Source organism: Anabas testudineus, chromosome 10, assembly GCF_900324465.2.
Source record: "Anabas testudineus chromosome 10, fAnaTes1.2, whole genome shotgun sequence".
NCBI lineage: Eukaryota > Metazoa > Chordata > Actinopteri > Anabantiformes > Anabantidae > Anabas > Anabas testudineus.
The window spans coordinates 9953771-10024915 of NC_046619.1; the positions used below are offsets into that span (position 1 = coordinate 9953771).

A 71145-nucleotide genomic window follows, 5' to 3' on the forward strand; every position below is an offset into this window, starting at 1 on the left:
AAGCCCCTGTTGCTTGCACTGTATTAAAAAAAAAAAAACTATCTACAACACAGCTGTGGTTTAGCTGGTATGTGCTTGAGTTAAAGGTCATCACCCCTGCAGCAGTTTTCCATCACATCCCAACAAAAATGAACTAGTGATAATACTGTATGACGAGCTCGAACTTAAAGTAACTGTTGTTTTAAACCTGTCATAAGCCATCGTTTGGTGTTTCCTTTTACCTCCTGACCACTAGTGCCACAGAAATAGTGGCTGACATGCTTTTTTTTTTGCCAGAGTTGCCTTTTTCTCATCTCTACAAAACAGGTTGTGAGTGCAGAGTTTGCATAGTCAGTAGCCAGAATGACCACAATTATGAAATGTTATGAGAATTTCCTGCTTTATGAAATGTAATTCAATAATTTGTTAAGTAACCCTGTGTGTCACAAAATGCCTTAATGTTACTGAGGTGCATATTGAGCCGCCTCTATGGAAGTAATATTTGTTTTTGGGCCTGTTGAAAAGCGGCTGTGCTCTGTCGTGGTCCTAAATCAGCTGCTGGAAGGCCTCATCACAAGTCTAAGAAGAGAGAGAGACAATTTGTTTGCTAGATGAAGTTATCATTTCCCAAGGTAGACGGTGTATTTATAGGGTCATATGTTCTGCTTCTGAGATATATCTGAGCTCCCAGGATCCTTCACAGTGCACCCTCACTGTGGAGTCAATAACTGGCAGCAGATGATGTGGACTCGCTGATGTGAGGGATCATGAGCCAACATCGTCTGGTGATTATTTGCTTTTACAACAAACTGTGTAAAACATCACATCCCTGTTGCAGCATGAGAAAAGGGACACATGGACACAACATGAACAGCAACAAAGTTTGTTTCTTGAATTGTGCTAATCTATGGATGTTATAGAGCACTTGCCAAAAGGGGAAAAAGAACGTGAGTCAAAATAGACTGTGTGCATGGAAGTTTGTAAATAAGTCCCAAAATAAGGTCTCTCAGATAGCTCTCTTGACATTGAACATGGCCAAACCTCTGTGAGGAGGGAGATATTTTCATCCTGAGAATTGTTGTGGACCATGAGATCCTCAGGCAGCCAGGAGGACCGGGGACTTTTTCTGTATGTGATTGAAAAACAGGTCTGAAAACTTGCAAAGCCAGTAAGCAGGAGATGAATTAGCAGCATTTGTGGAATCTCAAGTTGTGAGAGGTGCAGAAAAGTTTCCAAATTCACCTCCCTCCACTGGAAACTAATTTCAGGTGCTTTTTCTCGCCAGTAATCAAAACCACTTCTGTTTAGTGTCATTCATCACTTTCATGATTTCTTTCTGATCCCACCACTGATGAGTGAAGAAAAATGCTTCAGCTAAGATTAAGTTAGTCTTTTTTCCAAATTCAGGAGTAGCTTAATACCTATAGAAGTCACAGTTTTTATCCTTCGAAGAACATTATCACCATTGACCCAGTAAAAACAAGTCTCTGAAGGTTTTTGTTTTTGTCGTGAAACTGTGTGAGAGCAGCCACTTGGAGCGCACAAATATTTAGAAAAAGCTCAGATTCCTCTATGATGGGAGCACATGGTTACAGTTAGTGCAGAGAGAAAGATCAGACATGCATGATGACAAATGTGTTTGCATATATGTTTTATTTATTTAAGCCTGAGAGCATGTACTGTACTGTATGTGCATGCTCATTGTCCAGTAGCAGTGATTGTGCCAGAAGAACATTGCCTCCCTTAACACTTTGCCTTTTGTATAGATTCAAGCAGCAAAATTTAATGTGCTAATTATTAGGCAGCTACAGTTGCTGGTAGTTGCTTTCTGATACTTTTAAACAGAGCCAGATTGTTTCCCTCTGTTTTTCATTCTTTATGCTAAGCTAACAGGCTAGTGGCTGTTATATTCAGTGTAATTTCTAGAAATGAGAGTGGTATTGATTTTATCACCTTGGCCAGTATCAAACTATTTCTGCCTCACTTGGACATAATAAATGGGTTTGTTATGCCATCCAGCATTTACTGTAATCACTTTTCTCTCTCTACATCCTCTTACAATTAAAGTTTAAGCAAAAAATGTATGTGATCTATGATTTTCTTCCACTGCTACCTTTTCACAGCAGATTGCACTTTATTGTCAAATCTCTGATGTACTCATCTTATAATCGCTGCTAATGTTGGACACACTACCCGGCAGCTTGTTACACTTACCCCCACTTACCTCAAAGTACCTTTGAGCTCCTGGTGCAGAAAAAGAACCTAATTAATATAATTGACTCCTACCAGAACTTTTAGACCGTTTCATTTTCCCTCCCTCTTTGTTCTGCTTGTCCCTCTCTGTAAGTCATACCATACCTTCTTTTGTGGGTCTGCCATTTGCCAGATGTGTGCTTGTGAAGCGATTTCCTTAATTAGAGTCAAAAGGTGCCGTTCAATTTGAACTCAGGTAATGGATCAATGCCTTGGATGATAGTGATGAGTAACTGCTAATTTCAAGGAACGCTGGGTTTTAGAGAACTGCCAGTGTGAGCTTGAATAACTATAAATTCATTTTCATTAACAGCATGTTAGAAATAAATTTTAAGTGAAAATGAGATCAATCACATTATGTTTCCCCTGAACTTTTTGGAATGGTTTTAAATTTTGAAATGACTTTCACCTTGATTTTAAAATTGATTCTGGTTAGCTATCTGCTTAGTTTATTTTGATTTTATGTTGCTTTGTGACTTATATGGTGACTTTATGTTAATTTAAGTAATATGTGCAGATCGTCTGTTGTATGTTGTAACATTTTAGGCTATACGTCTTATTTAGCATTGTGTTATGCACAGTATTTTTGTGTTTTGATGTTTTATTTTCTATTCTATATGTGACCAAGGGGCAGTTGATAATTAACCTTTTAGCATATTTACAGCAACATTGATTCATGTGCAATGCCCCTGAAATAAATACAACGAAATCAAAATGAAAAGCAGATAATCAGGGGCCAGGGAGAGGGCAGACAGAAGAATCAGGGCTGAAAGACATGTGCACAGAAGCAGAACAGTGGATTCCTACTCTTCTGTAGCTGAACCCTGACCTCCGAGCTCTTTTTAATGCAGACTAAAAAAAAAACACATAATTTCCCTTTTTCAATGAATTCTGTAACATTTCTATAGCATCAGACTGAAAGGACTCAAAGTAACAGCTAGTTCTGCATTTCCTATTTTTCCCCATTACTGATATACAACAATTTCAACTAAATATCTTATTTATTTGTGTGTTTATTTTTCATTTTGTCTTCTCACTTTAGTCACATGCTGCCCCTTTTTCACATCTTAAAAGCTGAGTTGTAAACAATGCTTTTAATAATGGTGTCATTCAATCTGGTGAGCTTCCATTCGCCTGTTATGTGAGCATTTACAATTTGCACATAAAGCAACTTGGGGTGAACACAAAATTTGCCAATCATAGCTGGAACTACGTGCAGTGGAAACAGAATTAGTAAATGTATTATGACATATGTTAATTTAAGTTCAGCCCCACTGAATAGACTTAAAACAATAACATCTTGTTGTCATCTTTGTTAGGCCCTTTTCTTCTGCAATGATATAATGAACCACATGCTGGAAATTAAAACAACGATTATGGACAAGAAAATACTGGTGACACCTCAATAAATCACAGGAGAATAGCTTCATATATCCTATGTGAACAACTCTGAGTGATTCCTGACTTAGGTGTTAGAAAACACAATCCACTGCCATAACACAGATTTTGTTCACTGTCCATTCAAATGCAACCCTTGCATGTCATTAACTTAGTGTCTCCTCTCTCCTGTAGTTTTCCTTTCTCCCCTCTGTCGCCCTCCCTCTGTACCTCTCTGCATATATCCTTGGTCTTGGAGCTGTATATTTTCAGAGTGCTGTTACTGGCCCTACCGACCTGCTCAGTGTTTTTGCTGCTTCTTGTTGTTGTCATTTTGTTTCCTGCTGTTCTTTCCTCTCTCCTGTGCCCCCTTACCCCAACTGGTCGAGGCAGATGGCCGCCCACCCTGAGCCTGATTCTGCTGGAGGTTTCTTCCGTTAAAGGGAGTTTTTCCTCTCCACTGTTACCTAAAGCTTGCTTAAGTGGGGTTGTTGGGTTTTCTATATATTCTGTATACAGTTATATTTCATAAGGTCTTAAACTTAAACACTGTAAAGGGCCTTGAGATGACTTCTAATATGATTTGGCGCTATACTAATAGAATTGAGTTGTGTTGTCCTGTAACAGTGGAAAAATCTGGTCTGGATTACGCACAGAGAGCCCCTTAATTCACATTACTCAGCACGGTATCACATTTAATTATTTCATATACACAAAATCCTGCAAACGTATTTAAGACAATAATATTTTTAAGTATTTTTGGACATACTCATTCATGTCACTTTGAGATTTTCCTGGTCAAAATTAATGGGAGTGTACAAGCTTAATTACAACCTTCAAAATCTACCAGGCACTCCTGCTCTAGACAGTGTGGTAATAGTTGTAATTTCAGTGTCAGTGTGAGCCAGCAGTAATTGTTTCCAGATCACAGTCACCATGGTTGACTTAACGCACCAGACCCATAGCAGCCGCTGCACTGCGGCTTGTTACTTGGGTTTTTCCCACCCTGCTTGTCTTGTGTGTGTACGTTTGATAACCGTTGGCCAACTTGATCACAATCACAGCCCATGTCTGTGGCCTTCATCTCTCAGAGGAGGGCTTTACCTTACCACCCTGGAGTTGAAATACAATCACAAACATTCTCCTGTCGTCCAAGAAGAGCATTTTACAGATATACTTTATTACACTGTCTAAATCTCTCTAGCTGCTTAGATGATAAAAATGCCCTCCCAAGGGATGTATCAGCTTGGTATCCCTCAGGAGCAAAAGATACTGGAATAGCATCCGGCCCCAAACTACGGAAATTCTTCAGCTTGTTAAGCATCTGGGCTCATGTTCTGAAACTGATCTTTTAAATGTGTGATGAAGCCGGGATGACCGATGTTCCAGTTAGTTCACATCCTTGTGAATAAAACTGCAGAGAACATGTTGTTTAACTTCCTCTTTTTACACTTTCAAATCACAGAGGAATAATTTGGCGAGCTGCAAAAAAAACCAAAAAAAAAACAAGTTCTTTGGCTTTGATCGATCTCTCCAGGATAAATCTGTCATGTACAAATGTTGCTTTGAGTGGGAAGAATACACTCCATCTGTGGATAACAGTGTGACCTCAGATGCTGTCTTCTTCACTAGAACGTTTCCTCAGCATGATCCTTGAAGAAATAATCCATCTATTACAGACGCTTGTTCAACCCTTAACCCTGGAGCTTTTTTTAAAACAAGAAAATGACCCAGGAGCAATTCTTCACAGCCAAATAAGCGGATTAAGCTGCAAACGCCCCAGGGTAGGATTGTACTGTTTGGTATCACCTGCAGAGAGTGTTTATGCACAAAAACACAGACGCTACATTATTTGGGAATTAGTTTACATGCAGCTGTGGTTCATGGCCCTGGGGCACCTCAACACTTGCCCTGAGGGTAAACCAAGCATGTACATGGACAGTCTGGTATGCTGAAGGCCATATAAACAGCTTCTGTTCTTATTTGTGGCTCCCCATCTTCCTCATGAGTCCCAACAAGAGGCTGCTGCGACCAGCTTCCCATGTGAAAACTGCCTGAGCTTGCCAAAAAAGACATGGGCTGGTGCAACCTTTTAATGAGGCATCCTTAATAATGGCTTTATAAGATATAATTAATTCATTATTTCTTAGTGTGTTAGAAATAAAAATCATTAATAAGCAGTTGAAGGACGGATCAATTCAGGACATAAAAACAGTTGTGTCTCAGTCTGAGTTTGGAGACTGGGCTTTTTTATCCATGTGTTTTGGGGACATTTGTTGCTTTTATTAGTTACATTAGTTTACAATTGTGAAATTACAGTGAATGAGGGGGAGCAAGAGATGACATAAACAGTCCTTGTCCAGATGTAAACGAGGGAAGTTGCAACTTAACTCCAATGCCACTAGGGCACTCCGAGACTGCAGAAAGTCTGTGTTACCAGGCAGGAGAAGTTGAACAGAACATGATATTTACCTGCATTATAAGAAATGTAGGATGCAATTTTAGTAGAGTTTGGCACAGGATAGACATTTGATGCTTAAATATGACCATTGTCATTTGTTTTCAATAACCATAAAAATAATGTAAAATGAATTATTATTTCATGTTATTAGGATACTTTCTTAGGATACTTTGCTCTATATTTTCATTGTTAAATGCATACTAAGTTCAAATCAGCCCTCACATCTGATTGGTTAAAATATGGAACAAGCTGTTTGTGCTTGAGAGTGCACTTGTCTTTAACCCTTCTTGAGATGCTTATCATGCTTAAGCATGTTAATTTATGTTCAATCATGTTTCATTTTGTCATGCGTGCACTCTGAGTAGTTTTGTAGTCACAAGTGAACCAGGACATTGAAAGGTGACTGTCACTGACTCACAACTGGAACTATGCTTTAAGCTCAGCACGAGCTGTGTAAAATCAAGTCAAAACACAGCAGGAGACTTATTTTTTTTGCCTGTGCAACAATGTAAGGTCACCGAAGGCCGTGGAAGTACATAAGGAGTGATTAATGTAAACCATAAAACGACAGAAACGTACAGTCCTGTGTAAACATCGAGCTTGTGGAGAATGCATCACTGACCTGTCAGATCCATACAGCAGCAGTTAGGAAGGAAAACTGATTTGTTTGGACCTTGACATGCAGTTTCTCATTTAAAGTGAATTTCCTCTAAGCTACATTTACAAGATTACTGGGTAACAGTTAAACTAATGAAAAAGAGAGTCAAGTGCTTTGTGGTGTATAGCACAGACAGAAATTGCCTGTAATGGTCCAATAAAAAAAGACCATAAGAAATAGTTTAGATTTAGAAACTATCTGATAAATCTGGCTGGGTGGTTTCATATTTAATGTTAGGGCTATTATAGTAATGCTTGTCTATAACAAATATTTTTCTCACAGTTTATTGCCCAGAGTAGATAATGAGAGCCTCGATAAAGCTGAACTGGAATACATACATTAGACTCCACTCTCCCAAGTGGAGAGTCTTAAATAGTAGCTCACATGTTGACTGGTTTGTGTTTAAAGCTGCTGCCACTTGAATTCGAACTCTGACTTCCTGAGAGTCTTGGAAGCAGTGTTTCACATCACTACTATATATTTCTTCCATTGACAGGTCTTCACCTCATCGGGCTTATGGCAATTTGGAGAATAAATCTGTCTCAGATACTGTGATATTACCACAGAGACACTTCTATTGGCTGTGAGTTTTAAAACACACACTTTGCATGTTGCCCTTCCATTGGGCAGAAACAGTCTCACAGACAGTTTTTTTTCTAATAGTCTTTACTGGGAACCACACAGAGTGGTTGCAGTGGATTAACCGAAGCTACAGTACATGAACACCGACTCTAGAAAGATATCTTTGTCAATTCAGCCATGTGGAGCTCTTGAATTTGCTTCAGACACTGTTGAGTCACCGGACATCACCCTTAGCCAAAGCCTTGACCTTTAATCTGGTTCTCAGGCACCAAAGAAGGGCTGACCACATCCTTATAATAGTTAAGAGTGGCTTGCAGAGGATCAATCCCTTGGTGAGAGTAAAATGTACTTGGCTAATAAAGTGATTCTATTTCAGTTTGTTCTGGCTGGAAGAGAGTTTCACTTGTTTTGGAACAAGAAGCCAGTCTGCCTGTTCTTAAGCTGTGAAAACCGGATAACAGCAAACACATGAATCTACATGGCAGACAAACACTGTAGCAAATTAAAGCTACATTATGCAAGTTTTGGGAATCAAGCGAGTGGTAGCATTAGATTCAGTCTATTATTCCCCACCCTCACTGTCTTCTGCTGTAGCCTTCAGGTAAACAAGCTTTTTCTGACTAATGAAGTTTGACTTCTTTGTTCTTCTTGTTTATTGTTTTGTTCCTTGTCCTTCTTTTTTGTGCACATGGTCTAAGATAGAGCTGGAACTGGGAGCGTGCTACACTGTGAATCAGGGCAGGATTGCATGCTGCATGTCATTGAACATGTGTGGGTTATGTTCAGAGACTTTCGCTCCTGTGCTTCTGTTACTTGTATGATAGACGTATGTGTTCATTAGGGCTGTGCGTGTATTTTCTGTAGTTTACTAAAGATTCAGAATATGTCTGGAGACAGAATTTGTTGGGACGTTTTTATGCAGATTCATACATTCAATATAATCTATACACTGTTACCATATAGGTAAAATACCCAGCAGTATACAGTATTAATTATATTGGATCTTGATAAATCTATGGTAATTTTTGCAGTGATTAATGTCGTAGCTTATTACCTATTCACACTCACTCTGTGTGAGTGTGAAATGCTGATTCTCTTAGGAGAAGAACAACAAAAAATAATAATTGTTCTAATATCTCCAGTCGGGAAATTGGTTCCTTTTATTCCATGTTCCCTCATCAATGATAGTTTCATGTCCACACTTTATGTTCCTGGAAACAAACCACTAGCCCCACAGTAGAAAACAGAAGTTTGCTCATCATGCTGTTGCCTGTTCCTGTGTTGTGGTTGTCATGCCATATTATGAAAGGAGGAGATAATGACTGTACGTGCATATGTCTCATGTGCTAACCCTCAAGAGAGGTTTATATTTGGAGTTCGTCTCAAAATAACCGAGCTAACATGTGCCTCTAAATTTTGGCAATCAATGAACAGAGTTTTTTCCACAGCTGCCTCAATCAATTTGTCTTTGCCATCTTGGATGCCATAATCCATTTTAAAATTATATACCATATATAAATATCAACATTTATAAAAATGTATAATACACTGTATATAAACACAAACCAGGTAAAAACTTTCATGCTGATAATATAATTGAGTGATATTGTTTGATTGATGAATCCACTCTTGAATACTGTGCATTTTATTGTGTATGTATCTTGTCACATGCATATTATAATGAATCTACATGAAAAAAACAAAACAATCCAATCCAACATAATACAAATCCAAAAACACAAGCTTATATCCACTTTTAACTTTGTAGGAGGAATCAAAAAAGAAGCAAAAGAAGTGACTAATACTAATGAACAAACAACACATGTATACAACAAAAATAAAACAATTTTAAATGTAAGATTATAAACTAATTATACGTAAAATATTTTTGCCTCGTCATATTGTGCTGTGTATTTTATTGATCTACGTTCTATAGTATACATACTTGTAATTATATCGTCAGAGTGAAGCTGTACAACACATTAGACTCTGGTGACAGATTGCAGATATTATGTGATATGTTATGCATTTACATGTTTGGGGGCATTGATGCAAATACCTCTTACCTAGAAATAACACTGGCAGGTAAAAGGTTCAGCAGGTCTCGTTGGTTTGCAAAGAAATGTATGTGTCATAAAGTGAATAATGCAGGAAACTGTTACTCATAAGAAATATTAGATTTTTCTTTCTACAGTAAGTGTATTAACTCACACAACACACTGTGACAGGCACACAGTCAATATTATAAGAGACGTTTGAAGCAGTAACTTAGTGGGCTGAGGGATGCTCTTAAGATAGAAAGATGCAAGATTTATGTTTTACTTGGATTGCTAAGAGCAGGGGGTCATCCAAGCCCACGAGAGGTTAAGTTTAACTTGGCTTTCAGGCAGTGAAACTTGTCAGAGATTTATACCATCTATAATATACCATGTCCACTCCCTACAGGAAACAACTATAATGTTGAAAAGCGATTAGGGGAAATTGAACCCACAAGACTTTGCCATTTCTAAACAAAATGACAAGCTGCTGTGTGACAGCTCATTCTTCTTATTTGGTGAGTCGGTGAGTTCCACGTGTGCCTATAGTCAGAGTGACTGTGGTCTAACGCTGATCTACAAGGAGTCACAGAAATATACATTAATCAATTCAAACTGAATTACCTTCAGCCAGGTGTATTAGATGTTATGACCCCATAAGATATGGGGGGTCATAAATCAGTAAGAGGAGTCTGTGCTGATTACTAGATGCATATAACTAACAGATGTCACAATTAGCTATCTTCTCAGACAGGTACTGATGTAAAAAAGCGGCACATGAGCAAAACTAAGAAGATCCTGAAGATGTATAAAGAGTAACATTTCAAGCTGGTAGTCAGTGTTGTTACTTCACATTTGAACCCAAACCACAATCTACTCCTAAACTTAACTGGGTCGTTTTGAATTTTCACACAGCTATTGCTGCATCCAAAGACTAAGCTTTGAAAAATAAGAATGCCCCACTGGGAGGTGGAGTAGGGACCTTTTAATTATACTGTACATATCACAAAGAACCTGAAATAAAGGCAGAAACATTCTTTTCAACTTCAATTATACCTATCAGAAAGTCCTCACTCCCAACTTTAGCACTCAGCACTTGATTAATGTCGATCAAGTTGTTCAGGTCTGGAAGCTCTATCCTCATACAGTACTTTCTGGGCCATCAGAAGCCACTAAAACCCCCATTAAAGACCTATTTTAAAGGAACTTAATTTGTCTGATAGGAACACAGTGAAGTGCATGTCCATATGTGGGGGTCCCTGAATTCCTAAAAGGTTTTTTGGGTGCTGTTAAGCATGCATTGAAGTAAAAAAAACAAAACAAAACTGTGGAGTCAGTGTGCAGTGTCAATGAGCATCTTGTTGTTGTCATAAAACACGAAGCTGAGAAATGAAAGATTTCCACTGGGAGCAACTGATACTTGATGAGCTGTGCTGTTTCCACTTCTCTCATAGCTGAATTGTACATTCGCCACGTGAAGAGTGAGTCACACTTGTGGCAAACCAATGGACACAATTATAGTCATTTCGTTTTATTGTTTAATCAAAGAATCAAACCTAATTAAAATAATGACAATATCACCATGTCCCCAGAACAAGACAAGCTCAAATGAACACTGTGTAAACTCTCCACAGAAGGAAACACTTTGTTGAGCAAATTGGAGCCATCAGACAAAAACACAGTGGTTAATAAAGTGCAGCATGTTATTCATTAGTTTTTTTTAAATTTATGAGCCAAAATATTGGCAGAGCTCCTGTGTGAAGGGTTTACAAAGACACTATTTTGTATCTGAGATGTTTCTGTTGCCGTGCATCTGTCAGACAATCCTCACACTGCATCTCAAAGCCATTAACGCCTCAGTGCTATTACTTCAGTCTTTGTATTAACTCCTTTCTCTCTCACACACACACACAGAGAGAGAGAGAGATATAGTGAAAGAGAGAATGGACATTAAAATGTGCCAGCATGCCATTTGGGAGCAGAGCTCCTATCTTCTCTCTGTTTTAATTATTGTCATTACAGGAAATAGTGCAGACAAGCACTTGTGTTGTTTTCTCCCACTTCTCTTTTCTCACTCAGACTCTCTCGTTGTTCAGGAGGAGCTGTTCCCAGACCCGGCTGCCTCACTAATCATCAGTCATGTTCAGCTCTGTTGTGCCATGCTGTGACAGCAAGAGGGCCGCAGCACAGATTAGCAGTTTTAACTTATCACACTCAGACTGTATCTGCTTTACAAATGACTGCTTGTCAGCAAGAAAAATATATTGAACATTTTTACATTATGACATTTCTATGAACGCAGTGTACACGACTGTACTGTACTGAAAAACATTTAGGAGAATTTAAAATTGAAATATTACTACATACACCCGCTGGTCAGTTCATGTTATTGTACATTTGTTTTTATCACAAGCATCTGTCATGTGTACAGCCAGTTTATTTATTGGGTATTTTCATCTTTTTGGTTTCATTTCATGTAGTTATAATATAATATAGTATAGTTCTCTATAGTTAGAAAGACATCACATGCACATTGTTTCTGAGTATTTACTTAAATTAATTATATTAATATCCCATATTGCCAGAAATAATGTTGAGGACTCATCCCCATGATGGATCATTTCATGCTGTGGAGCTGATGAAATGTTTATTTAAATTCCTAAAAATGAAAGTTGTTCAGCTGCAAAACATCTGTGTGACATCTGATTTATTAGCATTACTTCACACTGTTGTGCAAACAGCACGAGAGATGATTGCACACTGGGATTGTGTGATGTAGAAGTACACAAACCCAGTGCAAGTGCAAGTACTTGCACAAAAAAAGCACTCCACTACAAGTGGAAGTACCTCTTCTAAACCCAAATCTAAAGTAAGTACATGCTCTAAAATGTATTTTCATATACCCAATATAGAGTACAGCTGTTGATAAGAACATGCACAAGACTAACCCTGATTAGTTAGATTACATTTTAAAAGTGAAACATCCTGCAAAACAAATATTTCCAGTAAGAATAAAGACACGGATGTGTATTGCAAAAAACAAAACAAAACATTTATTAGCTGATTATATTTTTAAGAATTTAAAAAGTAACTAGTAACAAGTTTACGAGCAGTTTTACTTTATGAAGGACTGATTTTATTTTTATTAATGAACAAAAAAACATTATTACTATATATGCTTAAAAATGCTAAATGAAGTATGATATTTATTTATTTTTTGAAATCTCCAACAAAGTAGTTGTACAGTGCATCTAAAGAGTATTCACAGTTTCTCCCATTCGTCTTTGCAGTACCTCTCAAGCTCCATCAGGTTGGATGGTCTCATCCAGACATGACACTTGACGCTCAGGCCAAAGAGTTCAAAGTTTGTTTTATCAGAGAGAATCCTGTTTCTCTTGGTCTGAGGGTCCTTAAGGTGCATTTTAGCAAACTTTTACTGTGGAGCGGTTTCTGTCTGACCACTCTACCATACAGGCCTGAATGGTGGAGTTCTGCAGAGATGGTTTTTCTTCTGGAAGGTTCTCTTTCTCTTTCAGAGTCACCTCAGGTTCTTTGTCACCTTCTGTCACGTTGGCTCAGTTTGGCAGGCGGCCCGCTTCAGGGGGAGTCTGGTGGTTCCAAACCTCTTCCATTTAAAGATGATGGAGGCCACTGTGCCCATTGGGACCTTCAATGCTGCATACATTTCTCAGTTTCCCACATCTGTGTCTCGATACAATGCTGTCTCTGAGGTCTACAGACAATTCCTTGGACTTCATGACTTGGTTTGTGTTTGACATGCGCTGTTAACTTAACAGACAGGTGTATGTTTTTCCAACTCATGTCCAATGAAGTTAATTTCCCACAGGTGGACTCCAGTCAAGTTGTAGAAGCATCTCAAGGATGATCAGTGGAAGCAGGATGCACCAGAGCTCAATTTGAGTGTCATGGCAAAGGCTGTGTATACTAATGTACGTCTTTCGCTGTGAACACTTTCTTGATGCACTGTATGTGGTAAATAATTGGTATAGTAATTAAACATTAACATTAATTTCTAAAGTGTTTTACATTGTATGTTGATTAACAAGTATCACAAATCAATATTAAACCATTACTAATACTCTAGATTATTATCAGTGGATATACAAATTTACAACTGCAACTTTCTACTAAACCAAACTTTTACTTGACATTTATGACAAAAATATCAAAATTCAGTTTCATTAATATTTATTATTCATAATAAAATAAAATTATATGATAAAGGTAAATAAAAGAATCATCACCTCTTTAAAAATTGTATTCAGCCTTCTGATTCTAATATATATAATAATACCACATCATCTGAACATGGATGTTTGGAACAAATATTTTATTCATTAGAATGTGTTCTTCTTCTTTTTAGTCCAGTTTAGTTCAGAGTTGAAACACATTATGAAACCATAAGGTCCGTGTTTACAATCTCTATTGATGAAAGAGTTGCAGATAAAACTGCAGCCTGTCAGTACAAACGCTGCTCTTTTGAAATTCACAGACCTCAGCCAGATTCAACAACAATACAATGGAAGCTCTTACAATATCATCCCTCATTCCCGGTCGCTGCCTCTCTGCGCTTGCTGACAGTGTTTATTATGACGAAGTAGGTGAAAAAAACACATGCAAAGTGTGATTTGACAGTTGAAAGAAACCGTGGGTTCAAGATGTGTATATTGCTAAAGATTTCGTGCTTGTAAGACAAATGAAATTGTTGTTCAGGGAACAGTCAGCAATTTGTCCAAATCTCTTTTCTTTTAATGACATTTTAATATCTGAAGCCATAAACAGAATGTGTGGCATAAACTTGAAAGATACACTGGGATACATCATTTAAACGCTGAGTGATAATTCTCCGCAGTTCTGAGAATATGATGGAACAAATGCATCCATATATGTGTGTTAAAAGGAGAAGAGCTCTGTTTCCTGCCTCAGCTCAGTTTCTTTAAGTTGCCAGTTGTGTCTAAAGTTGAAGTACTTTTCTTTGCCTAATTGAAATGCCACAGACGTCTGTGAGAAACTCAGTCCATCCCTCCAGACCCCCGTCCAAGAGAGCTGCACAGTTGCAGCTACAGTGTCTCCAAGGAGACCGCAGTGCGATTCTAAAGAGGTGCCTCCATGTTTTTTACGCTGTCTACAGGGCGCAGCACAAAGCAGCGGAGATGAGAGGTCAACTGTGTGACCTGGCAGTAATCTCGCTGATTGGTCATTTATCGTCTGGGTCTGGGCGGATAAACTTTACTAGGAACTTGTGAACCAGAAAGCCAGAAGGGAAAAATGAGGGAGAGAGCCCCACCGTGCATAGATAGTTTGTTAGAGAGTCTCGTCTAAGTAGCATTTACTCTTGGCTGAAAATCAAGTTGTAAATCACTTTGTGTCATTAAATATATTTTAAAACTATTTTAAGTCTTGCACAGAGATACAGAGATATCTTTGCACAATTTTAAATAGCTGGTCCATGCTATTTTTAATGTAAACAACAAAAACATAACCATATAAAGTCATTTTCTAAATCATATAACATTCCAATATGTTATGATTATATTTATTCCCAAACTTTATTGCTAGATGTGGAACTGCTACAAGTACATAAGCAAAGTCCATCAGTCATACGGTGCACAGATGTGTAGATTTTACCCTGTGGAGTTTTTAATAGCTATTAGCATTGTGGAGCAATGAGCCCTGAGGCCCTGTTTTGTTTGTTCTGCTGCAGATGAATGTGTCTGAATGTGTGTCTCAATAATGCATTCCACTCCACTGAACTACAGGTGGTGGAAATGACCCTAAATAAGCTCCACCAAAAGGGAGAGGAAGACTTCTAGCCAGTAATGACGGATGCAAATAAGGCAGGTTGCAAATTGTCTAGTTGTCTATGGTGCAAAACACTGTAGACTTTTTGAAACAATACATTTTATCTGAGTAATCTGATCAAAAAGAGAGAAAACAATGGTCATTTAAAAGCAGCAAATAAGATGAATTCATGTCAGCACTTTTTTCCAGCTGTCATAGTGATACTGATAATATATAATAGACTTTATATACACTCTATGTTATACACAGTAGATGCAGCGTACTAATTCCCAGCACTGTAAGGACTTCGTCTATGTCAAAGTTCATGTCGTCAAATGGAAATCTGCATTTCTACGAACCAGCGGGCAAGTAAAGAATAAACTTTCAAACTTTAAAGATGAATGTTTAAATGATTTCTCATACTGCCCTTTGTAAATGCTCATTAAATCTTACCAATCTGCTCTGGATTCACCCACAGTACTTGTACTGCAGCTATGCTTAGTTTTACAATGCAGTTTATCATTTTAATGGACATTTTGGATTCATTGGCGTTTTCATTTCGGTTTTCACTTGCAAATAAGTGGTTTATGTAAGTGCATTAAACTGGGGATTTTTCTGTGTTTGGTGAGCTGTTCGCTTGTTTTCCTGCTCAAATTGACTCTGCTCTGTGAAGCTGTGTCTCCAAAATTTACCCCCGATTGAACTGGAGAATAAATTGTAGAAAATAACTCGGTTTGTGAGAAAAAGCTGAAAAAAAAAAACATTTTTGCATTTACACTAAACACGACAGAAAGTCCTTGGTCTCTGTCATGTCTGACCTCTCAGGTGACTCTGTGCCCTCTCTCCAGCTTTCCATTGTGTCACCGTTTAGACAGCATTTCCTTCCCGTCTTTGTTTAGGTACTTCACATGGGTTGAATAAACAGCGATGTTTGGCTGAAGATGGATGATGTACTCAGTAGACAAGATGGCTTGAGGAAGAAGAACCGTGTGTGTGTGAAAATTCCTCAAATGCCTTAAGTAGGTAAATCGGTCCAAGGACAAATTCCTGCTCTGACACTGACTTCAGTGCAGCAGGAACACCAGCTGTGATGTGAGAGTTGACATAACATTAAACACCGGCCGTGTTTGAGAGGCAGTTGTAATCACAGTGAGATGTCATATTTCCTAATGTTTACTTAAAAAAAAAAAACAACAAAATATCACTTTCTGTTTAAATACCTTTTTGAACAAGTCTGGATTTAACCTTTGACAACATGTGGCAGTAAATCGTGTGTTGTAGCTAAAGCCTCCCACTGTAGTGTTGGACTTTTTACCTTGATGATTGATGCTCCCCGCAGGTATTCAGAGTAGCTTTCTGTCCATGTGTCTACCTTGAAAGGAGCTGTAATAAATCAAACTTTCTCCTGTCTTTAACTGTGATTCAATCAGCGGCCACTAAATAAATCTCATTCTGGATCACGAACTGGCTGAACAACAGGAGAAATTCATTTATCACTCATGCATCTACCAGATGTCCGGCAGTGCTTGAACACTGAGACTATGCTCAAGGTCACTTTTCTGATTTGAATTGTTTTATTTAGCAGATTTAGGCTAAATGATTCTGTAGTTTAATCTCTTTTTTCTGAGCTATGCACTAATTCAAATGCACTGTACATTGGCATGTGAAGGCAGCACAGACCTGAGTTTCCTTGCGCACGTATATTCAGCATGCATTGTGTGTTTTTCAACAACACACACAAAAACAACTCATTTACTGTTTATATTTTTGTGTTGTGGTACAACCTTTAAATTATGCGAAATAGAAATAAAAAAATGTATGAATCATAAATGTGTCCGCGTGAACACAAAGACACAGATAGCACACCGGGTTTTCTCATGAACCTTGGCCCTTGCTGTGTTTAGCACTGAGGACTCGTAGCTTTGTATTGACGCACAGTGTTGTGGCTGAGTCAGGTTCTGTCTGCTCAGACGCACCGACAGGAAAAACAAGGAAGAGGAGAAGCTGTAGGTGTTCAGCCCACAAGAACTTCAACGTCTAACCGGCACTTGCTTAACCTCTCTGCACCTGATTATTGCAACTTGTACCTGTTTGTTAAGCTTTCAGTTGATTTGAGTGTTACAAAGCACGATGACATCTTTAAAACTTAAAGATGTATTAGCCCAGACATTTTATATTTTAGATGACTTCCACTAGGGGAGTTGTGCTCAGGATACTCTTTCCCATACTGGTCCCCTGCCTTGTGTCCTCTCATGGTTTTCTCAGCATCTCTCTGTCCTGTGTTAGTACGAGGGGTGGCCGGGCCATGTGAGAAATGAAAAGAGCACTTTGTTTCCCAGCGGACAGAAAGAGTTGGATCTGGATCAGCTTTGGGTCAGAGGAGCTTCTTCTCTTCTGTTCATCCCTAATCATCTTTCTTTTAAGGGCATGTTTATGTTTGCACATTTTTCCCTATTCAATTGTGCAGAAAAAGACGGAACTCATGAGAATCCCGCTGTTTGAGAGTCTTTATATCCTGCAGGGCCTCTCTTCCTCACTCTGTGTAGGCATGGAGGCACCATTTCAGCATCCTAAATTTTCATGCCCATTTCTTTGTCCGTGATCTGCTGAACAGAACACAGACGACTAGAGACATTGTCAAATGTTAAGTCACTTATCCAGAAAAGATTGTGGGTGAAGTGGCAATGAGCAACAGAATCAGGATTTATGGCAGCAGCACAACACTGGGGGTGGAAACCGGAAAATGAGAAGAAAACACATAGTGGGAATGAGTAGAATAAAAGAGACAACTGTACTGGTGAGCATAATGTGTATTTCTATCCACCATGTGCCATCTTCTTCTTACTGCTCATTCAGTTCCTCCTTCTTTTATTTCCATCCCTTCTCCTTGCTCACATTTTATAATTATCTTTTCACACTTTCAATCCGAAATTCTCTCCTCTGTCCCTGTTTCTCTCCCCCCCCCACCCTTGTCAGCCAACTCTGTGTCTTCCAGAAGTGCTTGGGAGGCGTTTCCGCTCCCAAACTCCCCATGAGCTCTAGTCTCCCCAGTGGGATATTAATAGGAGAGAGGAGGGGGACAATGAGACAAACTCCCAGGAGGGTCGAGGGTAGAAGTGGGGAAAGGGCTGGGACGCCACAGTTGCCGGGAGCAGCAGCCGTAAATCTATCATGCATGAACTGTGTGGACACACACAGAGATTACAGCATGTTCTGTAGAGGAAATAAATAAATGGGCAGTGTCTAGTAGTGGAAACCTACTCTATATATTGTTTATTTATGCACACTTGATTGCTCTGCAGAAACTCCACAAAAATTCTGCTTCTGCTTCCTCCTCTGTCATCAAGTGAAGAAAATATGTGGACTGAGTTTCCTCTTAGTTGAGAGCAGGGACAAAACCAAGATTATTCTAGTATTAGTCACAGATAAATTGAATCAATTTAAAAACAATAACCCTATGTTCCGATAATGTCATGGATTTATTAAAAGATTTTGTAGGGTTTAAAGCTGGAATTATACTTGATGCAGTAGATCAACATGCTGTCTTGGTATATACAGAGGCAAGAAAAAGTATGTGAACATTTTGAAATGTCATGGTTTACACTATGGGGTTTTTATGGTTGTTCTCAATAAAGACATGAAAGATCAGATTTTGATCAGGTATATAACATGTTGTTATTTTAGGCAAATTCTATTTGTTAATACTCTTGACTTAAAGATCAAATCACAGTCCCAAAGTAACTATGTTTACATTGCTGCCTCTAGTTGACATAATTATGATGTTTCATTCATAGTGTGTGTGTGTGTGTGTATGTGTGTGTGTGTATATGTGTGTGTGTGTGTGTTTCTACGTATGTGAAGTGACACATAAATAGAAACATGTCTGATAAAATCACCTTATCAGCGAGACAAAACCACTTGTCCTTGCCTTTCAAAATTGTTACAATCCCTGCTGAAAAATGAACTCTTTCATGAAGTGAGTTTAGCTATAAAAACAACTTGGTTAGGTTTAGGTAACGATTACAGTTTGCGTTAAAATTTCATTAAGGAAAAACAAAACAAAACATTGTTGTCTGTTGGTTGGAAACAGAGAACATAGGCAGATGACCACAATATTTAGAACCAGTAATATTCCCTTTTGGACTTTTTAAAAATCTTATTTCACTGAGAGTGTTGACATAAAGGCGATAAAGAAATCTGTCATCAGAGGTCAGCCGTGGACCCGTGAAAGCTGTCAAGCCAAAATACAAGGACTTCATCAGGGCATCAAGTGCTGAATAAATGAATACATAACTGTGATACAAAGTGTTGATATTCACAACACTTCACATCGTGCATTACCTGTTTCTTTCCATTATTTAATATCAAAACATTAAACTTAGATATCATATAGTATATACTGTAGTACATTCTTACATAAGGGCATTTACAGTGGTACAGAACCCTTAGAGGTAAACAATACAAACAAATGATTTCTGTAGCTCAGCTCAGACATACATGGCCGATTCATGCAGAAAATAAGGAAACTGCAAACTTTTTTTTTGCCACTATAATATAAAAAAATCACAGTAATGAAATTGTTTAACAATATTTACATATACAAACATATTTAAAGAGCAGATGTTATCTGATGGTTAAAAAACCTTTGACAGTTCTGCTTGTTAGCTCCAAAGGTAACAATGGATCCTTCAGTGTCAGCAATATTCACAATGACTGAGAATGATGCTGATGTGTGCATTGTTTTAATGAAGTTTATGTTGATCGGTGAAACTGCATGTACAATTTCATCAAAATAGCTTCAGCCGCTCTGTTCTTTAGCTGAAGTTTAAATACACAGAGCTCACAATTATTTCGCCTTCTAGAAATAACACAGAGAGAACTCTGCAGTCTCATTTCTTCTTTTCTGTTCGCATGGTGCTTTTATCAGACATCAGCAAAAGTTGCCCAGCCATAGATTTGTCAGTGCTGGCACTTTGGCCTTAAACCAAACCCGATTTCTTGCTCTCATTGCCATTTTTAATCCTTTATCTTTAAGACAAATTGACAATGGCTCCAATTTGAACACAAATAGAAAATGTAAACAAAACTCCTCCTCTAACAGAGAAAACATTGAATAAGTAAGTGAAGGTTTTATGGACGGAGCAGCTGTCGTGCTGTGAATTCTGTTGTGATTCAAGCAGCGAAGCTGACCATCGTTTTTGTGATATCACGGGTCTTGGAATACAACTGGGAAACCCACCATTAAACAAATCCCTGCTCAGTGTTAGAATCATCTTTGAACATGCGTCCACAGAAAGGTTTTAGTTTCATTATGTTTGTTGTTATTAAGGAGAATCTGTGACCTGATTCACAGCTGAGAGAAGTGACACAACACAGGATATCATCGTGGGAGGACAGTGATCTATGGAGCACCATAACAGCTGACAAGTTGACAAGTGGAGGTGGAGACAGGCCTGTGGTGGAGGTGAGGGCAGATAAAGACTGGCAAAGGCTAAATTGTTTTCCTTAGGTTGTTGTCCTCATATAAACACCAATATTTCCTTTCCATTAGCAAAGCTATATTACATTAATCCACTTACTTCACTTTTATTTTAATTTTTATTATGTAGCTAAACAGAAAACTTGCTGATAGGGGAAAAAGTGCTGCAATTACTAAGTGTAACAACATTTAGAGAAACTTTGAATGACGAGCATGTGCAGTTTGAGGTCTCCTGCAGCAGATAGACATTACTTTAAAACGACAGTCAAAGTGCTTCCACTATTATAACTGCAACTCACGTTACCACCGTAATGAAAATGAGATGAAACCTGAGTGATCCCAGTGGAAAACTGGGGACTAAAATACCAAGCGTTTGCTCATTTCAGTGGACCCACAAGCCTTATTTTTTAGAGAACAGAGATATTTAGAGAACAGATGTAAACATAGGTTTCTTGAGAACTGCTTGTGTCAGTATATGACACTTACTCAACAATGATATTTCCTGTTGTGTCATCTGCTTGAGTGTGTTCTCTTCCTCTTAACTCTTGGTAACTTCACACTCCATAAATGTGGGATAGCACAGAATACTTGCGTCTGGTTCCAGCTGAGCTAAGATGTTCGTGTATGTGGGAAACGATGGACTCAGATCACGTTTATAACGATAGATGAGGCAGATTATTTTAACTGTGAGCTCACTGCATGCTCAGGTCCAAGCACAGACAAGACCAGAAATGATTTCCTTCCTAAATTTGAAAAAAGGGTAGTTGAAACTTCACTGTACCAAACCATCTGCCCTGGAGTGTGTGTGGGGGAGAAATTCATCTCATCCTTACTTCGGGATATTGTTATACAATAGCCTACACACATGCGGGGTCTTTGTTATTTTTTACTCTCAATCCTGACCCAAGGTAAGTCGATATTCTCTGCTTTTTTGTTATTGGTATTTGCAGCGTGTTTGTGGGCGGAGGGTTGTACTGTATCTGCATGTTTGTGTTGGCGCAGTCATCGGCTTCAGACATCAGAATTACAACTGGAAAAGCACTGCACTGTCAAGTTTGATCAATCACTGTCCTCCACAGTGCGCTCCAGCACCGTCACGGTCACTGGCCTCATTGGCCACAATGTCACCTTGCCCTGTAAGTATAACATCCAAACTGATGGTGTCCTGAGTTTCTGCTGGGGTCGAGACGTAGTCCCGACGTTCAAATGCTCCAACACCATCCTCTCCTCCCAGGATGGGGTTGTAGAACTCAGGCAGTCCTTCAGGTACCAGCTGCTGGCGGAGACAGCTGGAGATGTGTCTCTGACCATCCTGAATGCTCAGTGGAGTGATGCTGGCGTGTACGGCTGCAGGGTCGAGGTCCCAGGGTGGTTCAATGATTATAAGATCAACACACATCTGGCCATGGAGGAAGGTAACGTTCACAAACACTGTTAAAGGTGATCCTGGCTGTGGTGTTTTTCAACTGGGACTTATTGTGGGTCTTTTTTCCCAGCTCCCGTAGAACAGCTTGTTACCCAGGTCTGGACAGTTTCTACTGGTAAGAGACAAGATGAGCAAATACATAACATTAAAATGCAGGATGATCTTTAAATTGAGTATTTTTTTTAAGTCTAATTGTCTTTAAATAGATGCTTCATGGACTGGAGGTTCATGGATAATGAGACATCAGCATTTTATTAGTGTATAACGATTTATATAAGAATCTAAACCTGTAAAGTGTAAAACAAATTGGAGTAAAATAAAATTTTTAATTTTGAAGGGGGGAAAAGTAAAAGTAAAATGAACTAGAAATACTCAAGAAAAGTACAAGTAACTCCAACTTGTATTTGTGAATGTCATACCTGAGTAAATGTACTCAGTTACTTAGTAGTTTACTGCATTTAATTTTAAGAATGAACTTTATCTAACACCTGGTTTCAACTCCTTACAGAAAAATTACCATCTCCACCTAAAACTCCAGAAGTTGCTGGACAAAAAATCATCACAGTTGAAAGAATAAAATCTGAGGTATGATACTGTTTTAGTTATATAGGCATACTGTTTAATGTATAATGTAGTGTTTAAATGAGTGACACTGAATCCAGTATTTTATGATCTGAAGTAATTTTTAAATGAACTGTAAGAAAGAACTGAAAGAAATACACACACACACACACACACACACACACACACATGCACATATATATATATAGACTGTGAGACAGTTATAATTACCTCAGTCCCTCTTGATAAGGTTCATTTTCACTGCAGGAAAAACTCAGTGTCTTCCTAGAAGTGGGGAACATCAGCAGGATGGGAGTTATTTTCTTCGCCTCTATCGTCATAATCCTTGTCTTTATTTTCTGTAAGTGTGAAATGGATTATAATTTGTGACTCATTCAGATTATTTTTACACATTAAAAGTGGGCGTCTACAGAGCAAAAGAAAATATCATTTGACATTTGCATTTCTTTCAACCAGGGAGGACATTTAAACCACAGACAACGCCTCAGCGTCTCAACACTTCCCCTGTAGAGAACATATACGAAAGTGTCCCAATGTCTGAGTGATGGTCAGCGATATTGGGAACAAAGGCTTTAACCGCTTCAGCCTGTCTACTTGCCACGTGATGATGTGTGCCATCTCCTCCTCTTTAGAAAGAAACATTTTCATCTCTTATCTGTTAACTGGATAAGAGATTTGAGATTTAAAGACCTTTAATAATCTCAGTGGGGAATGTTTCATCTTGTTACAGCAGCTTTTTCTTAAAAGCAAAGAACCACATCAACACAAATACTAAAAAGTAATTTGACAATATCTATCAATAAGGATAAAAAACAAACAAACTTCAAGATCAATGAAATGAGAAGTAAGGTGTATGCAATAGAGACATATTAAGTAATATTATGACAATAATGACAATGGGATTGCAGCTTACAGGGTCCTGCAACTCTGAGATAGCAAGGAAGGATACATGTGCATTAGAAGATGCAAAAATAACCTGCAGATTAATGAATTTGTTTTTTGTTTTTTTGTCTTTATGTTTCATGGTAAAATTGATTTCACAGCATAGAAAACTGGATGCTTTATGCTTGTGGACACAATGCCACCTGCTGGACTTCATAGATTATTATCGAAATATTAACATAGATTTAAAACTGGATATTCATTCATGTGAAAAACAGTCTGGTGAGAGAGATGGAAGAAATGCATAGTGTAACTTATATGTTATACCGCTTTTAAATTTACATAGATTACATTTTCACTATATTTATATCATGTTGGTGATCACATTACCTTAAAGAATAACTTACTACACTGTTTTGAATGTGCATTGTGTGTATTGGTTGCCTCTTTACAGAAACCGTGTAAGCTAAATGAAAGTGAAGGTGACATATTTTCTGAGTCTGTTGGAGAGGTGCTCTGAATCATGACTGTGATTGTGTTTATAATATATTCATGACTAATGAGGAAATAACAGCTGGAATGATTCAATACTTTTCTCAGATGTTGTTTTTGTACAGTACTGTATGTCACTCATTGTTTTACAGTCAGTTAATTTTCTGGCAGTCCTTTATAAGTTGGTACTTCTGTAACTTTACCTTGGGAAAAGGTTAACTAATAAACTGTTTCTGTCTTGATATACAGTAAATTGATTTGGATTTTGTGGCTTATTACAGTTAACAAATGAAAAGTTTGATTAGATTCTCAACAAAATATTAACATTTAAACAACATTAAGGGCAAGAAATGTAGTTCCAGGCTTACCCTACATCTAGCAGATGAGAGGTTGACTCAGCAGAAACGTAAAATAGAAACATGGAAATGCAGTCTGACTCAGTAAATCAGACTTTCCATTTTGCTCAGTGTCTGGACGTTGTTCACACTTCACTCATGTGCCCACAGAAAGACAATCAAAACTTTTACTATTTGTCATATTAAAACACACCTTCGTATTTTTCATTGAACTTTTAGAAAATCAGGATAAAGAACAAAACAAAACAAAACACATCATCTCTATCTACTGATGGGTAGAACCACGACTAGAAGCGCTTATTTACTTTTTTTAGTATCAGGAACCAAAACCACAAAACACTTCTTCAGACTGCAGAAGTCGTTTGGAAACATAGTTAAACCTCACAGTGATTTAGTCTAGTCTCACTTGGCAGGTGAACTAAATCCAGGGATTTATTTTGCTATTATAACTATAAAATGATTATTTCAGGCAGAAGTAATTTCACTTTGTACTGCAGTCTTCTTCTTCTTTATCTACTGCTAGGTAAGAAAGTCATGTATATCTTTTTATGTCATTTACCTTCTTATTGCCAATGAGACTTTTTGGCTTTTTAGGTTGTGTGTCTGCAGAATACATCACAGCCAAAGTGGGAGACAACGTTACGTTGGCATGCAGCTATGATGCTCAGCTTCACGGAAGGCACCCCGTATGCTGGGGCCGAGGACCGCAGTTATTCTGGGACTGCACGGATGAAGTGATCAAGTCAGACAGAACATCTGTGACCAGCAGACTGTCCAGGCGCTACCTGCTCCTGGGTGACCTTGATAAAGGTGACGTGTCGCTGACCATCAGACGAGCTGTGGAGAGTGACTCGGGAACGTACAGCTGTCGAGTAGAAATACAAGGCTGGTTCAATGATCACACATGTGAGCTGACTCTGACCGTAGTGCCAGGTGAGAAAGAAAATGCAACCTTTGCAGGGGAGAAAAAACAAATGTATATTTTCAAGTGATGCAAGAAATGATTAAATATATAACAATGAGGGGTTTGTTGGAGACAAACCTTTTTCTTTCTTTTCAGCACCTCCTAACCCTTTAGTGATAGAGACAAGAGCCGTGTGGAAAAGGACCATTTCTGTTCAATGGGCACCTGTGTTTGATGGTGGCAGACCCATCACATCCTACATGATTTATCTCAAGCATAAACTAGGTAATCCCTCTAACCCGCATGGAGGTTCGACAACTAAGTCTTCACTATATAGAAATACTTGTCCTTTGTACAGTAAAGATGGCATTATGAATCTGATGTTTACTCTTGCACAGCATCCTGGGATTCTGCAGTAAGAACCGAAGTGTCAAATCCTAAACTGACTCAGGCGACTTTAGTTGATTTGCAGCCGGCTATAACCTACAACCTTTGCATTTATGCTATTAACAGTGTTGGCATGAGCGAGGCCAGTAATGTTCTTACTGTCACAACTAAAGAAGCAGGTACATTCAGGCCACTAATTCACTCAATATTTTCCATATTCATATTTCATGAAGTCTTATTTTTAATTAAAGATTTTTTTGTCTGCAGCACCACATGGTCCTCCACTGGACATTCAGCTTGAGGCCCTCACTTCTTACAGTATCAAGGTTACATGGAAGGTAAAACCACAATTTTGGAAATACTTTTTTTCCCATTTTTACATGATTCAAAGAATTCAACACCTCTCTTCTCTTCTCTTCTCTTCTCTTTCGACCAGCCTCCGAGGGCTGAGCTCAGAAACGGGGTTCTACAGAGTTACAGCATTAGTTACAGAGGGTATGAAAATACTAGTAGCCAGTTTAAAAACTGGCAGCACCAAAGTGTGACAGCCACAAATGAAGTAGAGAGCATCATCCTGACCAACCTGAAGCCGTCTACTAAGTACAGTGTGCTTGTACGGGCCACAACTATTGCAGGAGTAGGACCTGCGTCAACTACATCTGTTTGCTCTACTTTGGATAGAGGTAAAATCACAAGAGTACAAATAATAATAATAATAATAATCCAAGACTGATGAAATTGAAAATGATTAATTTAACTTCAAAGTTGTATTTGTTCACACAGTTTCAGCAACAACAACTATTAAGACAACATCCCCTGCTGCCACTTCAGGTGTGTGTTTGTGGAACATGTTGAGTTTACAGTTCACTTTACAGATGGTGTTCAATGTAACATGAACTAAGCAGTTTGCTCCCCACTTATGAACTGATTAAGATGGTTCAGATGCACCTAAACATCTATACGTCTATTTTATTTTTTTGGCTTTTGCATTTTCTTTGTCTTTGAATTACAGTATTTCAACAATCTGTTTCTCTGCAGTTCAAATTCACAAAATTAAACCAACAATTTTAGCTAAAAACGTGTCATGTAAGTTCAAGTGTTCCTTTGCTAAATCTTTCTGGTGCATTATGCAAATTGGTTCCTTCTTGCATTTAGCAAGACGGCCCAAAATATAAATGACCCAAGATCATTTATTTTTAAAATCACATTTTCCTGCATATCTAAATATTTGTCTTCACTTGTTTTATTGACAGTGTGTTATTGTGCAGGGATTAAACATGGTGCGCTGCATTTGAGTTTAAAGTTGTCTTTCATTTTTTAACAGAGCTGTAACCTGCTGTGTTAATTGCTTACAGACATGCTGACATTTAAAAGTGTGGAAGTAGGTAACATAGTCAGCACTGGAGATGTCACAACCCTGGTATGAAACATCGCCATATACACTTTTTTGTAAAATTCAAAATGTACACAGATGATTTTACTTCATAAACAATTGTTAAGATGCTCTCAGTTGACTACAATTGTAACTTAAAGCACTTTACGTTTTAGTATTATAAAAACAGTTTGTTTAGTAAAATTAGCTTTAATTGTCTCTGTATATGTGTGAAAGACAGATTTTAATTATTTCAATAAACTGTGAACATAAAATTATAATCCAGTTATAATTGACCTAGATCCTCATGATAAGCTTCATCTTCACTGTAGGAAAAACACATTGCGTTCCTGGGAGTGGGGAACACCAGTAGGATGGCAGCTATTTTCTTTTCCACTATCATCATAATCCTTGTCTTCATTTTCCGTAAGTGTGTTTCTCTAACATTAACCATTTACTTACCTTACCTTACCTACATCAGCTGTTGTGAAGAGACACAGAAAAAACAAAAAAGAAATTATCTTAAAAATAACATCTTTTTATTATATTTTATGTAATATGTAAACTTTCTTTTGAAACCAGGAACAAGATTTCTCCCAAAGGAATCAGCTCAACATGCTGAGAACATTTATGACAGTGTCTTAAAGGATTGAGTGATGTTCAGTCAATCTAATGCAAACAAACGCAAAACTGTGTCATTTATGGCTGAGAATATACAAATATGTTGTATATCCAATACCTCCTAATGGACATAATAGATTATTATTAATATAGTCGAGGATCCACTTGATCCATCTGGCATGCTCATAAAAGAGTTTTTTTCTGTAAAATCGATTAATTACTGTCATCATTCACACGAAAATCAATCTCAAATTTATCAAATTATTTCAGTGTAAATCACATTTTCAACACATTTTTGTTTATGACTATTATATAAAAGCTTAGCATTTTAAATAATTCATTACAAACAAACAAGAACAGCATCCTTGTTTCCATTTTTAGCCTTCTTTTTCCATTGTAAGGCCTGTTGTACTGAATTTCACTTCACGTTCTTACATTTCCGTGGAAGAAAGTTGCTCTTACTTTGTTTCTGATCCTGTTCTCGTGTTAATTTTCATATTCCAAAGAGTCAGTATTGTAAACACGGCTTCCTCTTCTTGTTTTGTAAACGTAGTAACGTCCAAGAAATCAGGACTCATTGCGCCTGTTCTGAACCAGTGAGAAAACTGCTGTGTTTTGTGACTGATGTGAGAAAATCACCTGAATGTGACAACTTGTTTGTATTGATATTTACCTGTTTATGTGTATACGATTATATAACATGTTCTTTACTGTATAAATAACAAAACTACTGTATATTTGGATTTGTAAGAGTTATTAATATTACTAAAACCTTTAAGATGATATCTGCAAATTCTCAAGATAATAAAAAAGGAAATTGTGTGTTTGCTTGTCAGTCCTAGAAATAATCACAAATCCATAAATAAAATACAATAATAACAGAAAATGAAAGAGTCTAGAGGTTTGCATTTTGAAACAGCCTGTGACTGTGTTTTGGGGGGTCAGTCAATGAGGAAGTTACTAAACATCCAGCAGACCCAAATGTTTATTCAGCAGTCTAAAAGTAAAGTGCATGGTCCTTGAGTAAACCAGACGTAGAGTTATACATCAGGATGTACGGGCAGACGTTTTGGAAATGAAAGTGCACGGCATGTCTGAACCATCTTGTGTTTGTGCTCACATGATGATAACAAAAGTTTAGCGTTAGTTAGGCTAAGACAATATACTTTTCTCTGGGGTGAAGACAGTTTGTTTATAACCTTGATTGTATCTGTCAAATCATCAGAATGAAACAAAGTGGCACTTTTAGGTTAAGGAACCAAAACCACAGAAAAGGAAACAGCTCTTTTCTGCATTCCTCTTCCGCCAGCAGAAGTTGTTTGTGTGAGCATATCAAGGACAGCATCATGTGATTTGGAAAGATTTCAAAGCTGAAATCACACAGTGGTTTGGCTCAGTGCTGTTTAGCAGGTGAACTGGTCCTTCAGACGCGACAGCTGTACAATGATTATTCTGGGCAGCAGGCAATTTGCTTTATGCCACAGTCTTCTCTTTTGTCTTCTGCTCGGTAAGATTTTCGTGAGGATCATTTTATTACTATAAAATTATTCTAACCATGACATGGTGTTCATATATTCACCAGGCAACTCATGTACTTTTTCTATCTTGCTGTCTCTTTACAGGTTGTGTGTCTTCAGAAGTCATCATAGCCACCGTCGGAACAGATGTTACTTTACCGTGTAACTACGATTCAGACTACTATGGCAGCCTTTCTGTGTGCTGGGGCCGGGGAGACATTCCCAGCAGAGGCTGTGCCAACGAGGTGATCAAGTCAGACGGGACATCAGTGGTCAGTAGGCTGTCAGAGCGCTACCTGCTCAGGGGTAATTCTGGCAAAGGGGATGTGTCGCTGACCATCAGGCAAGTTGAGGAGAGCGACTCAGGGGTGTACGGCTGCCGTGTGGAAATACCTGGCTGGTTCAATGACCACAAACATCAGCAGACACTCACAGTAGTGGCAGGTGAGACCCACAAAAATAAATCATAAAGTGAGATCAGATCCTTCATAGTTTCCCAAAGACAACAGCAATAAATGTGATACAGATTTGTCAATTCAGTTTTTTCAGCACTAAACTGTGTAACACTGTCTTTATGATTTTCAGTACGCCCTAATCCCCTAAAGGTCGAGACGAGAGAGGTGAAGGAAAGAAGTGTAACTGTAAAATGGACTCCTGGGTTTGATGGTGGCAGACCCATCACATCCTACAAGATTGATCTCAAAAACAAACAGAGTAAACACAAGAAAACTTTTATTTTTATAATATTAAGAAATAAATGATAATAAATGGTATGGTATAGCTAATCTGTTGTTTTCTATTGCACAGCATCCTGGGATACTGCAATAAGAACAGAAATCTCAAATCCTCTACTGACTCAGGTGACTTTAGTGGATTTGCATCCAGCCAAAACCTACAGCCTTCGTATGTTTGCTATCAACAGTGTTGGCATGAGCGAGGCCAGTAGTGTTCTGACAGTCACAACCAAAGAAGCAGGTAGCTTATGTCATTATTCTTTTTATTTTTTTTTTAAAAGAGATAATTATAATTGCGATACTATGATTCAGTTTTTTTGATGGCTTGCCCCTTGAAAACTTGTTTTCACTGAAGCACCTGATGGTCCTCCACTGGACATGCAGCTCGAGGCCCTCACTTCTCACAGTATCAAAGTAACTTGGAAGGTAAAGTTACAACTTTGAAACCTCATTTTGGAAGCATTCATCAGCATTACCATCCATTTATCCTACACAGTTATAAACAGTTCTTTTATTAATGCTAAATAATAATAATTAAAGACTTTTATTATTCTTTCGACCAGCCTCCGAGGGCTGATCTCAGAAACGGGGTTCTGCGGAGTTACAGCATTAGTTACAGAGAGTATGACAATGCAGGCAGACATTTTAAAAACTGGCAGCACCAAAGTGTGACGGCCACTCGAGAACTAGAGAGCATCATCTTGACCAACCTGAAGCCGTCTACCAAGTACGGAGTGATCATACAGGCCAAAAATCTTGCAGGAGTGGGACCTGCCTCAACTGCACCTCTCTGCTCCACTCTGGATGAGGGTAAGCTAGGAAATACGAGCCACTAGTAAAATATGGCTGAAGGTTGAATGACCTATTATTCTAACTGTACCAGTTTAATATCAAGTAATTTTGTATTTAACTCTGATTCAAGTTCGCACGACGTCAAAAGCGACAACGATTAAGTTCACTTCTCCTGCTGCTACAGTGTGGATGCAGGACACAGACGTCACTTCAGGTATGTGTGGTGAAACGTGCAGCACATGGGGCATCTTGAGAAACTATACAACAAACAAACGTTTTCTTCATTATGACAGTTTGTTTTCATAATTATGACTGGAAAATCAATTTGTTTACTCTGCTCTCAAGTTCACACAACTTCAACAGCTGAGACTTTTACTACTGTGACAGTCTGGGAGCAAAGCACGACAGGCAACGTTTCAGGTACTTCGTATATACAGTATATACATATATATATATATATATATGTGTATATATATAAATTTTAGCATCACGTTTCTTTGCTAAATGCATCTTCTATGTGTCTCCTAGTGCCCCCAGATCCTCCAGTAGTTGAATTAAAGGAAGTCACAGAATACACCATTTCCCTTTCTTGGATTCCTGGGTTTGAAGGTGACAGCTCCATCACGGGATATTACCTGGAGTACAAAGCAGTGAATGGTAAGAGAAGTCGTTAATCTGGAAACTCAACCATGACGTCTGTCTTTCTGGCGTTTGTTAACATTATGTCAACTCTTTTTATCCCCACAGCCTCGTGGGATTACACAAAGACAGTTATAGACTTCAGCCCCAACCAGACAGAGGCCACAATAATCGAAGTGAATCCGTCAACTTACAACATTCGCATGTTTGCACAGAACAGTCACGGCACCAGTGAAGCCAGTAATGTTCTCACCGTCACTACTGCAGAAGCAGGTGTTGTGTTTATTGATTATAAATCTACTTTGAAATAATCACAGTCTCAGTTCTATGTTATTGTGCTAAACGGGTCAAGATATGACTTGCAGAGCTTTTTACTATAATGTTACCAGAACTGCTAATTGTTTCCTTCTCAGTTTCTATAAGAGCAGAAGTAATGACTATTCATCATGTTCAGTGACCGCCTAGTAATGCAAAACATGTTTATAAAAACACAAGCGTAGTTCTTCATTCATCAGGAAACACACTTTATTTGGCCTAATAAATTCTCAGCATATATTGTTTTTGTTTTTTTGTTTTTTTGCACATTTAGCAGTTTTCTCATTAGCAACGCTTCCTCTAAGCTTCATTTCTTTGTGCCTCCCAGGTCATCTGAGGGACAGTCTTGTCACCACCACACCAACAGAGCCTAATGCAGCTGTAAGTAGTGGAGGAGGAAGTCACAAGATTTAGGGAGGACAATTTTAGATATGCTCTACTACAAGTAAAAGCCCTGCACTGAAAATGCTACTGAATTAAAACAATGTAAACAGTAGTATTTTCAAGTTGTAGCTGGCTGAGATCAAACCAATTTTTAGGCCTGTATTATTGATTAAGCTGCCAATTAACTCTAAAACACCAGAAAGTGTTAAAACACAAAACTTTCCTAGACCTGTAAAGACCTGAAGTGTCTTTTTTTGTCCAACCAACACTACAAAACATCCAGGATATTCTGTATATTAAGAAAAAGGAAATGCAAAAGCTCGATGTTTGATTCATTTTCTGTCACTAATCAATGAGTCGGCTCAACGTTCTTTTCTATTCACTGTTGCACCCACAGCCTGTGTGAACGGGGAGAATAGTAAGTTCAAAACAGCGCCATTTATGAACAAAAATACCTGCTTATGTAAGTTCTGCAAGGGCAAAATGAGTGATGAAGTCAAGGACCTCTAGATTTTGTGGTGAGGAACACATGAGGGCAAGAGTATACAGCCATTTCTAAAGCGTTGGGTGTTCCCAGGAGTTCACTGGCCTCAACAATTATGAAATGGAATAAGGTTGAAACCACCAGGATAAATGGTTCAACAGGCGTCCAGAAACGACAACATTAATATAAGTGAAAGTTAATATTTCTCTGGCTATGGACGTGGGCAACTGCAAAACACAAAACAACTGAGGAGCTGGTGAATTTCTGCTCCCTCTCGTGACACACACCTGTTGATGCCACTTTAGTTTTCACATGATTTCTCCACTGAGAGTGAACTTCACCTTTGAATCTTCTCTGCTAGGTGAGAGCTGAGGAGAGTCGTAGTCTTCACCAGGCGGCCATCGTGGTGCCGGTGGTGCTGGTGGTGATGACTGTTGCCATAGTAACCACATGGCAACTTCGACGTGAGTATGCAGTGGATAGTGGTTGTGCTCATTTACAGAAGCCCAACAGTAGTTTGTGGGTTAATTTGATCCTTACAACTGTGTTTACAGGAATAAAACAGAAACAAGGCAGCATGAGCATGTGAGTGTTTCTGAGATTTGCCACATTTATATGCAGAAATTAACCACTTAAGCGTTTTAACTGTAATTGCCTCTCCTTTTGTCTTGACTGCAGGTGGATGACCAGCAGAGCGATACGTTACAGAGGCTCTGAGTCACTACAGGAGCTGTGAAACTCGGAGCTACTCTACATCCGGTCTGTTGAGATTAAAAATTCACAAATAACATTAATTTAGTTTCACATAAGAGATTGATTTGATGTCCCAGAGGAAAGATGTAAATGCAACAAATACATCATCTGATTTAAACTCACCGAAGGGCAAAATAATCACTACTTTGTAAACACACAGTAAAGAAGCTGACTAGTCTGGGTTTTATGTTGTAACATCCAGTAAAAACAACATCACTCATTGTTACTTCCAGTATTTTTGTGGTACAGCCCTTTCGTATTTTTTCTTTGTCATTTTCTTATAGCATCTGTTTTTCGTATAATGTCAGCGTGTTATTAAATTACTTGTTTTATTTCAATGTGATTTAAACTTCCACACTGTAAATGGAAATAAAACTGATTGTACTATGATCCAACTATGAATGAGGAAAAGCCAAAAGACTGCACTAGCCGCACGTTCATTATAAAAGATAGATTATAAATGCAATGTTGAGATACAACTGGGATAAAAATGGGCTAAATAATTTAAATTACAAGCGCAAGCAAAAAAAAAAGAAGTCTATGTCCATGCATCTGTCAATGCAAAAACTGTGGTTTCACTGACCAAAAACTCTCCTCTTAGCAAAAGTTCAGTGAATTAATTATAGTACAGTAATTATCAGGTGTAAATCTTTTATAATTGAGTAGGTGGTGTTATGAACTGTTGTATTATATTTATTCATTTTTATGAAACCTTTACTTATTAATTCGTAAAAAGAAATGCTACTAACAAAACATAAAGAAGCCAGTATTTCACCTACACCCACAAGAGAGCGCCAGAGCACCATTTGTGAGTGGATGTGAACTTTTCCATTCTCACTCATCTCACTTCATCATTAAGTGGTGCTGTCCTCAGGGGCAGGCACTGCAGCCAGCTGGATTACCATCCATCTGTCCTGTAAATCTCTTAATTGTCTTAATTAAGACGATGAGGAAGAGGAGGCAATCTGATATCCCTGGGGGACTTTGAGGCAGCTGCCTTTTAGGGTGTCTTGCATTAATGGTATATCACAAGGGTGATACTCAAGCCTGTGTCTTAGTGTGGGGGGGCACACGTCACAGTAGTGATCAATGTTTGTATGTATATGAATGAATGGATGTTTAAAAAAGGGGGCCTCCACTTCCTTTTCTGCCTATTTATGTGTCTGCCTGTCTATTTCAGTCTATTTATATTTACGTCTCCTTCTTAAGGCAGCCGGTGATGATGTTTTTGTTGTTTGGGCATTCACATGCTGAAGTGTTGCACTTCCTGAGAAATGGGTTAACTAGCTACAGCGGTGTAAATATCGCTTGATTATTGGTTTGCAGTGGCAACCCATCACAAACTCAGCACTGCTGACACACAAAGCCACAGTACACTGTGTGACCAAGGCATGTAAACACGACTCCACCACATCCCTCCTCTTTGGACTTCCTCTAATCTCTGGACCCCTCACTTCCTCTGTCCACTGCCCTTATCCCTCTTTCCTCAGCCTACTCACTCTGACTTTGCTTACACAAACACTTCCTGTTCTGGTGCTTTCCTCCATCTCTACACCTCTCGCTCCTCTTCTCTTTTCATCCATCTTGCTCTCTCTTCAAGGCCTGCTGATTACACTGTGTGGCACTTACATAAACTGAAGAAAACAGGCAACAATGGTTGGGGGCAGCACTGGTTGGGTGACTTTGATGAGGTTGCTTTGATTGGCCACACAGCCAAAACCGGTTTACCCCCTACTTCCACCCTTATTAGTTCCCTTTGGACCCTGCTTGCCACCAGTAAACCACTCAAGGCAACAAAACTAGTAGTCAATACAACAAGGACGCGGAGCAGGGCACAAATGGAAACAACTGAGCTCACTGACCTCCAGTCAATTTACAATATGTGTCATCGCCCCAACAATTTTGTCACCTCACTCAAGCATGGCTCCTCCACCCACTTAAAACATCTTCTACTGAGACCAAACATTCATTAAGGCAGCAACACAACGCTCCTTATGTAAGCCATGCAGAGCTGTGTCAGCTGTATCTGGTAAAGGCTTCAGTGTAAGATTGCAGGTGGGAGCGTGAGGAAGGAGGAGGGAGTGTACGGTCATAATAATGGAAGTATTAGCGGTAGGGACAGAGTTAGTACTGTAATAAATCATACACTATGGTTCTGGCCACATCAAGGCACCAGCACACAGGAAGCTGAGATTCTGAATGGAACCACATACACCAAAGACTGATCTCCACAGGAGGGGCTGGTCTCCAGGCCTCGTCATCCCCAGAACGGATGCACCAGACTGGGCCGAAGGAGCTACCAGATGTTGGCCCTTCTGGAGTGCCGTATGAACTTGCAAACAGCAGAGCAGATGAGGGGTATTGAACAGAACTAAAATTAAAGGGGCAGGGATGTGAGGTAGAACAAAAAAGAGAAGGGGGACACAGAGCCAATTTGTGTAAGCATGCGGAGAGCTGGGGAATGGCCTATTTGCTGATGAAAGAAACACTAATTCATTCATGTCTTTATTGAAAACCGCCTACAAACTGAGACAGCTCAAAGGGAACTTTTCATCTCGGTAAAGCTGCAGCCTGTCAGCGTGCAAATAAAAACAAGGCCAATTGGTAATCCTAGTAATCAGGACCATAACTTGTGTGTGAGCTGGACAAAATCCAAATAAATTACAGTTACTGATAACAAACTTTGACTTGAGAAAGAAAAATTCCCCACCCCCCAATAAAAAAAAAAAAAAAAATTCCCCTCATTCATGATGAGATCTGACAGTGCATTTGTATGTGTGTTGATGTGACCTGATTAGCCAACCGGAGCCAGATGGAAGGTAGTGAACATATTTGAAGGTCAGTCATAACGGTTACCATGGAGACATCACCAAGTAAACGAAGCCCAATGTTGTACTGCACTGTTTTTTCCCCGAGGGACCTGCATTCAGACTGTGTGTGCTTTTGTGCATGCTCATTCTGTATCTGTACACTTTTGCGTGCGTGGCTTTCAACGTGTGTAGCACAAGCAGCATTTGTCTGTCAGCTTCAGCTATTAGTAGCGTGTTATTTGGACTCATTACATTTTCACATTATTTATACTAACACTCACTCCTTTGACAGGACAGATTGAATTTACTAAAAAAATTACAGCAAGGTGAAACTTTGAAAAACTTAAAAAAAAAAAAAAAAAGCTTATGAACAGAATATTTCTGTCTGAAGAAATAAAACTGACGTGTTTGATGTGATAAATGTAATTGCATGCTTTTATCTTTGAAAGGTTTAGTGTGTTGAAACAGACGTTTGACAACGTGTGAATGCATAAAGTTGCACAGTATGATTCATATGTTAACTAAACACGCTGTAAAGGTTTATCATAGCATATTATTACTGAGCAGATCTTGAGCTAAGTGGCAAATTTCAACCTTCTCTGAGGTCTAAGTTTCCATAGAAACACACTAGACTTTATATTGATGTAGCAAGTTTATCAAATGCTGAAAAAAATGCATTTGGCAGCCAGTCATTGAGGACAGAAATAGCTATACTGACATGCTTGTTGCCTCCTTTTGCACACCCATAATCCTCAATGCTTGCAGATATTTCCATAAACGTTTGAACATCCCAAACCATATCTTGTACGATTCATATCACACGTCACTGCTCATTCAGGAAGCATTAAGTGTCAGAGCTTTGAACAGTGGCATGGGTCTTAATCTGTTTAAATTTGCTTCCTTCTCTGTGCTAACACCACTGACTTTTGCTTTTTCATATACCTGCCCAGAGGCGAGTTCTAGTAAGGAGAGGCGTCAAATTGGAAGACCTCCATCGTCCTGGCAGCTGAACACAGTGGAAGTCTTGGATCTGTTCAGGGGATTGGACCAGCTGAGCTCTGCCGTGGAAGACAAGTGGTTGGCGCTGTTGAATAGAAGCAAGAGTATGGAAGGATGAAGGGGGGGGGGGAGTAGAGGAGAAGGAAAGGAGGGAGAGGTAATCACATCAGGGGATTAGTGGCTGTTATTAATGGAGAATAAGGCTCTTTGCCTCCAGTGCACACATACACGCACAGATGCATATATATGCTTATTTTCTATCTATCTATCTATCTATCTATCTATCTATCTATCTATCTATCTATCTATCTATCTATCTATCTATCTATCTATCTATCTATCTATCTATCTATCTATCTATCTATTCCCTTGTCTGTCAGACTGTAATTCAATTACACAGCTGCCTCTCCTCTCCTCACCCGGTCCCTGGCCTACGGCAATGCGTTATGATTTTGGTTTGTAATATTCTCGCTACCTACTTCATGAGGGAGAAAAATGATCTGCTCCCGTGTGCATATCTCTGTGTGTATGTGTGCACGTGTGTGTGTGTTTGTGCCAGCATGCCACCCTTTGAAAGATGGCCATTCAGTGGTGAACAAACAAGACATTTGTCTTAAGTCTTACATCACCTCAGGGAAGACTCTGTGGAAATGTGCTTTGCCAGGTTATCTTTCGCTGTTATTTTCAGTCTCCCTGTGACTCACAGGATCCAAACTTCATGGCAACATTAGTGCAAAAAAAAAAAAAAAAAATTGACACCTGTCATTTGTTCCACATGCACGGAAAAGTAATTTGTCAAACTCACATTAATTAACAATGCACACCAACTGTATGCATGTCTAATATGACAAAGGTTGTGTGAGTGAGGCAGTAGGAGAAAACCGTGAGAAAATAGTGTGGAATTATTATTCTGAATAAAACCAAATACATACACATACACACATGCATAGCCAGATGACAGTCGTAATGGCTTCTCAGCGAGAAGATGTATGGGCCCGGCTAAAGAGGCACATTTGCAGGCTCTTTCATCAGTGAGAATTCGCCTCAGCCTCGCAGAGAGCCACAAAGACACCAGCATCCCACCGTGAGTCGCAGACTCAGCTGCACCGCAGTTTCATCATCTGAATGGAGTTTCACAGCAGTGGCAGGGAAACCAAAGTCCCCAAGCACTATCATATCACCCAAGGACACTGGAGGTGGAGCAGAATGTCAGAGATGCAAAGAATTAAACCGATAGAATCCACATAGAAAATGAAAACGAGGGAGATAAAGAGGTTTTGAGAAGCATCCAGCTGTTTCTTTAAATTAATAAAATATATTGAGGATTACAGGCGCGATGCTTTGTCTTTGCTTCTCTTTTTATGACAGCCTTCATCTAGATGAAGCAGAACTTAACTTGCGCATGAAACTTCTTCACAGGCGCTGAATTAATACGTAGTTACTTAGGCTCAATAAATTGGTACTTTGTTGCACTTTTCTCCAAATAAGTAAACAAATCTAAAAGTACAACTGCCTCAGTCTTCTTACATGCCTGTGATTTTTAAGTTGGTCTCTGTGAACAGAGGGAGCTGAAGGCCCTGTGGGGATACACACACATATGTGCACGCACAAACACACACACACACACACCAATGTCTCAAGTCTGTCAGCTCTGTGCTCATAATCACATCCTATCCCCTTGTGTTCCCGTACACACAACCCACTGCCTCGACTCATTGGAGAGAGAGAGAGAAATGAGAGATCCCTCCAAACGCTCTCTAAGATTAAGGCTTTGTGGTTTACATGTGTTATCGTTGCTTCCCTTCGTTATCCCCCTGCTTTTGTCTCAGCCTCCTCCTCTAATTAGAATCTTGTCCCTTTCATTCCTCCGTGTGCCTTTTTTCCACCTGTGAGAGCGAGGAGAAGAAGAGCGGGGAGAGGGAAGAAGAGAAGAAGAAGAAGAAGAAGGAGGAAAGAACGGGTGGAGGAAAGATGAAAAGCGCGCCACACGGAGCGAGTGGCAGAGCGTTGTGGAATGTGGCGTCTGAGGGGAGGATGAAGGTGCTTGTCACGTCTCATCACACAAACGTACACACACACACACACATGCACGCACGCAGAGAAAGACAAAAACGCACTCAGATACACACACAACCTGGCTCTGGTACAGCAGAGGCACACAGTCCCGCTGAGCCGCGCTTTGAAAAGAAGAAAGTGCAAAGGGAATGAAAAAGAAGAAAGAAGAACAAGCAAGTAGAAGCCACCGTGTTGGATGTTTCATTTTGACCCATATTTGTCCTGACGCATAAATCAAACAGGCACTGAGGAGCCCAGCGCATCTGTCATGACAGGGCGTTGAGAAAATATCTAAGCAGATCCACCCGAATGCACACACCACTGGTGGCATGAACTGCAATTAGGAACTGCAAATAATAAGAACAATAGAATATATACAGTGTTAAGGCAAGTGAGCCTTGATGCCACAGTTTTTTTGTTTTTTTTTTAGAATTGCAAACTGCTCTAACAAGCATAACATCATTGCCTCCTGCTCTCTTGCCTTTTCTTTCCCTGTTCTCTCCTCCTCCAGACTCCGCTCCCCTGTCTCCTCCCTCCCCTCCTTGCCTCCAGCCAAGTTCAATGCTGTCTGTCCCCTGGCCCACAGTGTGGCCTCCTTGGTTGTTTATGTGTGAGGTGAGGGCAGGTTGGCACTGCGCCTCTGTGTGCGGTCAGGCCGTGTTTACATCTGTCTGGCCCTGGAGCCTGGAGCCTGGAACCCGGAGCTGTCCGCCGGTGCATCCTGGACATCGCCCAGAAAACTGTAGCAGGACCTGGGGACGGACTTACTCTGGCTCATGCTGTGCAGAACTGCCTGATGAATGGCCTACAGTCTCACAGAGCTAAGCATGTCCCTTCACATAACTGACCTCTTTTTCCAACATTGCTCTTAAATCTTTTACTGCTTTTGTCGTTTAGAGCCCCCAACTATCACTGCACTCCACACTCTGCCCAGATTTCCCAGTGTGTTCACATGAGCAAAAGTATAAGTAGCTTTTGCCTGCATGTTGAAAGAACTACAGACTCTCTTTCTCAGATTGAATGTCTACTGTATATGTTAGTGCTTAGGATTTGTGTGTCTGAGATATGTTTAACATGCACTAATCCGCCAGAAGCTGCAAAGAAAGGAGCGAATTGAATAGTGCTGGTTGCGGTACATGACAAACAGCGTGATCTGCCTTTTGTTTTTGATAGCTGATGAATATGCATGTGGCCCCGGGAGTGACTGTGTTTAGGGTGGGGTGGGGGCTCAGACGAACATGTTAAACAATGGAATTACATCTCTGACATGCATCCACCGTGAGGTTGGGATTAAACACAGCACAGAGAAAAGGAAAAAAAAAACAGAGAGGGGAAGACAGGAAAGACAGGATAGAGATGGCAAGTGAAGCGATAAAAAACAGATTCGCTGCTTATCTATTGAAGAAATGAAGGCCTCGGGGAGTAGAAGGGAGGAAGGAGGAAGGAGGGAGGCAGTGGTGCCAAAGAGAGGGGAGAAGAGGGGGCGGGGGAGGTGGAGGGGAGAGAGGAGGGTCGTCAATCTGATGTATTTAATTTCTTTTGCTGTTAGTGAATCATCAAGGGGATGATCCAACAGCGGATCAAAAGAATGAGCAGGGGAACGGGGAAAAAAAAGCAGATTAATGCAACAGAACAAAGGAGCAGTCTCTCCAAGATGATTGCAACTCCAATTCCTCCATCGTCCCTGCTTCTCTCTCCGTTCAAATCTCTCTGTCGTCTTCCGCTGTGCTTCACAGATAACTTTCAGAAATGCACCAATATGTGAGCGAGACGTGAGAGCGTTGGTTTCTGTCCCTGTAAACTTTATCACGCAGTGGGAACAGACTCGACACGAGATAGTCTGACCTCCGCTGATGACTCCAAAATGTTCTTGAATGACAATCTGGCAGCATCTGTTTCATCTGTAAGTGCTTCATCTGTGTCCTGTCATGTACTGTGAGAAGCTTCCCACGAGGCTTCAAGCCGACCACTTGTTTAGTCTGAGCTGCCCTTGTTGGCCAAGATTTGAACTTTTATGAAAAACCTACAGATCCCAGCGGCGGATGTCCAGTGAGTCTGTTTTTGTTTTGAATACGTAGCTCTGCTTAGACGAGGTCCGTGTTTAAAGTAAAAGCCTTAATCTGGACTCTTATATCCCATTATAGCCATAGCATAGCTCCCCTTGAGTGCCGTTGGTTTGTGGTGGTGTCTGAAGTGTTTTCATGTAGTATTGTTGTTGGCTCGGCACTGCTCCCTTCTGCCAGTGAGAGAAGAGCGTTACGGGCCATTCCTCAGAGGAGTCAGCTGTAACTACAACACCACGGTGTGTTTTCAGCTCAGGAGGAATTGGGAGTGCAGTGTGTGTGTGTGTGTTTGTCTATGAAAGGTGGGCACGGCTTGCCAGGTCAGGCTTGAATGATGCTCCAAAAGACAAACGGGCACCTGAGATGGTCTGATGGTGTCCAGTTAAAACAAATATAAAAGGCCTCAGTGATGCTGCTATAATCCCATTTTACATTTCAGTGCAGCCCTCACCCCCAACCCTCCAAACACTCGTTCTTTTCCCTCTCACTTTCTCCCTCCCTCTATCACCTTTTCTGTCACTCTGCCCAAACCACTGCAACTCCCACTCAGTTCACTGTAAAGCCTTCTCATACCTGCCTGTCTTTTCCAGATGGCAGATTGAGGCTGGTGCATGTGTAAGTATGAGCGTGTGTGTGTGTGTGTGTGTGTGTGTGTGTGTGTGTGTGTGTGTGTGTGTGTGTGTGAGCATGAGATATTAAGCTTCGTTTTTATTCCATGCTGGAATCCCTGACTTTCCCTCTCCTTGTTAAACTACGACGAACTGAAGTTTGAAAAGTCAAGCAGTGTCCAGCCAAGCTCACGGATGGTTGATGGTCAATATTGACCCTGGGCTCGATGTCTCTCTGTGGAAACGAGGAATAAACCCCACCCCCCTCTCCGTGTCACCTTGACTAACTCACACACAGATAGGACCGAGTTGACGGCTTGAGGCTTGACCTAATCGCTGACCCTGGTCTGGGTATTTTCTCATCCTCCTGTTGGTTAAGAACAGGGGAGGGTGTGAGTGTGTTCCAAGTTTTCTGAGCCAGCAGCGAGAGATGGATGGGAGTGAGATATTGTCACTAATGCTTAAGTTTGAAGATGCATTGTTAACAGCTCTTTGCCAAACGACTGCAACAAAGTGAATCCTCGTGCTCGTGTACTGGATTAAAGCTGAGCATCAGTTCTGAGAGTTTGGGTGTCTGGAAAGAGACGGAGAGAAAGTAAAAAAGTATCGTACGTGCGTGTGCTGATGTATCAGTGCGCAGCTGTGTGCTTGCCTTTGTGTGTTTGTCAGCACAAACACCTAACATTGAAGGAGACAGGCTGCCTCCTGACAGTTATTTGCTAGTTTTGGTCTCTCTGTGCTCTGTCTAACTTTCTGTCTCTCTTCCTCTCCCCAAATTACCCCTGGAGGACTGAGTGAGGGTAAACACAACTGCTGAGAAAAAGGCGCACGACACATCGCTTGTTATTGTGAGAAGATTTCCTCTCGTTCTTTCTCTCATCTGTTTATCTGTGGTTCATGTGATTCCCTATTTGTCAGCCATCTGGGTTCTATGGAGACTCTGTGCATGCTTTTTATGCAGTTGCCACACAAAGCCGACTAAGCACTGTGCTACAGCGTTAGATCCCAGAGACATGCAAGACACACAGAGTTCAAATCCAGAGAAGTGTTTGCTACAGCTGGGTCAGCTGCTCTGTCAGTGCATTACAGAGAAAATTATACCGTTGCGAGAAGGAAAGTGTTGGTCCTCAGAGGGCTTGGGAAGGGGCGAAGGCGCATGTGAGCGTGGGAGTTTGATATTACATGAAATCATTACAAGTTCCATCAATTATCCAGCTCATTGGTCGAGGTGAGGTGCCATCTGCTTGATCATCGAGGTTTTAGCATCACTGAGGCGAGCGACATTATATTAAATGAGTTAGACATGACACACCGTCTATTTCACCGTCCGAATTCCCGCTTTGCCTGATTGTGAAGAACCTTATTCTCTCTCAGGCAAGTCAATCACAGACAGACAGACAGACAGACAGACAGACAGACAGACAGACAGACAGACAGACAGACAGACAGACAGATAGATAGATAGATAGATAGATAGATAGATAGATAGATAGATAGATAGAGAAGCTATGAATACACACATACACCATAACCACAGATGTCCCTGGTTTTCATTAAAGCCCCTTATTTTCCCCTGTTCACATCTTATAATCCCACCCCCACCTCAGTCTTTCACAGTGCACCTGCACTCAATATGAGCCCCCTGCCCTACACACACCACATCACACACACACACACACACACACACAGTTTGCAGGACCGTCTTATGTTTCTAAGCGACCCTCAGCCTCCTCGCCACTGTGTCATATGTCCACCAACAGGCACTGCACATGAGCTCCCCTGCTACACCCACTCTGCTCCCTTTCATTCAACCTGGAGTTTCATTATAACAGGATATCCTGAACATTTTACGTTTCCTTCAGTTGGGCAGCAGATGTGCTCAACTGGCACAAAGCGAAAGGGAACAAGAGCGAGAGCTGGAAAGGCTCTCAGTCAGCCAATGAAAAAATAGCCATCGGTTCATACGCATGTGTTTCCTCTTTTCTCTAAATGTTAACTTGCATGTCTGTTCACTTCCGCTCCATCTCCAAGGTGATGGTTAGCTTGGGCTACTGCAGCTCATGCCTAAAGGCTACGGGGTGAATGGGCTTGCGCTCCACAGGGGTTTGCGGCCTAAGCCGTCCTTCCCTATTGATTCTGACCAAACCTCTGCGGCATGTTTCTTTGATGAGTCCTGCCTGGATTAGTTTGCGTGAGTTGCTTCCCATCTCGATCAAAGTTATCCCCAGAGCACTAAACAGATTTTTTGGTGTTAACATCTGGTCTAAATCAAGTATTTTCTTAACATACTGTGAAATATGACAAATAACAAGTAAATTTAGATTCTTGTTTCCATGTCAAAAATGTGTTGTGTCTGTAAATCTGCAAACACACACACACACACACACACACACACACACACACACACACACGCCTCCCCCACCCCCTGCCCTTTCCTTAAAATATCATTTGTTTACACCCCCCACCAAAAAGTCCCAATATGCTGGAATGCACAGGGAAAAGCACTATGAAGCCCCAGTGTGTTTGCAACCCTATAAATAAAGGAGGTGGTGGGGAGTGTGGTTGACCATAATTACACAGGCGCTGTTAAACTGAGGCGCACTCTCTGTCTGTCTGTCCGTCTGCTGGTCCCTTTACCAGTCATGGCCACTCCCATCCATCTCACAAACACACACATAGGGACACAAACAACACAAATACAGAAACACTTTCAGATGGGATGTGGGTCAAAAGTTTTGTTTTTTTTTTTAACATCTGTCTGGACTTTTACAACACTGACTGCTGACAGTATATTACATAATTTAGGTATTTAAACAATGTGTCTAGGTTTGTTTCTTGTTAAAGATATACAGCCTTAAACAACCACTTCTATTTTGGTGTGTACTTCTGCTCACGTGTGACTCTGTGATTGATTAGACAACATTACGGCACTGATTTAGCTTGTAATCTGTTGAGAAATTGAGTTTTTATGTCTCAAGTGAACCCCAGTGCGAAAAAGCCACATTCAGTCAGACCTGATTAGAGTGGCAAGACTCTCTGTTTTTAGTCCTTTTTTGCTATGTGTGTATTTTAATCTCTGTGGCGCGCATGTTCACATGCTAAATCACCATCTGGCCGCTGTGAAACGAAGTTCACAGCATTGGAGTTGAGATGTAAACACACATTCACACGGTGTTCTCTTTCTCGCTAAGCTGCAGAGACAGACATTTACCAAACTGTGCTGTATGTCGCATATCAGTACCAGCCAAGAGTGGTTTAATAGTGTGTGTGTGTGTGTGTGTGTGTGTGGGAATGTGTCTAAGTGCACACGGGCAGGAACGTGAACGTACATCAGCCAAGATTTTCTTTCTTACAAGAGGAACGAAGCTGCTTTCAGCAGCCAGAATAACGCTGCAAATTCTATACTTTCTGCCGCACGGTACAATTTGTTCCAAAGCACTTGCCTTGCTGTACAAATCACAGCCAAGCAGCCAACTATAGCTAGTTCAGACTATTACCAACAAAAAGGCCAACTGCCAAGAGAAGAAACACATCCAACAGTTTTAATACCTTGTTTTCACACAAGCAGTTTTTCACTCCAGCTTATAAAAACCAAATGACAATAACAATAGCATGTAAGAGAAAAACCAGCCTTTTTTCTTGGTGTAAACTGAAGTCTTCTTAAAGCCTGTGTTATTGCAGCCGGCCAATGGCCTCTGTTCCCCCACCCTCTTTGTCCTCTTGTGGTTTGGCACGGTAAGCGTGCGGTCTGGGCAGGGTAAGACTGGGTAGATAGAGCATGGTCAGGGTTAGATGTTTTAATGTCATTCGTCTGCACTCACTATACAATGTGACTAAAATGTCTGGTCCAGTTTTTGTGTGGAGTAAAAAAAAGACACACATTCCTAGTCACGTGTTCAACTTTTGCTTGACTGCCGAATCTTGTACACTGAATGTTTAAGAGTTGGACGATTTCCCCCGCAGTGGGCAAGGATGGAAATTGCTGAAAAGCATCAGGTTAGTGTGATTACTTTCCCCTCATCTCTCTGGTCCATTTATCTCAGAGGTACTCCGGAGCAGAACGGCAGTAATGTATTTTAATGTACCTCTACATGATAAAAGTTGACTGGCTGATGCTACATGTGCCACACTTCAGTATTCATCCCCTCACATTTCAAAGTCTTCCTATGCACCACTGGGTCTTGTAGCATTAAACATTCAGGAGAAACAAATGAAAGGCACTCTTAAAAGCTCTAACCAATAGGCTTTTACAAGCCTACCAGGCTGCATTCGAATAAAAACCAAGACTAAAGTGGTCTAGACAGCAGGAAATCCAACTCTGAAAGAATACAACAACTGAAGTTAAATGTTTTCCCCTTTGGTGATGGCAAATGTATTGTAGTATACCATATATATACTCATTTGTTTTATTGCTTGCAGAAATTGAATTGGTGCCACTGAGATGCAATCTTCAGATCTTAAGGGGACTGGTGGAGAGTGGCTGGGCGACCATAAAGACAGACGAGTGAAGGATGGATATTTAGTGGAGCTTTTGATGAATGGTGATTTATCATCACATACTTTAACTGTCTCCAATACTCAGAATCAACTCCAGTTATCCCAAACAGAGGTAATGATAAATTTCACAGGGGAAATGTGGCAAAATATGAAATTCTTGACTGGTTTCAGTCTAGAAATGACACGTGGTGTGTGTGCACACTAAATCAACAGCATGCAGAGCTGTCTCTTTCCCGACCTGTCCACCTGTCTGTGTGCACGTCTGTCTGTTTCCGCTTGGTGTCCTCTAGGTGTCACTAGTGATGTTCATGGACCGTATAAGTCTGACTTAACTGGAGTGTGTGTTCAGTATGTGCGTGAAAAGTGAAGCTGCAGCACCTCCTGTGCACTGACAGCCTCAATCCAGTTGCCGTGGTGATATCCTCTCCCAGGTGCATCAGTCACATTCACGCACACGCACGCACGGGCGCGCGCTCCCTCTTCCTCTCAAACACACACAAAGGGACACACACCTCTGTCCCTCTGGAGTCGGCTCCACTTCCTCACATGCCTCGACACCCACAGCTGGCTGTTTGCGCCCTTCCCTCCAGTAGCTTAGACAACCATCATTAACACCAGTGTCCCTGCGCTGCGCTGGTGTGAGCTCCTCGGTGCCACTCTCTCTCCCTCGCGCCGTACACCGTGCACCCCGCTTTCCTGCAGGTGTCCAACCCATCCCACCCCCCCACCCACTGCGTACTCGCTAATGAGAGTGAAAATGAGAACAATGGGGAGAGGAGCGCGGGGCCCGCCAGCTCATCTGGGCTCCGTTGATCTTGTTAATTGCGTCCGTGGACGCGCTCCGCTCCTTTTGAAGTGTGTCTGAAGAGCCCGCTTCAGAGACTGGCAATTACCGCACATCATGTAATTGCTGCAAGACAGGCAGCCATATGAGAGAACCCATGTTACTGTGCGTCAGGGTGTGTGAATACAATGGTCGACAGTGTGTGTGTGTGTGTGTGTGTGTGAGAGTAAGAGAACCTGATGATGGTGATGTCTTCCTAGGTGTTGTAACAGCATGTCAAGTAACGTCCTGTCAAACTACAGCACCTTCAGAACAAAATCTTAACAGCTTTGATACTAGAGACAGCTGCATTTTGTAAAATGACTACTTACCACTTTGTTAAAATCAATTTGCACGGATCAAAAGACATTCTTCCCCTTTGGAATTCAATTAATCTGCTTATTCTCACAAAGTGCCATCGCTGTGGTTTTAAGAGGAGACATCCACGGCCTGTTTACATCCTCCACTCCCCGCTTATAAATGTTTCGAGGTCAGTGGAGCTTTGTGATTCTCTGTGGTGAAATCGTTGTTGTGCATCTTCAAAGGCCACGTAACTTCCCATTTATGGATTTCATTCCTCGTCTTTGTAGAGTGAGACGTACAAGTTTGCTGTAGTTTCCTTTTGTCATGACAAGCGTTTTTCTGCAAACTATAATCCGAGCAAGGTGGAGGCTGCTTTCAGCACTGTTAGTAAATGCTTTTAGAAGACATCACTTGGCAAGAAAGAAGTGTGTGCAATAGCTGTGATCAAGATCTCAGCCCTAAAAGCAGACCTACTGTAAGTACATGAGCACTTAACTGTAAACAGGCTGATTATTAAGATGTTGCCAGCCAATATTGTGCATGAACAGTGCAGCACAGAGAGCTGGTGGAAGAGAAGTGGATGAATCGCCTTCCTCTCTTTTTCACAATCAAATCAGGGCCAAATAAAATGTTTCTCTCTGTCATCATATATTTTCTGTTTCCTGCTCTGGCACTTAGCAGAAATTTATACCCCTCCTCTATATGCTAGATAGTCCCTCTGTCCATATCTCATCAGATTAGACAGCTAAATCAGTGGCCCCTGCATCTACAATATGACAAGTCTATCTATCTATCTATCTATCTATCTATCTATCTATCTATCTATCTATCTATCTATCTATCTATCTATCTATCTATCTATCTATCTATCTATCTATCTATCTATCTATCTATCTATCTATCTATCTATCTATTCCTTTCACATCAATACTTTTTGCACTAATGTATTTCACTAAAGAAAAGGGCCACTGTTCTCTACAAAAGAACCAGCTGATATACGCAGCCAGCCTGCTCTGCTCGGCAAAGCCTCTTACACCTCCCCGCTCCCCCCCCCCCCCCCCCCCCCCATAAATCAGATAATGTTACAGTAGCATGCCGCTGTGCTTTGTGAGAGATACAGATACAGCGAGGTAACCCTGTGCTCCCACTCCCACGTCTGAATACAATTGAAAGTGGTACAGATGAAATGTACTACTCGGGGCTAACTACAGCTGTAAGATAAATACTGTGCCACATACCGCTGTGGCAGCAGGCAGAAATTTGTCTCTGTGATAGACCACGAGCGTACACACTCTCACTTACTGTACAATGGCCTGTCTGTGTGTTTTGGCATACTGCATGATAAAGGTTGTAACTGACACAGAAACTAATAGAAAATTACGAGTCCCTGCTTGTTCCTACTGTAGTAGTATGTAAATATTGTTTTCCTACTTTGCAACAATAAAACAAACTCAGTCCAGCACTATAGGCCAGTGCTCCACTATTCATTTGTAATGTACAATCAGGTAAAAGATATTCACGTTAGGTAAATTCATGGAAATCTGCGATGCATTTCGCAGCCATGCTGCTGGTTCTGTGAGGCTTTGTTTTGGCACGGTGATGCTTTGAGAGAAATACACATCTTTGTATTATTACTAAACACAGACACAAACATTGTTTTGATGCTGGTCTTAGACTAAACGTCTCATGTCAGTGTGTATAATAGTTGTTAAGACTTTTTTGCTGAAAACCCTAAATATCAATCTCATAGTTATGCTTGAAGGAAAGACAGATGATCAACAAGGTTTGGTAGGCTTCATCCTGCGGGGATGAGAATGTGAAATTTAATGTTATTCCAGGTAGATAGACGTATATATTTCCAAAGTGGTAGACAGACAAACTGACATTTCCCTCCCTACATGCCACAAACATGACTACAGCATTATTTCCTCCAGCAGTTTCTCACATTCTGTGAGCAGAAACTGTTGCTGCCACTGTGGGAGTGATATCAGCTCTAAATAGAAAAAGAAGACAGTGAGCCCGGCCAATTATCAATGACCAGGGTGTCGAAAGTGGTTACGAAGCATCGATAAAAAACCCTCTGACTGTAAAGAGAAGACTGGGCAGTTTGTTCTAATAATCTATAAATGTAGAGCCTAAACAATTACTGTGATTTGTCAACTGTGCCTATTTTTAATTACTTAAGGTACACTGACCCTGTCATTACAGGGTTACTGTACCTTACATCTACAAATATATCTACAGGTAGGCGGCAACTTAGCAAAAAGAAGCATTCCCTGAAGTATTAGTAATTATGTTACAGACATACATGTTCCATCCTGAGCTGTGGTCTTATAATACTCGTAATAGTCTGTAAAACAGGCCATCAAATGAGGTAAATTACCCAATCCACACAACAGGCCCTTCAAAGATATTCTCTATACTGTATACAAAACACACAGTGAAAATGGAAACTTTCTGCATCACATACACCTTAGTGTAGATAGATTAAATATTTTGACTGTGTTGCAACACACCGTATTATTTTGCAATTGGATCAACTAGCATAACATAATGTAAACACACACGCATGCACGCACACACACACTCGCACACAAACACACCTAGTAAGAGGGCAAGGGGGGAAAAAAAGGATTGCACCGAGGCAGCCTGCCGAAGGGCAGCCTGCCAAAAGAGTGGGAGAGAGAGATACATAGACAGAGAGAGAGAGAGAGCAACAGGGAAGAGAGAAGGCGAGAAGGCAGGAAAGTCCTTACATAGCCCACAGGAAGAGCTGTGTCAGGGCAGGAAGAACCTTGTTTGGGCATGGAGATTTCCTGGTTGGCTAGAAGACTGACATTTCCTCTGCTGTTTGGTTTCTGGAGAATGGATCACATGAAGGAGGCTGCAGGGGTGGCGGTGGGCCGCCATTCAGGCTGGGCTGGGCCCGCTCTCTGGTTTCAGCTCCAGTGCTCTCTCCCTCTGCCTGTCTCTGCTTCACTCACTGCACAGTCTACTGGCTTATTGCTGTAGCAGACAGTTCACGGGCCAACATTTCCTGCCCCAGTGACATTCACTATACCAGTCTGCAGTCTGTACGGTAACACGGCACGTGTTGCTCTGTCAGCGGGGTAGTGATCTGCCCTAGACAAGTGAGAACAGGTATGATGAACACATGTATTGCACGTTCATGTAGCTTGCACACACTGTGCCTATGTCACCTTCTCTCGTCTGTGAAGATTCTCAGTCATCCAAGTCCAGGTGCCACTAAACAGCACCTTTGGGATCAGCTTTCCCTGATTTTTCCTCCAGTGCTACCATGAGGATGATATTTGTGGTTTTGAGTGAAATGTGTCTACAAGTAGAAGATGCATTGTCATGAAATTCGATACAGACATTTATGTCCCCCCAGGAGGAAATAGAATAACTGGCTCTGGTGCCATCATCAGCACAAAATGGAATTTTCCCAGTACTTTATCACCAAATACGATATCTACAAACTAATGACATTCCCATCAGCCTCAGCTGCACTCTGTGCTTATTGGTAATTAGAAACTGTTAGCATGCTAACTAAACTAAATGGTGAATGTGGTAACTTGAGCACTGAGATTTTATTCTAATGTTGACTTGACCTTAAGCTCTTCTGTGTTGTACATAAAGTACTGGCTTATTGAGACTAGCTGCAATGCAAAAACGTAATTTTGACTCATTAACTAATGGAAAATACATACTTGTTTTCCTGTCAAGTGTTGAATGGAAAATTATTTACATTTTTCCTTTGAGCTGCTTGCAACTGTATTATATTTTAAGAGCTGACTTCAAAGTGCATCCTGTTTCCATTAAGGTTGCAGCAAAGTCCAGAATTACAGTACTTCTGCTACTTGTGTTTGAGCTCTGCTACCTTGTCTTTAGTGATACTGGTGACCTGTTTGATCTCCTTCCCACTTTGCTTTTTCTGAGGCTATAAAAAGTGCCAACTACTAAAACACAGACACATTTCCATCTATAGCTGAAACCTTGTTGTGGGCTCATGCTTCATTGCTTATTGATCGGCCATCTGTGTGTTTGTGTTGACAGTAAACTTCAACTGTTCCAGACAGAGAGACAGACAGGCAAACGGACAGACAGACAGACAGATGTTTCCTGGTAAACAGTGAGTGCTCCAATCAGACATAGAGTAAATCTGTTAAGTGACAAGTTAAGCCATGCACCTGCTTTCTCTTGCACACGCACACTAAGGAAAAGCAGCAGACTGAGGAAAAGGCAGAGAGGATGGACAGTAGACAGGCAACAGGGTGTGAAATACAGTCCGAGACACAAACAATCACAAATAAACTGAAGTATGCACACAGACAGTCACACACACTGGCATACAAACCTCAACCCGAGGCTCACATTTTTCCTGCTGTCATGTCTCTTTGCCTGATTACCTCATAATGCTTAGCAGAGGAGGAGCAGTGCAGCCCTGCTGCCTCACAGCAGCACTGGCGTGGCTGGAGTGGTGATGGTGGTGTTTGTGGGTGCCAGGGAAAATGTGTGTGTGCTGGATGGGATAAAGCATGGAGGCCGAGAGCACAGTAGATTCATGCATTGCTTCGCAAAATAGGAATCTGTATAAGAGCCCAGTGTATGTGTTTAGCAAGAAAAACATCAGCGACAAATAAAGCAATAATGTATGTTAAAGGTAAAAGTCAAATATAGGAATGTAAAAGTACACACATCAATAGAGGAAGATGGATGAAGTGCATTCGGGAGCAACGCAGAGAGTAAACAACCATTCATTTAACTGCAATTTCTCCCCTTTTTACTGCTTTTCAGAAAGAGAGAGACCCTCATTCTCATCCTCACAGCAGCTTTTAGCCCGCTGGTCTGGATTGAATAACAGAAAAGCGCTGGGGTCATTACTCACAGCGGAGGACTCTATTAAGCGGCAGTGTACAGAGCTAAATGTACACACGCACAGGCACATACACTCACACCCCGAGGTGCAGACGGAGCACAGTAAAGTGCATGTGCACAGGTCAAATGTGTGGCCCTCTGTGTGTGAATTATACTTAACTGCAGGGATATTTTGAAGCTGTGAAAAAACACACAGACACACAAGCTTGTGCACTCTTCGTAATCTAACACCATTACTGGGAGCTTCTCGTACATTAGAGGATGAAAATGATGGAGGGCAGGAGGAGACAGAGCTGCTGAAGGGGTAATTTCACTGAGGGGGCATTGGAGGCATTTATAGCCAAACGATGTGGTAAAAGTGTGCAAAGTTCATGATCTGATCACAGATGTATTCTCATAGAAACAGGATAGCTAGGCTGCAGTAATGCACAGGTGCACTAAGCTGTTAAGCTACTATATAGAAAACTTTGCTTGTCTCACCTTGTCAAAGCATTTCACCACCGAGCCAAATTTTCCCAGGTTAAAGTTGGGTTAGAGCTGTGGTCAAGGCCCACGACTTCACTTTGGCAGTAATAACCTGTCAACTGTTTCACATTAGGAAGCGTAAAAGCCTACATACACACTTGACAGAGCTGACAGATGCTGACATGCCACTGCATGTAGTCACAGACTCTAAATGAGGACCTAACGGTGTGGATGTGACAGAGATGTGGCTGTGTTCAGCTCGCCACAGCACACACTGCTTATTGTTAACTAGCTGTTAGGGAGGCAGACGAGGAGAGACAGCTAGAGACAGAAATAGGGGGGGAAAAAATGACAGATTGTTTACATTTATATCCTTATAAATCACCAGTACATTAGTTTACATTAAACATTAGGTTGGACATTTTCAAAAATGTGCTTACTCGCTTTTTTTGCTGAAAGTAAAATGATATGATTGATACCACTTTGATGTCTGTACGGTAAATATTTCCCCTTATTTCTAGTCTTCATGCTAAGCTAAGATAACCAGCTGCATATATTATTGTATATATTATCATATTTATTGTGTAGATGTGACAATGGTATCAATCTTCTCATGCAACTCACAAGAAAGCAAATAAGCATATTGCCCTAAATGTCCACCCATTCCTGACTGACCCTTTCAGAGGGTTTACCTGAGAACATTTGGCACAGAACAAGTAAGTTGATGAGTTGAAAACTATTTATGCACGTGTCGATGTGTGTATTTGCATGTGCTGATGGACAACAGGAGCTCCCAGCAGGTATCCCAACCTCCTGCTACCCGGGCGCAGCACACTGATGACATCAGCTGGTGTGAAAGTGGCCATTAGTTCCACCTCATCACTGTGAGACAAAAATAGCAGTGGAAGGCTATCATCAGACATGGAGGACAGCTGTAGTGAGGGGGTGGGAAAGGAAACCTGGCCAGATGATGATAGACATTCGCTGTATCTCTCCTCCTCCCCAATTCTCACTTCTCCCACTCCTTCATGATTACACCGGCTGCAGCATATAGGGACATGTGGCACACACACACACACACACACACACACACACACACACATATATATATACTGTATGTGCATATGTGAGCTCACACTTATACACACACACATCATTAACATCATACAAAAAATTGTGTATACCTATAGGAAGACATGTAAACACACACACACGCCTGTTCATCTTCAGTGTTAACACAGGAATTTCCATTTTTTTGTACGTGATTATGCCTTAGACTTTAAATGAGGCTTAGCAGCAGCCAGATGACAAGGGCAGCTTTTGTAATACCTGGTGCTGCGTTATGAAAGCACAACAAGCACGGCGTACAGAGCTATTGTCAGCGCAAGTCAAAACTACAAAACAGCGAGACAAAGGGCCGCTTTTTCTGCTACTTTTAATCCTGATTCTATTATTTTTGGCCTGTACCAGTGATATTGTTTTCTTCGACTTTTCAGTCGTCTGACTGAAGCGTTGTTTCAGTGGTGGATTGCATTATTTATTATCAACTCATTCCACAGGTATTACCTAATAAGTGGGTTAGGGATTATTTTTGGCAGTGCATGAACCAAATACACTGGACAAGATTAAGTTATAGTCGGTGCTGATGTGCCGTGGAAAGGCAGCGCACTTACAGAACCGCATGTGTGTGTATGCGTGAGCGCAGTGCCTCTCAGAGCAGGTGGCTGTAGTGTCAGATTAGACACCTGCTCTCCACCTTTTGAATGACAGGTGGTGAAGTCACTGCAGGGCACATCTGGAGGCTGGGGGTAGAGATAGATTTTTGTTTTTGCCCTTTCAGCTCTCTCTCTCAGCTTTTGATGTGTCAGACAGAGGATGCACTGGTCTGACCAAGGTGCTAACTATATTTTGTAGATTAGTCTTATTCAGCCACAAAACCTTTAGATTCACCCCTCATAATCACAACACTGTAGCTATCACCTCTAATCTGTGCCGTTGTGACAACTGGGTAGTTGTTCTGAACTGCTGAACTGCTGTTCAAGCAAAGCCATTGACCCTGAAATGCATCCCTACTGTTTCATGTGGAACAAAATGGGTCAGGGAAATAGGAAGGTTTATGAGAGGAGAAAAAAAAAGCAGAATGAGCTCTCAATGATTTTGTTTTGATCCATAAAATTAGGACAGTGCAGCCGTCTGCTAATCTACCACTACACTAATGTCCTAAAACTATGTTGAGTGAGTGCACTAGTTCACCCTAGTCTCCAATCTAAAGACTTCATTTTTTTCTTTTGCTTGAAATTATGGTTATTCATGAATTGAAGTCTTGCACAGTGCCAACAAAACGTGCCTCTAATGTGCAACAGGAAGCCATCTGCTGCAGAGCATGTATCCATTTGATAAAAACAGACAAGTCACTGAGAGGCATGACTGCATTTATATACCCAGCTTCAGACCCTGCTCAGGGATTGCACATGATAGGCAGACTCACAGACAGAAAAGAAAACAACTCAAGCCCACTTACTAGCCTTGACACATAAAGACTTATGAGGGCCTGTTTGCATTTCAGAGCCACCCAGGTGCCTTTTTTAAAACTGTAGTGTTCTTGATGCTGAGTTGAAGAGGTGTCACATTTGGAGGTACTTAAGCATGCACTGTTTTGTTGTCTGTTCAAAGCCATGTACTTCAAACAAGCATGGCTTATTAAGTAGAGCTAAAGTTGCCAGGACACCTGTAGATTATTGTGCAAGTGATACGTCAAAAATCTCTTTTGTGTGCCACAAATAATTTCAAAGATGCTTTTTGAGTTTTCTGTTTTGCACAGGTACACATCTAACGTGTAGAAGAGTCACACATCTTAATTCAGAAATGGAGAGGAAATTTGTGATTTCTTGATTATCTATTATGGAGAGCATCTGTTGTTTCAGGTTTAGTGGAGCTGTATTTTATTCACAGCAAGAGGAGATAATTGAACACAGTGGGACGCTAGTTTAGGTTAGTTGTACTTACAGTTTATGACTGATATTTGTTTCAACCTGTGGTATGCCGAGCACGTTTCCTGAACACTGTGTCTGTGTGTTGCAATCTACCTGAAATGTACCTGTAAGGAGGAACGAAAGGAAGCAGTTTGAATATATCCTACTTTACCCAAAAGGCTCAGCAATAGAAAGCACCTGGCGACCGTCTCTGTTCCCTATTGGAAAGATTAAAAAAACATCCCGGCTAGGCAAAGATGAAAATGAGATCAATGGAGCATATTTAAAAGACATTAGAGAGCAGTCCTCCTGTCATATTCCTCTGATAAAGTACAGGAATGTAGCCTTTCAGCATACAGAGCCATGTTTCTATGAAGACGATTCTCCAGCGTCTTCCTTCCCTTGCTTAATCTCCACGTGGAGAAGGAGAAGGGAGGATGGCCAGCGGTGTCTAAATGCCAAGCTGGGCTCTGGGACAGCCTACCGAAGAATTTAATCTCTCCCTCGGCCTGGGAGATGTCAAAGGGTGAGGGCAGAGGAGAACGGATCGCTGCCGGCCCCGGAGCCCTCATTCACTCTCTAACTTGCTCACATTAAAGAGAGCTCTAATCACTGCGGGGACTTGGCCAATGATGTGCTTATCAAACGGCATATTTCAGAAAGGCATCTTAAAAGGCCCGAGGGCGAAGAGGCAATAAGAGCACATTTGTATGGGGATGAAAGGGAAAAGTGTAGACAGACCTTGCATCAGAATACAGAGGGGAGAGATCATTAGCATCTTCAGCAAAATATGCACAACTAGAGTGATCAAGAGAGGTAGAGACAGTGACGGAGAGCGAGGGGAGAGAGGTGGCAGTGGGATGGGGTTGCAGGGCTGAGGGAGAAAGAATAGTTCTTATCGCCGTTCGTCCTTTTTTTGTTTTACACAGTTCCCAAAAAGAATAAGAGAACAAATACATTTTTGAACAAAGGCATTGCTCTTGAAGTGGAAACCCGTTGGGGGGCGAGAGGGGGCTCCATTTTGGGTGAAGCCACGAAGCAACTGCACTCCCAGCTCCTCTCACGCTCCGCTCACACCTCCCTAAGCAGAACGGGCCCAGCGCATGAGCTTTGATCTGCGAGGAGGAGCCTTGACTCAGAGGATATGATGGACTACACAGTTCCCTTGTACTTTGAGGGATATCGGCCGTCTGTCTTTCTAGCATTCGGTTATGAACTGTGACAAACTCGAGCCACAGCCTCCCCTGTGTAACCAACACTGGTTGAAATACTATCTCTTAACATGAAAAAGGGCTGAGAGAAGCACAGTCTGTGGTTGTCATATTGAGTAAAAGACTTTCCTAAAAGCATTGTAGTATGAGAAGGTTCTGGTGCAAAAGCTGCTGAATGGATCTTGATTTGGGGCCAGGGACCAAAATAATGCTGTAAACAATGACAGGAAATGACAGATTTCACGATTTTGAGCCACACAACGAGGCTGGAGATTTAGTAAAAAAAAAAAAAAAGAAGAAGCTGGATGCGCTTGTGAGTGGAGAACATCATTATTTAAACATCAATATGATTTGACTCAACATAGAGATCAACCGCAGTGCTGATTTGTGTTGGGATGAGTCGCTGTAGTAAATTCTCTTTTGTGTGCATCATTTAGCAATGATATAGATTTCCACCGAGAAAATGAACCATTGTTATCTTACCTTGCTATTTTCTGACGCCTCTTGTTATATCATCTGGGAGCATTTATATGTACTCATACACACACACAAATATACAGACTGTGTCAGCAGATGAGAGGGTGTTGTCCAGGTAGATCTGTTTCATGGGGACACTGAGGTTGAAAAAAAGAAAAGAAAGCACAGAGCAGATCAACGTCTGCTAACACGGCAAATTTCACGCAATTACACACTTAAACGTCGCTGCAGCGGAATGCAGACACACAGCAGGAAACAACCACATTAGTCAGTCTATAGACTGTTTCTGTGTGTGTTGCACATAGACGGCTCCATACATGTGTGCACAAACACACGCATACATACACCGATACAAACGCACACCACTCATCAGACCGAATTTAGAAAGTCAATTTGGGATCAGGAGACCAATTATCTTAATTATTTTCCCTTTTCCGCTGTCATTCTCCTCTACTTGTTTTCCTGCTTTCTATTTTAGCTGCGTTTGCATTTGTGAGTATTTTGGTTAGCGCATTTCACAACACAAAATTACTCCAAAGCTTTGGGAGAAAAACTTAGAATGGTCCTTGTCTACATATAGGCTAAAAAAACAGGCTGTTTTATTTTCATACTCAAATATGTAGCAAGAATTCCTTGCCTAAGGAACGGTGGCAGATGAATAATGATGGTGCGATAAAGCTGTTATTATATTCTGCTTTAAAAACCAAAAGAAACAGCAGTTAAACCTTCAGGGCCAGACTGTTCAGCTGCACCCGTGCAACAGTTCAGCCTAACCTACATGGATATTACCCAATTGTGTGTTACAGCTCTTTCACTACGAGGTGACAGCATCTCACCAACCACATTTGTGGAAAAGGAGGTAATTATCTTGTGATGGATTTCACCTGCACACTGTGAAAATAACCCTGAGCATGTCTAAGCACAGTCAGTTTAAAATATCCCTTCTCCAACAGCATATAGAGGAGGAAAAACATTTTTTTTCTTTCTTTTGCTATTTTGCTTAAAGATCAAATTGCTGGAAATCTACTGTTTGCAACAGTGAGGGCCAGTGTGTATCATCAAATCTAAAATGAAATGGAAATTTAGATAAACTTAATATCTTCAAGAGCTTGTTAGATCTAGATAAGAAATTCATCATCTTCAGTCTTTATAGGCATGGGAGTCATGCATTAGTGTTTTCATTAATACAGGGTTCATCTGGAGCACAGCAATTGAAATGGAGAGTTTTTAAAAGATTTTACTCTGCTTAAACGAGCGTTGATTTTCTGTGATGTGAAATCGAGGTTTAAATCCACTACTGTCAACAATAAACATATAAGGTGATGGAATATGAGGTTATGTATGAAGAATGTACATGATAAAAATGAAGGGTGGGTCTGAAGTACCAATGGAAATATTTGAAATTGTCAAACAATAAAATATGAAAACAAGTATACATATATATTTATATTTTTATTTATATTTCATTTCTGGGAGGATATCTTGTACATCAAATATCCCATTGGCAGTTAAGCGCATTCAATGTGTTCAGAAGCCAGAAACAGTCACTTGTTTTAACAAACACAAATACAAAATAAAGATAACCACAAAATAATGAACTGCATGTATATAACATACAAAAGAATCCCATGCCTACTCAGTAGGTAACTTCAACATTCCAGCTCTTGAAGATGTGGATATTTACATTTAAGTTTTACAAAAATATACTTTATAGTTTTTCTCCTTTTTTGCTTACATTCTAATGAAATGAAGCGGTGCCCTCATAGCTCGTCTCTTTTTCCTCCCTCTGAGTATGACTTACATTCTGTAACAAAAATATTCCCTCAAACCTTAAGGCAAGATGCAGTGCATCCTCTCTTGCGCGCAGCCAAGTCTCAACATCAGCAAGGCTTCACAAAAGGCACCAAATAACAGGAGCGTTTGTCTTGTTTAGTTTTTTTTTTTTTTTTTTAAATGTTTTTTTTTTTCTTTTCTCTATTTTTCCATATAACCGAGCAATATGTCACATGTGAGAAAGAGAGAAAGAGATAGTACCAGTGGATGATATTTACAAACAGAAACTAACATCACTCTTACTCATGCTTGAATACTTAAGTGATTTTTTCCAAACAATGTCAAAACGTATCACAGCATCATCACTACATAATAGAGAAAGTATGTAGAAAATATGGCCCTGCTCACTTCAAATAATACAATGCAAATATGCAAATAATTTTTCACATCAATGGTACCAAAGAATGATAAAAACGAAACATGGCACATGTACACTATACATATATGGTAGCTTATGTATATCATTCAATGTCTTTTGTACTGTATGAGTGCCTGCAAGGGCGAACGTGCTATAGCACCACAACTGCTGGCAATCTGTTTGTCTTGATTTTTGAGTACCTAATAGTAGAGAACTGTCAGAGTCGGTTTCTACTCTCTATCTGTTCAATCCCTTATGCGTTTGAAGTGCTGCATTTGTTTTACAGAGACCAAAAAAATCCCTTTTCATCGTCTATTGTCTTTGCCCAGTCCTTGACATATGTCTTTTTGTCTCTTTCAGGTAAATCTTAAGATTCACCTAACACTGCACAGGGAGCAGAGAGAAAAGTGCTTTTTGGAGGGGAAAACAAAGTCTTTTGATGCCCATTTCTTTCCCCTCAAAGAACCTTAAGGAAGGAGAGGTGCAGAGACTGAAAAAAGTTTTTCTCTTTGCTCGTTCTTAGCAGATCTCGATTGTCCTTGGGGAGAGGGTGGTCTGCATGTCTGATAGCGGGGTGGGGACTGGGGAGCTGTAGATGTTGGAGCCAACCGAGGAAGGGAAGGAGGAAGCAACCTGGGACTGAAAGGTGCTGGACATGGACACTGATGGGTAGGTAGTGGCGACGGAAGGAGAAGGATAGGAAGTGTGAACTGGAGAGGAGTAGCAGGAGGTGACTGGAGAGGGGTAAGAAGACACTGGAGAGGGGTAGGAGGTGATGGGAGACGGGTAGCTGGAAGCTGGTGAGGCAGTTGACACTGGCGCTGCTGTTACCACCACTGCTCCTGCCTTCTCTGCTTTCTTGTCCTTCTGTCGTAGGTGGATCTTTGTGTGCCTCTTCCTCTCGTCACTGCGGGCAAACTTGCGTCCGCAGATTTCACAGGCAAAAGGCTTCTCACCAGTGTGAGTGCGAATGTGTGTTGTCAGGTGGTCACTGCGGCTGAAGTTGCGCATGCAGATTCGGCACTGGAAGGGCTTCTGGCCCGTGTGGATGCGGATGTGACGTGTCAGCTCATCAGAGCGTGAGAAGCGACGATCACAGGTCTCCACAGGACAAGCATAGGGCCTCTCGTGTGGGGGTGTCTTGCTTGGCCGGGTGGGATACTTGCGCATGCGGCTAGGCTTGATCAGCTGGGACTGGTAGACACTCTTTAAGTCCTGGGAACCAGTCTGGGTGGCAAAGGCCTTGATGGTGGACAGAGGAGTGAGGGAGGGCTGGCTTGACTGACTCTGGAAGGGCTTTTGATCAGGAGGTACCAGGCTGATCTCTCCCTGCTGCTGAGGGAAGAGGTAGTCGGGAATCATGGGCACAGGGAAGCTAGTGCTGCAACTCTTGCCATTGGGATAGGCAGGAGGAGGGTATTGGACTGCTCCAGCTGAGGTGGGAAAAGCCTGGCCCTGGTCTGGGAAGATGTCAGAGTTGGGGCTGGAGTAGGTCGGTGCAGCTGAGTAGATGGGGTTGGGCTCACTGTGATGTATGGAAGAACTGAGGCTGGAGCTCTGAGATGAGGAGGTAGAAGAGGAGGAAGTGGAAGAGGATGAAGCAGATGAAGAGGAGGATGAGGTGGTCTGTGCGGCACCAGAGGAAGAGCTGGAGCTGGGGGCAACACTGCCCATAATATTGGTGAAGAGACCCAAGATGGGCTCCGCCCAGAGGCTGTTGCTGCAGGTGGTGGCGGGCTCCAGGGTGAAGCGGCCTGTGTAAGAGATGGGGGGGAGCCTCTGGGTGGAGTAGGTCTGCTCTGATACTGGCTTCTCACAGTTGAAGGGGATATCAGGTAACGTATCTGCAAGGAGCACAGAGAAAGGACACATTAATCAAACTGTCAATATTCAGAGGGAGAGTGAGAGGGAATCCTGCCAGAGCGGTGGACAGTGTGACACCCCTCCTTTCTGTGACACATCTGCCAGGTGCCCACACAGAGAAACCCCCACCAACTAAACTCTTTCGCTGTAAACTCTGAAACTGTCTCATTTAAATCTATACAGGAGCTGCTGTGCAAGCTTTCTATACTGACATTTTCCTCTTCTCACATTCTCTCGATCTTTCAGTCTTCTCGTCTTGCACACACTCACACAAACAGAATCTTGAAGCCCATCACAGAGCCCGAGGCAATTGATTACCACAAAACTGCAGTTCAGCTGGTTTTAGGAATGCGATTTGAATTGAGCTGTAGGAGTGTCTAAAGGTATGCAGTGTTAAAGTCCTCACAGGGGCTACACATAAATTGATATTAGGTCATTTTAGTTTTTATTATTATTTGTTTAGTTTTTTCATTTGTTAAATTGGAATGTACTTAGCCTGAAATTTCATTTGAAGTATCACACGCCATAATAAAATAAATCAGTATAAAACTAATAATGACAATAACAAATTAATACTGGAGCTGCAGCTTTATGGTAAATTCAATTTATGAATTAATTATACACAGCAGAACATAAACAAAACTAAAGTTATCCAACTGTTTATTTTTCATAACACTTGCTTGTTTTACTGTAACTGTGATCTAATTTTTAATTCAACTTTAAATACAACATGGTGAACCAGAGACAAAGCAGGCAAATGTTTCACTCTTACCTCCAGCAAGGTGGTCGTACTGCTCTCCTGGCTCCCCGGAGCCAAAGCCTGCACCTTCGGGTGCGGAGGCGGTGAGGAAGGGGGTCCCTGCAGGGTTGAGCATCATCACCTCCTCCAGCTTGGGGTAGTTATCCATGGGGGAGTGAGGGAAGCTCAGAGGCTCTGAGATCTGCAGGGTTGGGAGAATCATCTCGGTTTTGGCTGCAGCCATCCTCTGCTGGTGCTGGAGCTGCAGGACTGAGGCTGCGCTGGTGGCTGGTGAGGAGTGCAGAGAGGCTGGTTGCACGCTGACAGAGCGATGCCTCGCAGGTGGAGGAAATTACTTAGCCCAGCTCAGGGAGCTCTGCACACTTCTGCTGATGCCGAGGAAGATGCTGTTGTCTGTTGCCTTGCTCCTTGACTCTTGTTCTCCAGTTGTCCAGTTGTTCTCCAATGTTTCTCAAAGATGAGTAAAGATCCACTTGTCTTTTCAGAAAAAATCAAAAGTGTCCTTTATACTCATTCCCTAAGTTTTATCAAAATTAATCAACTGATTAATCTTGATTTTTTTTCTGTATATTAAATTACTTATCCAGACAGGTTTTGACCTTCTTGGTTGGATGTTGTTTTAATTCACTTTTTACATTTGGTGTGGTATTTCTCAGTTAGGGAGTTCTGTGTGTTTCTCTATCTAGCTCCGCTCTAACAGTTGCTCTTGTGGGCTCTCAGGGCTCTCTCTGAGCTGAGAGGTTTCCCTGCTCCTTTTATACACTCTTGCCGTGACGTAGATGTCCATATATGGAGCGTAGGAAGCCCATATTTAGGCACTGCAGTGGAAGACACATGACGCTGGCCTGGGAGGGGGAAAGCAGAGAGGAGAGACTTTATCTAAAGCTTTTGCAGTAAATTGTGAAGACAACGCCGCTCCTCCTCTGTCCAAAAATCAGTGTATCTTCATAGCAAAACAGCTCCGTAAGACAACAGCATAATTCTTGCTCTCTCTCCGTCGCCCCACAGGTTTGATTTGGATTTCCCATCTGTGCAGCAGGCTGCGCTGCTGCCGGAAAGCCCGGCTCCGCCGTGCCTTATAAGGTCGTGACTACATAAGGACCTATTCCGGTGGGTTTCCATTTCCCTGTCCTTATTTGGAACTTCCTGAGGTAGCGCTGATCGCTCTTTGGCAGTGAATGAGAAGCTGGAGTGCAAATCATGTCCAGCGCTAACAATAACTAATGTCAGCAGCAGAAATCTGCTTCTCCGGTTTAAAGCAAAGGCTTCAGCTGAACGATGAGAGTTTATGTGGAGGACTTTGTGCAACAGATGCATTGTTTAACATTTATTTTCTCAAGCATTTGTGTCTCAGCATTTCAACAGTCAACATTTGTCTTGTGCGTCAGATAAAAACGGAAAGAAGAGTAAATCCAAACAATCCTGTTTATTTATAATACACATTAGTTTTTAACTGAGCCGCATTGTATCTTAAAAGCAACTTTACACTTTTCAGAGCGGAACATTATATATATTAATAATATAAGATTTTGGTGCGAATTGCCACCTATTCCCACATTCAAGTCATTCATAAGTCATAGGTTTATAAGTATTTCTATTATTGATTCAAGATCAATGTAACATAAATACATTATTATTATTACATTTCGGCATGTAATGTAAATGATCGTATATCTAAAGCCGTGGTATTTTTAGTTTAAGAGTGTGCAAAGTCTGCAGGCTGGTAGCAAACTTCATCTAGATTAACTTTCCATTTCTCTCAGCTGTGTCATTGATTAATGAGAACCGATAGCCGCGGATGCTGACGAGGTGCGGGGCGATCCGTCTAATTGAGGGGTGTCCCCGGCTCAATATTCAGGGAATCTCTCCGCCACTCAGCGGCCTAATGGGCCGCATTAACAACGCTGCGCACAGCTGCCAGGACGCCTGCAGGATACCGATGTTCCCCCCGGCTGCTTCAGTTTCGTCTGGCGCGCCAGCACTCCTTGGTGGATGCTGACGGGAAATCAATGTGTTTCCCTTGCTGCTGACTGGATCTATATGCAAGCAGCCTCATTGGGAAACATCGTGGGCAGGATACTTTGAGATGGCCCGAGAGAGAGAGACAGAGAGAGAGAGAGAGAGAGAGAGAGATGGGCTCCTGTGGGTTATTGGAGAGGGCAGTGCATGTGATCAAAGTTTTTAGACCATGTTTAAGCTTCCCTTAATCTGTGTTAGTGTTAAAGTGTTAGTGCTACAATAACGTAATAGCAATCAGAAAAATACATTTACTTCAATCAATTGCACAAAATAGATTGATATGTCAACCAAACGACACAGAACATAAAACATAATTCAGGTACACACAATGGGTCCTTGCTGGATTGCATCCTCTCCCAGGCATTTCCCATTTAGCCACTGGCAAATCTTTCTGTTTACCCCCATTAGACTGATAGCAAAATTCTGTCATATATTATGGATGATTTGGAGCAGAGGTTCCTTTACAAAATCCAAATAAGCCTGAAGCAGAGGGCTCGGCTGGAGAATGTGTAATGTTGTTTATTCATACAGTCAGATGTGTATAAATGATCAAATGTAATCACTTTGAAGGTACACTGCACAGCGGTGTCTTATCTTAGGAGGAAATAGTGTTCCCATTGCCCATGCACACTTTTAAAACTCGAGTTTCTATTTTCGTTTTCAGCGAGGAAGATGCAACAACTCCTCTATCGGCACGATTTAAAAAAAAAAAGAAAAAAGACAGGACATGATGATGGTGAGTGACTGTGTGTCGAGGTGATGATCAAAAATCCAGGGTCCTCTGCATGTACTGCTGCTGTCATGCATCAGTTACTGTGGTCAATAAATTTGTGGCAAAGCAAAGAAGAAAGAGCCGAGAGAGCAGATGAGAGAACTCATCATCTGATGACAATGTAATAAAATCAGGTTAGGGAAAACCTCTCAGAAAAGTAATAAAGTAATAAAGATGATAAACAGTTCACATTGACTGTTTGGGCCTCCCTTCACTCTGATGCATGGAGGGGGTGGAAGCCAGATGCTGTAAGGGCAGGGGAAGGAGAATTAGCGTATGTGTGTGTGGATATTGAGTCTCATGAAGTGTGTTCACCGTTGCATGTTTCTGTGTGTGTGTGTGTTTGGGTCAGCTGGTTCGTTATCCTCAGCGTGTTCCCCATTTCTTCCCACACAAATCAGCCAGAGGAGTCCTCGCCTGATGAAACTCCAACGCGCTGCCAGCCGGAGAGAAAGAAAGGCTCTCCCATTACCTACGCAGCCACCACGCCCTTGTTCATGCACACACACACAAACACACCCTGCACGAGCACTGGTTAATATTTAATAATGCCCCAGTCTACCACTGAGAAAAGACAAGGAAGTAGATAGGAAAGCCAAAAAGAAAAAAAAAAAAAAAGAGAGGAGGTGGAAGAGATGAGAGGAGTTGGAACACAAAAATAAAGAGAAAGGGGAGAGAGTGTGAAGAAATAGAGATGCATGGATAACAAGGAGAAGGAGGCAGCTTGAGAAAAGGAGATAGAAAAGGTGGGAAGGAAGAGTGAGGGCAGCAGAAAAATAGAAAGTAGAGATACCGAGAGAGAATCCTCACACCCACATGCTGTATGTGGGAGCAAATACCAAGTTTTGTGCCGTCATTTGTCAGCAGCCAATCTCAGGCAGTCAGTCAGGAGGACAGGACAGACAGACACTCCTGCTCCTCCGCCACACCTCCTCACCTTCAGGGCTCTGCATGCCGACCGGTGGTGCAATCCCTCCTTATTAGCCTACAGGTGTATTCAGCCTGGTGAGCTCTCATGATGGGCGGACCAAGATTAGGAGGTGGAGGATGACAGTTACTGAAGCCTGGATATTACATAATGTGGCAGAGGAGATGGGGAGGGAGGCATATACTGTATTGACACAGAGAGAAAGAGAGTACTTAGATATTTTGAAGCACAGAATACAGCTTATGCAATGATAGTTTTATAATGTCAAGTGCAAAAGGGGCACGAGTGGTGGATTTTAAGATGATAAAAAATGAAATTTGGCCTGGATGTGTCAGGATGTGTATAACACACACGGAGGGTTGATAATTAAATGGGAGAAGAGCAGAGGCCTGATCGTCTTGGACAGAGTGACAGGCTGAATATTAGCCCATAGTCATACAGTGTTGGGGAGAGGAGCAGAGAACACGATAGGAGGGTATTTGATAAATGTCATTCTTCTCCAAGCTTTTAAAGAAGGCAGAAGTATGCGGCCTGACCTTTAACATACAGAGTGAGATGTGCTTTTGAAAAGATGAACTGGCATAGGAGGGATAAAATTTGTTGGAACCGTCGAGGAAACTGGCAGCGTAACAGGGTCGTGGAAAATCTCTGGACTAATTGACGTGTGTGAAAAGCCAAATGGATCTAATGGGATTCTGGAAACTGCCATCGATGAAGATATCCAGTCCTGTATGTCTGTTTAAATACTTGACACTTCCATTCAACACCCCAGTCATCATAAACCTTGGCTCACTTACTGAAATTTAACACAGCCCATTACAGTACAATGCAGAAACACACCACCTGTTGCTGCTCTGAAGCAGCCAGACATCATTTACTCTGTTCAGAGGAGTCGAGGAATCAATGGAATGCTGCCCTTGTGTTAGCGGCATATGATAATCTGTGGATAAGATCATAAGTTTCTTTTACTGTGGGAGCAGACCTACTAAAGCTTTAGGTCATGGTGATGTTTGAAAGACGTTTTGCTCGCACTTCACCGTCACCCCAGGCATCCCGACCTGTTGTATTGCCCCCAGGCTGGGGAGCAGGATTGGTGTTAGTCTATCACACAGTGAAAGTGCCCCGGCATCGAATAGCTACTCTATGAGCTTATCTGTCTGTTGTTGTCTCCTGAAGGTGGTAGGTGACAGAGAGACAATTACCGAACACAGCACAAAGGCCATCACAAACCAACCTCAATGCATCCCTGAGGATGTGTGACTCACCGAGCCCCCAGCCTGTTTGTTTGATGCTTGTGACAAAAGCTCTGACCCCTGACCTTTTAGCTTCCAATGAGTCACCGGCAGTGTGCTGAAAGACGGGGGTTCCCCATGCCGTGCAGCAGCTGCAAGATAGCACTGGATAACATTTAAAGGTTGGCAAAAAAACCCTTTTTGTGCCTGAGCTGTGTACATCATAATCCGTAGGTGGCAAGACCCCAACATAATAGGTCAGCTCTGCAATGTTACTTGATTTATTCTTTGGTGCTTAAGGAGCTAGTGCACCAGTTTAACACATCAGCTGAAAGATCAATGACCACCGAGGCCTCTGCTGAAAATAAAATATTCTATTTAAAAATGCTATTGAATTTTACCTGCCTAGATAAGTAATGGTACCTGTTGTGCTATTATGGATTGATGAGCAATGCGATTTGGCTCATCTCACATCTCTATGTACAAACTGTACCTGAGATAAAAACCTGAGGGCTGCCACAAGCATTTCCTGCTGTGCTTTCGGCATCCTTCCTTCCTAAGTTTAAGTCATTTTGTGGAGGAGCAAATCAGGCAGACTGCACAATTTTAGACAATTTTTTATTTTAAGTTGCACCAGGGCAACGCTATTGCTGGCTTATTGACACAACTGACTAAGACCAGCTGTTTTTCACACAGCTGACGTCTTCATAAATGGCAGAGAGCGAGACAGGAAGAGACACAGAACGAGGGAGGCAGAAACACGAGGCCTCAGCGTCCAGACTGAGCAGCAACTGGTTTGTTTTCTCAAGCAAGCGAGTTGGGGTGTGACTCATGTACATACGTACTCAGGTCAGACAGAAAACCTCCAGACTCACAGGCCTGTTTTTATTCCACTACAGTCTTGAGATTTTTGTCAGGAATTCAAACTGCTGTAGTTCACAGATGCATGGATCCCTGCCAGTCCGTCCACATCTGTTTATGTGGATGAGCTGCTTTGAGCAGCATGGGTTTATTATTGCATCAGAAAGTCATGCCATCACCCTTTCTTTCTTTTTGGCCCTTGACATTTATTGAGAGAATGGCAGGGAAGGGAAGACAGTTTGGTTTTTATCTTTTCTGAACTAAGAGCTATAAACACGAGCCAGTGAAAATTTGGTAAACTTGCCCTGAAATCACCCTGTCTCTCAAAGGATGACCTATCCAAACCTAGTGTTATACAAACAGGCAAGGCATGTGCACACACACACACACACACACACACACACACACACACACTCGCATACAGACCTTTAAGTTGTTCTCCAGAGTTTATTTGACTTTTGAGTGAGATCAGAAGTTGCCAAGACGGATCGTCTCCTTGGGTCCAGTGGCCAAAGCTGTTCCCAATAACCTGCTGTGAAGTGAAAATGACAGTCTGAGGGAGGCACATGTGCTCAGGTGAGAGTTATTTGTTTTGTAGTGTCAGAGCAGAACTAAAGTGAAGGAGTCGAGAGAGTGAGAGGCAGGGAGATAAATGGGGAAGAAGAGATAGAGAAGAATAGGAAGTGATGGAAAAGTAGACCCAGAAAGCGACTGAGCGAAAGAGACAGTGGAAGAGAAAGTGACTGTCGCTGGGTTGTTGACAGGTGGGCCTGAGGGCAGGTATGACAGGTTGATTCAGGTAAGCCCAGCTCCCCACCCCCCCTCCCTCATCCTCCAACCCTCCCCTCTACCCCAGCTGGAGCCTGCTGATGTGGGATAGCCTACAGGGCTGAGGAGACAGGTCTCCATCAGAAAGCCCCACAATCCTTTACAATCATACGATAATCATTTAACTCCGAGTGCCGTATGTCAACGGGCGTGACGGCTGACGAGACAGATAGACAAGACAACAAACAACAACAAACTGCAACATCCATTGCATATTTCCAAGGCAAAAGAAAGAGAAAGAAAAAAAAACAAGGAACGGAAGGAGGGAGGAATGAATAAATGAATAACTGTCAGAAGCATTTGGCTTATGGGGCAATGGGTTTTTCAGGAGCTGAGGCTCGAGGGCCTAATGTCACTTTGGGTCAGTTGGACTGAAGATTGACTAGATGATTTAGCAGACTTAAACTTTGAAGCACTCGAACAATAAATGGTTTTAAGTAAAAAGTAATTCTAAATTATCTAATTTGCTCTAATGCTTTAAATTTACATCATCTATTATAAATGAACAGGGTCAGCGGTGTCTGTCTTTCTCTCTCACTTCATGCGAGGACTTGAAAACGACTGGGTGTGCAGGTTAATGGCGCAACTAGATTAAGGAGAGTAGATTCCTACATTATGTACGCATTTACCTTAATGGGAGAAACGTGACTGGTGAGCAGTATTTACATTAAAGGAGGGTGAGAGTTCAGCTGAGCTGAGGGAATATTTTTCTGCCTACGCTGGCGTCAGACAGAGTAATGAATTTCTATAAAGCGCACTGCAAATAAAAATAAAGACACACAAAGGAGATTGCATGTTGATGGTTGTCGGGTGATGCTGACACTGAGAAATGGGTAGGGATGGCGTTGAGACTTGCATTAGTGCACAGTTTGTAAAAGACATCCAGTAGCCTCAGTCTGAACCCTAGAATCAAACAAAAATCACTCTTGTCTTCTTTACAGCTGCTAGAGTCAAGATTGTGGAACAATGATCTCAATTAAATCCAGGATTAGAGCACATGTATGAGGTGATCAAACAGGAAGTTAAAAAGGGTTTAAATATACTTTACCGCCCACACACACGAGTTGCATATAAAGACACACACCAACACTTTCCATTATTTATTATTCAAACACACAATGCATGTAGCGTATTGAACACAAACACCCACTGACACCCGCACGATCGGGTCCAAGGCCCAGTGCATGTACATGTATCCACAAGTGTGCTGAGCAGCACACACCCAGCATATAGCCAGACATTCTCTTGGCCACAAAACACCACACAATTAAAATAAATCTCCTACGAAGGCCACGAGGTGCTGCTTTTTCTAACAGCCTAACAGGGGAACAACTCCATAGCAACACCAGAGAAATGTTTACGAATGAGAATATTTGGATATGCAATGCTGGAAATGCGTCATAATTTACTGTAGTTAGGAACAGGATTTCACTATGTATTGACTTAAAGAGTTAAAGAAAGAAAATAACGTGAGTTGGAAAGTCATGAACTTCCATTTTTCTCGCAGTGGGATTGTGACAGTGTGTGTTCTCATTACGAGCATACAGACAGCCCTCCATGGGTCTCACTCTCTGAGTCTCTCTCTCTCTCTCTCTCTCTCCCTCCATCTATCTCTGCATTCCCAGACAGCTTTAGCAGTTCAAACCCTCGCACTGCGGCATTGTCACACACCACACTGGTTGCCATGGAGAAATAGTCCTCCTGGTCTCCAAGGTACCCAAGTCTATTGTCTTTGGCTTCTTTATTTAGATGAAAACATGATTTGTTGGAAGGGATCTACTTGTTTTTTCGCTGCTTCTCTTTGCTGCCTTTTCTTTCTTCTTCTTCCTCCTCACGAGCATCAATGCAACGTCGCATGATGTGCATTGTTTCATTCTTCTCCTTTCCAGGAGTTTGACTATGCACATGTGTGCGTCAAGCTCGTCTGATGTTTTGTAGCAATTAATTTCAGTGTGTCTGCATGTCAGTGCCCCAGGAGGGGGGCTGTATAAAAGTTTTCCCCATTGCCACAGCTCTCGCCAGGGCTTATAATTGCCTTCTATTACCAGGGCTGGGTGTCACAGCGCCTGCCTGTCTGTCACCAGGAGACTCTCAACTAGCGACAGATGATGAGGAAAAGGAGTTGGAGTTTTCTTACTGCTGCTCTTTTTGGCAGAAGAGATGATACTGGATATATACAGTAATACAGCATATATCTACATATACAGTATAAACACATATATGTGTGTTTGTATCCTGTGTAAATATATATATACAGTAAATA

At 41.2% G+C, this 71145-nt stretch overlaps 4 protein-coding genes and 1 long non-coding RNA gene across 7 annotated transcripts; 4 read left to right on the forward strand and 1 right to left on the reverse strand.

The window, feature by feature from the left end:
- The first annotated feature begins 20835 nt into the window (after positions 1–20835).
- LOC113160043 (T-cell immunoglobulin and mucin domain-containing protein 4-like) lies at positions 20836–24262 on the forward strand. Of its 2 annotated transcripts, XM_026357077.1 has the most exons (7): positions 20995–21535; positions 21707–21763; positions 21862–22042; positions 22124–22168; positions 22562–22638; positions 22882–22975; positions 23092–24262. In XM_026357077.1, the coding sequence occupies exons 2-7, from the start codon at positions 21749–21751 to the stop codon at positions 23178–23180; spliced, it is 501 nt and encodes a 166-aa protein (XP_026212862.1). In that variant the 5' UTR covers positions 20995–21535; positions 21707–21748; the 3' UTR covers positions 23181–24262. The 2 variants fall into 2 exon arrangements, with proteins under 2 accessions (XP_026212861.1, XP_026212862.1); XM_026357076.1 differs by having other exon boundaries at positions 20836–21535; positions 21707–22042.
- Positions 24263–24796: 534 nt separating this feature from the next.
- LOC113160905 (Down syndrome cell adhesion molecule homolog) lies at positions 24797–26552 on the forward strand. The gene is made up of 7 exons (XM_026358369.1): positions 24797–24888; positions 24960–25298; positions 25426–25554; positions 25668–25835; positions 25924–25994; positions 26093–26339; positions 26440–26552. The coding sequence occupies exons 1-7, from the start codon at positions 24822–24824 to the stop codon at positions 26550–26552; spliced, it is 1134 nt and encodes a 377-aa protein (XP_026214154.1). The 5' UTR covers positions 24797–24821.
- A 456-nt stretch (positions 26553–27008) lies between these two features.
- On the forward strand, positions 27009–27930 carry LOC113161022. The gene is made up of 3 exons (XR_003298723.1): positions 27009–27076; positions 27361–27454; positions 27611–27930. It is a non-coding gene; the product is annotated as an uncharacterized LOC113161022 (long non-coding RNA).
- Positions 27931–29014: 1084 nt separating this feature from the next.
- Positions 29015–37180, forward strand: LOC113161021 (Down syndrome cell adhesion molecule homolog). 2 transcript variants are annotated; one of them, XM_026358508.1, is made up of 15 exons: positions 29015–29156; positions 29272–29610; positions 29752–29880; positions 29974–30141; positions 30256–30326; positions 30464–30710; positions 30823–30906; positions 31038–31112; positions 31221–31349; positions 31440–31604; positions 31975–32027; positions 32876–32978; positions 33069–33099; positions 33193–33273; positions 37028–37180. In XM_026358508.1, the coding sequence occupies exons 1-14, from the start codon at positions 29093–29095 to the stop codon at positions 33248–33250; spliced, it is 1716 nt and encodes a 571-aa protein (XP_026214293.1). In that variant the 5' UTR covers positions 29015–29092; the 3' UTR covers positions 33251–33273; positions 37028–37180. The 2 variants fall into 2 exon arrangements, with proteins under 2 accessions (XP_026214293.1, XP_026214292.1); XM_026358507.1 differs by lacking the exon at positions 37028–37180 and having other exon boundaries at positions 33193–33657.
- Positions 37181–59361: 22181 nt separating this feature from the next.
- On the reverse strand, positions 59362–62981 carry egr1 (early growth response 1). Its single transcript, XM_026358199.1, has 2 exons — positions 62255–62981; positions 59362–61463 (listed from the first exon to the last, which is right to left on the reverse strand). Exons 1-2 carry the CDS (start codon positions 62463–62465, stop codon positions 60139–60141), a joined length of 1536 nt encoding a protein of 511 aa, XP_026213984.1. The 5' UTR covers positions 62466–62981; the 3' UTR covers positions 59362–60138.
- Positions 62982–71145: the final 8164 nt, after the last annotated feature.

What these genes read in the sequence shown, in the direction of transcription:
- LOC113160905 (XM_026358369.1), top strand. Translation starts at nt 24,822, where the DNA reads ATGATTATTTCAGGCAGAAGTAATTTCACTTTGTACTGCAGTCTTCTT. An exon ending in TTATCTCAAGCATAAACTAG is followed by an intron (nt 25,555 to 25,667) that starts GTAATCCCTCTA and finishes ACTCTTGCACAG; the next exon opens with CATCCTGGGATTCTGCAGTA. An exon ending in TGTCACAACTAAAGAAGCAG is followed by an intron (nt 25,836 to 25,923) that starts GTACATTCAGGC and finishes TTTTGTCTGCAG; the next exon opens with CACCACATGGTCCTCCACTG.
- LOC113161021 (XM_026358508.1), top strand. Translation starts at nt 29,093, where the DNA reads ATGATTATTCTGGGCAGCAGGCAATTTGCTTTATGCCACAGTCTTCTC. An exon ending in AGTCACAACCAAAGAAGCAG is followed by an intron (nt 30,142 to 30,255) that starts GTAGCTTATGTC and finishes TTTTCACTGAAG; the next exon opens with CACCTGATGGTCCTCCACTG. An exon ending in GGACACAGACGTCACTTCAG is followed by an intron (nt 30,907 to 31,037) that starts GTATGTGTGGTG and finishes TCTGCTCTCAAG; the next exon opens with TTCACACAACTTCAACAGCT.
- LOC113160043 (XM_026357076.1), top strand. Translation starts at nt 21,493, where the DNA reads ATGCGGGGTCTTTGTTATTTTTTACTCTCAATCCTGACCCAAG. An exon ending in ACTCTCAATCCTGACCCAAG is followed by an intron (nt 21,536 to 21,706) that starts GTAAGTCGATAT and finishes TGTCCTCCACAG; the next exon opens with TGCGCTCCAGCACCGTCACG. An exon ending in TTGAAAGAATAAAATCTGAG is followed by an intron (nt 22,639 to 22,881) that starts GTATGATACTGT and finishes TTTTCACTGCAG; the next exon opens with GAAAAACTCAGTGTCTTCCT.
- egr1 (XM_026358199.1), bottom strand. Translation starts at nt 62,465, where the DNA reads ATGGCTGCAGCCAAAACCGAGATGATTCTCCCAACCCTGCAGATCTCA. An exon ending in GTACGACCACCTTGCTGGAG is followed by an intron (nt 61,464 to 62,254) that starts GTAAGAGTGAAA and finishes TGCTCCTTGCAG; the next exon opens with ATACGTTACCTGATATCCCC.